Below are 72089 nucleotides of genomic sequence, written 5' to 3'. Positions count from 1 at the left end.
ACATAGTGAGCCAAAAACAGGTCATCTGCCAGTCTAATAAAAATTTTATGTTTATGCTTTGGATGCACAAGAGAGTAGAAAAAGAAAAATTAGCAAAATGCAACGCCCAAGTCAGCGAACAATACTACTGAGTATGTCAAAAACCTGCAAAAATGCTCCATTCAAAGAGGTTCTGGAGACTGAAGTATCTGAGGTCCACTATTAAATATCAACCCCATAGATTATAGATGAGTAGGAAGTCAGTATTGCCGCCTTCACTTCATGCCGTTTATTTTCAGCTGAAAATTAAAGCAGCTGACAGTTTTCAATTCTCCGCCTTTTTTTTTTAGTCATTTACAGTTCAAGTATCTTGTTTTGGGCAAAAAATGTTAGAACCTTAATCCCCCATTATTTATACCATAGAACACTATCTAATGCGCTCTGTCAAGGCAACACTCTACTACTAAAAGCAACTCATTAGTAATTACAGTTTAAACTTAAGAGCAGAGAGCAATGCAAATTTCACGATGTATAATACCATAATACAAACTCTTACGTCACAAAATCATGCTCAAGTGGAAACAAAATGACAATAATTTAGTTAAATAGTAGAAATATGAAGTAGCAAGCTCTATGATACATAAAAAAGTAGTCATTGAATTTCTTTCAAATGCAGGCTTGCTAAAAAAACAGATTTATTCTTCCTAGTTTTTTAACAGTTGAATTACTATACATGCATGGTTAGGTTAGCTATGTAATTAGAGATAATTGTAACACATAGGCTACATCGCCTAGTTAATGAAACTAAAAGATTAGTGCTATTGCTAGTTAATGAAACTAAAAGAGTAGTGCTATTGCGAGCGTGCGCTCGCAATAGCACTCATGCGCACCCCAATTTCAGCCATAGGATAAGTTTTTCTAGAGATTCGGGGACAACTAAGGAAAATAGAAGCCTCATTTTCTCTCTCTACTCATCACGTTTTGTCTCTTTAACCCAACTCTCTCTCTCTCCTGTTAACTCTCATATCACTTTTCTCTCTCTTCTCTCTAAAATGGCTCCCAAGGCCGAGACAAAGACAGCTACGGAGAAGAAGCTGCTAAAGGAGGCGACGTCCTAATAGAAGAAGAAGAGAAGGTCAGAGAAGAGTGGAGGACCAGAGACCATGGGGATTTCTCGATGAGTTTCAGAACGGTCCAGTGAAGTGAAGGACCAAAGAGTTGGTCGGCGAGTTGGCAAGGCAGCAAAGGAAGGAACCAGTAAGAGGTGGGTCTGTTGTTACCGGTGGCGGAGAGCAACAGATGATGGAGAGGACGGCTTTGAACTGGGTGTGAAAAAATTGAAGAACGCTATCATTGATTCCTTCCAGATTTTCAATGTTTGAAGTTGTAACCACATTTACCTGTTTCTGTTCTAGTTTTATGAAGTTCAATATTTGTTTCAAACACTTTTAATATTACAGGCTATTCATTTATAAGAGCATTTTTGCCTGAGAAATTTAATCTTCTTCATGTTTTGTCTTTCAAACCTTTGATTAAAATTGAAACCAGTCTTTACATGTGATATTCATCCGAATTATTTAAATAAATTTATTTATTTATTTATCCATAGGTACAATCTTTAAATCAACCTTGGTTTCTCCATATATATATATAAGCGTGGAGGAGCTGATACTTCTTCTTCATAGTCCATCCCCCATTTTATTTATGTATAGACTTTTATTTTCTTTCAAATTTCTGTTTTCAAATTTTCTAAATGTTAAACACACTCAGTTGCAATTGCAAAATTTTAAAATAACAAAGTAACCATTAAAGCATGGTCGTGATCTCCTCTTCCATCCCTTTCCTCTCTCCATTCCTTCTCTCTGAGCAAACCATCAAAAGATTAGAGGGAGAGTATGAAAAAAATGAAATCTTTTAATTCATTTGTTAACTGATGTTCCAATCAGCTTCTCTCTGGGAAAGGATTTTCAGAGAGACCCGGTTTTGAGAGAGACAATGTGAGAGAGAGAGAGAGAGAAAAGTGATATGAGAGTTAACCAGGAGAGAGAGAGTTGGGTTAAAGAGACCAAACGTGATGAGAAGAGAGAGAAAATGAGGCTTCTATTTTCCTTAGTTGTCCCGAATCTCTAGAAAAAACTTATCCTGTGGCTGAAATTGGGGTGCGTGTGAGTGCTATTGCGAGCGCGCGCTCGCAATAGCACTACTCAAACTAAAATCACAACATAGCCCAGACTATCTCATGGTCAATAACTCACACTCATTTACTTCAGTTTGTCAATGAAATCACAAGATAGCTTGTAACAGTAATTCCGAAATCTGATTCACTATTGATTTCATCTCAAAAGCCATGAATTACTAGGTTTTTTTTTTCCCCCCTGATAAGATATTACCAGCTGGAATAACTACATTAACTGAGGCATTTTATCGAACAATTGTCATTCACCAAAGAGTTCAATGATAGAGGTGAGCAGGGCATACTAATACCATTACCATATGCAAATCTACACTTTGAACATGGCTGGCTCTGAGCATACATATACTACAATCACAAAATAAAGAACCTTCACTTCTAACATCTGGAACAGAAACCATCTTTGACACAGGTCAGACACAAACATCAAATACTTGGTACCCAAAACTGGGTTTCCATATTTGGGTCTTTTAAGGCAAAACAAAAAAGTCGAGAAAGATTAAATACCCAAAATTAAAGCAAGTTTAGTAAAGCAATTTACAGTTTAGATAGTCGACGCCACAAATGTAACCGTAGTCATTGCTGTCGCCGACTGCCTGTTCATGCCCCAATCGATGTTACGCCTTTCAAAGTATGATTTTAGTAATGATATTCACACTCAATTGTCCTCAGCTTACACAATTATACTTCACTTTTAGTTTTCAACCTGTGCTAGCAATCCACACACATGAGCAATCACAACTGTCGAATATGATACTGTTACCCCATCAAATCCACTCACACAAAAAGCACTATATGAGTGGATATATGGAAATCAAACCCCTTCCATGCCTAATTTACAGGATTTGAACATTTTTTATTAATTACTTTATTGCTTCTTTACACTTTCATGACTTTCACAACTATAAGATACACCTTCCTTAGAAATCCATTATAAGAGTTGAAAGACACTGATTTTTGTTAAATTTTAGGGCAAATTACTCTCACCTCTTGAGGTTAGGCCATATTTCAACTAGATGAAGATTTTGGTTTTAAATTTCACTTATATTTGAATTAATGGTTTAACATTTCACTTACACCCCAAATGTCAATTTTTGGTGGGGTCAAAGTACTTTTGAGGTGTTAAATGACTATGCTACCCTTTGACCACGTGTTGACTATTTTTGTGACCAAACTACCCTCAACATACACCAATGCCCCGGAGAGAGAAAGGAATATCCACGTCGGCAAAATACTTCACACATTAGCCATCTCTCTCCTCCAATCTCTCTCTCTCTGCACAGACCCATCCCGATGATACCAATCACCCTTTGTCACCATCAACGTCATGATCGGCACCATTTTCTTCACCTCTAGCCTAGCAATCCAGAGACAACAACCACAAACCCAAGAAGACCCACATCAACAACAACCACCCAGACTCGCTACCTCACCATCTGTTCTTCAACGTCTCAAGTCCATCGACTTCTTCATCTACAGATCCAAAGAACCCAACCCATCAACCAAACTCCAGCGGCAAGCTCTCATCTTTACCGGCGTCTCCTACGACCGTTCCAGCATCCAAACCCGGCTCTAATCTGGCCACAACACCTGTCCCGCCACCATGCAGATCCTCGACACCACCGACTTCGTCCCCAACCTCACCCTCCGCCATCTCATCCACCTATGATCCGATCAACCGCCAGAATCTGACCATTCCTCCAAATTACCTCCTCCAATCTCAAAGTAAGAAGTAGTTCAATCGATCAGAAAAATCAACAACCATGCTGATGATTGCTTGATTTCTCTTCGCAAAATTGTTGATTTCGCTTCGCAAAATTGTTGATTTCGCTAAGTCCTCCAACGGCTCAAGAGGGCGGCTCACCGGGCAGTAGCCCGTCAGCTCTTTGTCCACAGCCTGTAAGTTCATTATTGCCGGAAAATTCGCCCAAACTCACCGGCGTCTTCTAAGTTCATCATCATCGTCGGTGGTTTCTTCAGAGCTCTATGCCGCCGCCGCTTCCCTACCGCTGTTCAGATAGTGAGGGAGGGCTTTGATGCCGAACTGTGCGAAGGTGGTTTGAGACTTTGCGACTCAGTCCGAGTTGGACTCGGAAGTGACGGCGTTGAAGAGAGTGGTGAGAGTTATGAGGAGGAAGATGAGATGGATCAAGACGATTGTAGAGATGTGAGAGTGTAGAGAGAGAAAGTTTGGAGGAGAGAGAAAGTGGTGAGGAAATGGGTTTGCTGCTTTAGGGGTATGTGTGAGAGAATGATGATGAAATGGTTTTGCCGGTTAGGAGTGTGTATTTGTGAAAGACAAAGAGAGAGAGATGGGGATATGGGTGAAATCGTTGATGGTGGCGATGTGGGTGAAATCGTTGATTGAATTTTACCAAAATCTCAATCGGCGATGTGGGTGAAATCATTTCTTAGTCCCGACACATCAGCACCTTCTCCCCCCCCCCCCCCCCCCCCCCCAAAAAAAAAAAAATTATTATTATTAAAAAGAAAAATCTTTGATGATTAGTTTAGTCACGCAAAAGACCGGCCTGGGAAATCAGTGTTTGTGGCGACCCTACATATTTCTGACTGAAAAGCTTCATAATGTTGAGACTAAAATTAGAGAATGGAGGAAAACAACAGTACGTGTTCATACATACCAATGTGCAGCTCGAAATATGTTAGAAGAGGTTCAATTGAAAATGTTATCAGAACCTAATAATGAATGCTATTTATTAGGTTGTGAATGCTATTTAATACTTGTTCTATATTCTTCCATAATGCCCAGGGATATACTAACTCATCATTCAAAGTTCAACAAAATAAAGTCATTCCCTATCAGGTTAGATGTAAGAGCCTCAGCCAATGCGGCAAGGTACTCAATTCCTGGTCGACAAAACAAACAGAGATTTTCTAGCTGGACCATGTAATTTAGCTACTGTGGTAAAATATAGATCACTTCATATTTGATTCTTCAAGGACTTAAATCCATGATAATTTAGAAGTGGAATACTAATTTGTATAAATATAATACAAACCACACAGTGCACAATTTATTGTATAACTCCATAACAGCAAGAACAAAGTAGACACTTGAACCAAACAATCTTACAAGGAACTTTGAAGTCATACCTTTAAAATAAGCAAATATTCAACTCTGCAATGTACATATATCACAGAATTTGGATATATAGAAAGGAACCTGGAAAAGAAGAATTTGTGGATAGGTGACGAAGTGGATCTGCTAAGTAGAAGCTGGAGATGTTTGAAGATTTGATTTAATGGTGGAACTGAGAGGCAACATTGACTTTCTATTGCATTTTGAAGCCAATTTCAAAGCCCTAAATCAAAATAAAAATAAAAATCTTTCAAATCAGTCGAAGCCAATTTCACAGCCCTAAATCAAACTCAAAAAAATCTTTCAAATCAGTCGCAAGTGCAACCTACTATATATACATTGAGAATCAATAATCTATTATACAACCACAACATGAAATTCTTTCAATGACGTTCTTTGACTCACTGATTGTTCTCCGGAATTGATCGGCGAGTAATTTGAGAGAGGCAATGGAAGTGGATGAGGTGATTCAGACCGGCGATGCCGAGGAGAGAGAAGAGATTCAGTCGGGCGATGCCGAGGAGAGAGAAGAGATTCAGTCCGTTGAGAGAGCATGAATGAGAGCGATACCTGATATCCGTCTTTGATGCTGTGAACCGAGTGAGTGAGTTGGCTCGCAATAGTGTGAGTCACAAGGTTTGTACTGAGTGGGTGAGTGAGTGACCTGATAAGATACCCTCAATCTGAGATTAATGCACCGAGTAAAAGTGACTCCGGTAGTATTTGACTGGATGAGAGTCGTGAGGATATTTATTCCCTCACCACTAAAAAAAAATTTGAGACTGTAAAAAATTAAAGTTAATTAAAAAATTAAATCATCTGTGGCATAAATTGAAGCACCTGTCACAAATAATTTTTTTTTTCTGTCAATTTTTTTGTAATAGTTTCTTTATTCTGTCATAAGTATTCTTTTCTTGTGACAATTTTATTTTCTTCCGTGACAAATACCTTCTTTTCGTGACAATTTTTTTCTTCCGTCACAAATATTATATTTTTCGTGACAATTTTTTTCTTTTGTCAGAAATATCGTTTTTTTGTGATTGGGTCAAAAAAATCTGTCTCATATTTGTTGTAGTGACAATTTGAAAGGAATTTAGATTCATTTATGGTAATTGATTTTTTGATTTGATGGGTCAGTTCTCAAATTTCAAGAAACAAACTTTGCACAAGGAACTAGCTATATGTGAAGTCTTCATCTATTTAGACGTCGGAGCATGGCTTGGTGACCCTTTGCGCTGCGGTTGTATCCACGCCTTCTGGGGTTTTGGCTACGATTTGTTGTTCTATTCTTGTGGGTATTCAGAATGGCTTTCTTGGGTCGCCGGCAATGAATTTTTCTACCTGGAGTTTATTGTTATGGAGCACTTTGCAATGAGCAGTTGATCTGTGGGGTTTGTCTCTGATGAATATGCGTTTCTTATCAGCGTTTGCCATCACTGATGATTACTCTGTGGTGCTTGGAGGTTCTTTGGTAGGTCGGTCTCAGAGGTCGATTTTTGGTTTTTCGGTTAGGAAACTATGACATCGTGGCTAACGTCTAGGCAAAGTAGTCTAACAGTTTCTTTTAGCTTTTAGTGGGCCAGGCTTTTGAGTACGTTGGACTTGGACTTTTGTGTCTGGCGATGCATCTTTCTTTTGTGGTGATGGTCTTCCCAATATAATTGACATCTTTTCCTAGAATGTCAAGACTCTAATCTTGACTATGAGAGGTGTTAGTTAGGTTTGGTTGGTTATCTGACTGTTCATGTTATCTGTGTAATTGGTTCTTTGTCTTTGGTCGATGTTCTTGAATGTATATGCCGTATGGCGTTTGCCTTATTTTCTTGCCAGGTTTAAAAAAAAAAAAAAAAAAAAAAAAAAAAAAAAAAAAAAAAAAAAAAATTTCTCATGTTCTACTGAGGAGGCCCGAGATGACATGGGCCGGATATGACTTGCAAACGCGACATTCGGTCCGTACAGATGGGTCAGGCCCATAGAAAGACACTGCCATATGGGCCGAACGCGAATAAGCCCATCAAAGATGACCAGGACTCATGGAGGAACGGGCCTAGATCCAGCAGTCCATCAACATTTGTAAATATCTATAAATAGGAGAAGTAATGGAAAGAAAGAGGAGATATTTTTTTGGTTGAAATACAAGAATTCTAGAGAGAGAAAGAGGGAAGGAATTTCTTGTATCTTCAATTGGCGCCGTCTGTGGGAACGCATGGAAGATTGGTTGATCAATGATTAATATCGCGTGGATTCAGACCAATTCGGGTGATCGAGACTCGATCTTTGGGAGTTGGATCCAGATCTGAGCGATTGTGACCTACTCTGGAGGAATTTTAGTTCCTGTAGCTTTGGCAGAAGTGGCTTCAGATCTACGCAACAACGAGTTGTTCGATTGTGGCAGGATCTGACGGATTTAGAATTCGAACAATTCAGATCTCGTCAACCGTGAGCATAATTCGGAGAATTCGAAACCAGATCTGAAAAATTCCCACTCACGAAGCTCGGATCTACTCGCGAACTTGAGATTAATGTCTTTACTCCGTTCAGTAATAATGATAGGTGAAAGCTCCAATCCGATGGAAGCTGTCCAGCAAACAAAGCTTGAGAAGTTGATGAACTTGATCGAGGCTCTCAAAAAAGAGAATGCAGAATTGAAAGCTGGAATGCAACATCAGCAAATGCCCGCGGTTTCGCGTCCACCTCCGGGCGGAGAAGGAGGTGTTCAATCTAATATCGCGCATCAAGGTGAGCAGGACGAGAACAGTCAGTCAGCTCTCCACCGTGATGGAAGAAGGATGGATGATTTGCCGCCAAATGCTCGTCGAGTTGAGGATCACGAAGAATCGACTCACGTTGATCCGCGACATGAGCAGATCAGACAGAACGAAGCCATGACCTTAGATCCGTATCGGGAAAGGTTCAACCGAGAGGAGGTGATAGAGGTTGATCGCCGCCAAGTTGCGTCGCCTTGGCAAAGAGAGCTCATAGAGGAACGGTCGTTCGATCCGTCCTACCGGCCCTCCATGGCTACAATCACTCATCGCGGTTCGGAGAGCAGAACCGTAGCCCACAGAGCTACCACTGGGCGCCAAAGAGAGAATGAAGCGCTCCGATCCGCAGCTCGAACGGTTGATTCACCATTCACCGACGAGATCCTGAATGCCCCTCATCCAAGGAAGTTTGCTATACCAGTATTTATTCTGTTTGACGGAACAACCAATCCGATCGATCATGTGTACCATATCCAGTTGAAGATGGCCCTGAATACGGAAAACGACGCATTAATGTGCAAATGTTTCCCTACAAGCCTAGCTGGACCGGCGCTCAGCTGGTTCAAGAACTTGCCTAAGAGCTCCATTGGTAGCTTCCGAGATCTGTGCGATCGGTTCATAAGTCAGTACTATGGGAACAAGCGTCCGCCAAAGGACATCTCAAGCCTATTCACAATGAGACAGCACAAAGATGAACGTCTCCAGGCTTTTCTCACCAGGTTTAATCTCACTAAGAGTATGGTGATCGAATGCCACCCTTCTACAGCGGTTCAAGCCTTCAAATTAGCCATGACACGTGGCACTCCGTTCCATACCAGTCTGGTAGTGAACACGCCGACGACTATGGATGAACTCAATGAAAGAGCCGACGGCTTTGTGCGCCTAGAAGAAGAGGAGGCAGCCAATGCTCGGACAGCGTTGCTCGTGTCGACCGAGGAAAAGTCCAAGGCAAAGATCAGGCAGAAGCAGGCTCAGCTGCAGCGTCAGACCTCCTGGAAGACAGAAAAGAGGTCCAGGGAGGAAGAGCTGATCACTCCGCTGAAGGTCACTCTGGCGAGGCTATATCAGGAGAACAAAGATAAGTTTCATCCACCACTGCCAATTAGGCAACCCCTCGAACAGAGGGATCAGACTAAACATTGTGCTTTCCATTCCGATTTCGGTCATCAGACTAATGAATGCAGGAATTTGAGAAGGCAAGTGGAGATGTTGATAGCTAGAGGGGAGTTCGTGAGTTATTTTCAAGGCTCGGCGACAGAGCAGAATCGACCGATGGAACAAGTAAAAAGGAGCCATAAACAAAGCTCCCACAATTTACAACCAGTTCGTATAATCAATGCTATCCACGGTCGACCCGAGCCCAGCGAAGATTCAGATGAGCTGCTCCGAGCGCGCCTACGGCAGGCGCAGATGAAGAAAAGGGTCAGCAGTGTAAATACTCTACACCAGCAGATCACATCGATACAGATAAAGTTCGACAGGACAGACCTGCAGCGTGTTCAAATCCCCCATGAAGACCCGTTGGTAGTCAGTTTGACAGTGGCGGACTGCTTGGTGCGCAGAGTTCTGATCGATCCCGGGAGCAGTGCGAATGTCATGCCGAGGGACACATTTGATCGGCTCGAGATTAAACCAGAGAGGCTCAAACCCACTGGAAATCCCTTGTTAGGATTCGATGGCAAGAGGGTGGAGCCCGTCGGAATGGTAGAAGTAGAAGTTTAAGCTGCAGAATGAGCTCTTATTAAAACTTTTGTGGTTGTAGAGATTCACCCCTCGTACAATCTCCTGATGGGAAGAGGATGGATTCACAGAGTCCAAGGAGTACCCTAAACTTTGCATCAGGTCATGAGGTGCCTCGGACCCGATGGAAATAAGGTAATAGACATTCGTGGGAATCAGGTTGCAGCCAAAGAGTGCTATTCCGTCACACTAAAGTATGCTGGGAAAGGGAAGGCGCCCGTCCGACCGGCAAGCCCCAGATAGCAGTTACAGGAACCTCCGCCCAAGCAGAACAGGGTGGAGGGGTCAGTTGACTTGACCGAAGAGCCCCTTCTGGATGTGCAAATCGATCAGTCCAGGCCAGAACGAACTACCAGAGTAGGAATAAGACTGACCAGGGAAGAGCGGCAAGAGCTAGCTGACTTCTTGTCTCACAATGCCGATGTATTTGCATGGAGTCACCTAGACATGCCTGGAATTAATCCCTCCGTATCCTGCCATTCTTTGAATGTCAATCCCAATTTCAAACCAGTAAAACAGAAGCAACGAAGATTTGCTCCAAAACGCAACCAAATCATAGCCGAGGAAGTTGATAGGCTGCTTGATGCGGGATTTATCAGAGAAGTACACTACCCTGATTGGTTGTCCAACGTCGTTGTCGTGCAGAAGAAGAATGGGAAATGGCGAGTATGCATTGATTTCACCAATTTGAACAAAGCCTGTCCGAAGGATAGCTTCCCGCTGCCAAAGATTGATCAAATGGTGGATGCTACCACCGGGTATGAATGCTTAACCTTTCTAGACGCTTATTCAGGTTATAATCAGATCCCTATGGACCCGGCAGATGAAGAAAAAACTTCTTTTGTAACCAAGCGAGGGACATACTGCTACAAAGTTATGCCTTTCGGACTAAAGAACGCGGGAGCAACTTATCAAAGACTTGTTAGCAAAATTTTCAAGGATCAAATAGGAAAGATTGTGGAAGCCTATATTGATGATATGGTGGTAAAGGGTAGGAAGAAGAATGATCATCTGAAACACCTGCAAGATATATTTGATGTGCTGAGGCGATATGGGATGAGGCTCAATCCAACCAAGTGCTCGTTCGATGTGAGTTCCGGTCAATTTTTGGGATACGTGGTCAACCGCAGAGGCATCGAAGTTAGCCCTGCTCAAGCAGAGGCTTTGATTAAGAATGCCGAACCAAAGACGATCAGAGAGGTGCAAGCCCTCACAGGACGAATAGCTACATTAAGTCGATTCATTTCAAAATTGTCAGACCGTTGCAAGCCGTTCTTTGACACGATTCGGAGTCATGGAAGACAGGTCTGGGGAGATGAGTAACGACAAGCATTGACCCATTTGAAGGAATATATGCAGAATCCACCAGTCCTGTCAGCCCCGGATCCCAAAGAAAAGTTATTTTTGTATCTTGGAGTATCTAGTGTTGCGACAAGTGCCGTTCTGATTCGTTGCAAGGAAGGCGTGCAACACCCAGTATTTTATGTCAATAAAACAATGACCGAGGCAGAACGAAAATACTCGAAGGCCAAACGGGTGATACTTGCACTGGTAAACGCAAAAAGAAAGTTGAGGTATTATTTCGAATCCCACCCTATAGCTGTTCTAACAACTTTTCCAATCAGAGTGCTTATGCACAAGCCAGAACTCTCGGGCAGAATGACAAAGTGGGCCATAGAGTTAAGTTCATTTGACATAACATATGAGCCGAGAACAGCTGTCAAAGGACAAGCGGTAGCCGATTTCCTGCTAGAATGTGACTCTGAAGATACGGAAGAAGACCTCAGGTGCGGCTCTTGGAAACTTTATGTGGATGGCTCCTCTAACCAGATAGGGGCTGGAATTGGGGTTAAACTGCAAACCCCAGAGGGTACTTCTTTGAGTCAAGCACTCAGACTTGAGTTCCGAGCCACCAATAATGAAGCGGAATACGAGGCGTTGCTAAATGGGTTAAAGTTGGCCAGAGAGCTACAGGTCAGAAGTTTGACTGTTTATAGTGACTCACAGTTGATTGTTCGGCAGGTAAATGGTGAGTACGCGACCAAGGATGACATGATGGAGGCATATCGTTCTGCCGTTCTGCATAAAGCCATGGACTTTGCAAAGATTGAATTCATACAGTTACCGAGGGAACAGAACGCAAATGCGGACCGGTTAGCATGTAGTGCTTCGAGTTCCGGTGAAACATTGGCGAGGGTGATTCCAATAGGAATATTGACCCAGCCATCTATTTTCGAAGAACCTTTGGACTCTGACCCTTGGCAAGTCAACGTCATACCGTATGAACCGAGTTGGATTGACCCCATCATTACTTGTATTCGAGATGGCGTTTTGCCTATGCAAAGGGATGAAGCTAGGAAACTCAAAAAGAATGCCGCAAAATACGCCATCGTGCATAACCAGCTGTACAGAAGATCCTACTCTGGCCCATACTTGAAGTGTGTCACCCCCGCAGAGTCGCAGCAGGTATTGCAAGTTATTCATGAAGGTGTGTGTGGCAATCATTCTGGGGGAAGATCGTTAGCGCATAAAGCAATGACACAAGGGTATTTCTGGCCGAACATGTCAAGAGATGCGGAGGAGTTCTCTCGAAGGTGCGATAAATGCCAACGATATGGACCATTGATCCACCAACCACCTGAGGAATTGCACGTAATGGCCTCGCCATGGCCTTTCGCGCAATGGGGGATGGATGTGGTCGGTCATCTGCCAACGGCAAGAGCTCAGAACAAGTATGTGTTACTGGCCACGGATTACTTCACTAAGTGGGTGGAAGCAGAACCATATCCTAGCGTGACTCAGACTCATGTGAGACGATTTATTTGGAACAATATTATCTGCCGTTTCGGCGTTCCAAGATCAATAGTCATGGATAATGGCACGAACCTCTACAGCAAGCAAGTAAGAGAGCTGCTGGAGGAGTATGGAATTAACCAGAAGTTGGCTGCAGTAAGTCATCCTCAGGCCAATGGACAAGCAGAAATTACAAACAGAACCATTTTCGCCTGCATTAAGAAGAAGCTGGAGGACCATAAAGGGAAGTGGTTGGATGAGCTCCCGAACGTCCTATGGGCTTACAGTACCACCCCAAGGCGGCCGACTGGGGAGAGCCCGTTTGCAATGGCATATGGTACCGAGGCAGTTATACCGGTTGAGCACTTGGTCCCAATTATCAGAAGCTTAGCATGGAGTCGAGATCAGAACGATAAGATGTTAAGATTGAACCTCGATATGATAGACGAAAGGAGGGACGCTGCAGCAATAAGGTTAGCATCATACCAGCAAGTATTGGCGAATAGTCACAACAAAAGAGTGAAACACAGAGATTTTGCCCCTGGCGATCTGGTTCTGAAAAGAAAGGTGGGGATAGTCAAAAAAATGATGCCACCCTGGGAAGGCCCATACAGAATTGCAGAAGTCATAGGCAAGGGAACATATACGTTAGAAACCATGGCGGGAAGGTTGGTCAGCAAGCCCTGGAATGCCACGTCTCTGAAGAGGTACTACCAATAAAAGCTAAGTTTCGGCTTTATTGGGTGTTGTTTGTTGTCAATCAAGTACGTATGAATGTGCAAATTCCTGAAATTTATAAAAATAACTTTCCTCTTCAATGGGTTGCTAAAAAAAAAAAAAAAAATGAAAAGCCAAGTGGCAAGTGACATTCTAGCCGAGCGCCAGGCACTTAAGCAAGATAAGTGGCAGCTGACACCATAAGCCGAACGCCAGACACTTGCTAAAAAATGAAAAGCCAAGTGGCAAGTGGCATTCTAGCCGAGCGCCAGGCACTCAAGCAAGATAAGTGGCAGCTGGCACCATAAGCCGAACGCCAGACACTTGCTAAAAAATGAAAAGCCAAGTGGCAAGTGGCATTCTAGCCGAGCGCCAGGCACTTAAGCAAGATAAGTGGCAGCTGGCACCATAAGCCGAACGCCAGACACTTGCTAAAAAATGAAAAGCCAAGTGGCAAGTGGCATTCTAGCCGAGCGCCAGGCACTTAAGCAAGATAAGTGGCAGCTGGCACCATAAGCCGAACGCCAGACACTTGCTAAAAAATGAAAAGCCAAGTGGCAAGTGGCATTCTAGCCGAGCGCCAGGCACTTGAGCAAGATAAGTGGTAGCTGACACCATAAGCCGAACGCCAGGCACTTGCTAAAAAAATGGAAAGCCAAGTGGCAAGTGGCATTCTAGCCGAGCGCCAGGCACTTAAGCAAGATAAATGGCAGCTAGCACCACAAGCCGAACGCCAACCACTTGCCATAAACAAGCACGTGACAAAGTTAATACAAAAAAAAGAAGAAGAGAAAAGGTATATATATATTGAAAATGGGTTTGAACAGAGCGTAACACAAAGGAAAAAGAGAAAAAGAGTTCTGTCATCTCATTCATGATAAGCATTGGATTTACAAAAAAAAAATGAAGTATTCAAGTCACATTGTTACAAAAAAGTATAGAATCGGAGAGTCCGGAGGAGTCCTAGCTAGCTGCCCCAGTACCGACAGCCTCCTGGTTGTGCCGGTCCGCCTCCTCAGTCCCATCAGCCATCTCACCCTCACGAGGTGGGGAATCAAGATGAATAACAGAGTCATTCTGCTGGGGGCCAACGTCAGCAGTGGCTATGGGAGATACCACAGTTGACGATTGAGGAGCGGTTAGAGGCAGAGCGGTAGGAGGAGCTGTAGTGATCCTAGAGGAAGCAATGTTCTGGCATTCATCAAATATGTGCTCCGCTTCGGTGGGTTCTGGGTCAACATAGACCCCCAGAGGGTCAATCCCTAAATCCTTATCGACCTCATCTGGAGTTGAGCTGGTCTGTCCCTCATCCGGAACTCGGTCGGATAAACTTTCTCGGAATCCTTGAGCATATCTAAGAGCGCCGACCCTTGAGAACCGAGCATGAAGAGCCAGCATCCCACCGTTCACTCTGCTGATGGTATCAATCAGAGCAGTACGCTCGTCCAGAGCTCTCTTCTCAAAAGCCATCCGAGCAGACTGTTCATCAGCCAGAAGGCGCTGGAGCTCTGCCTTTTCGTCTCTGATTGAATCACGCTCAGTCTGCCAGACACTCTTTTCAAGCTGGAGGGCATCCTTCTCATCCTAAAGAGAGTCGTTTTCCTTCTTCAAGACATCTCTTTCTTGTTCGGTTTTTTCAAGCCGAGCCAATACCTCGGTATTCTTGCTGGCGAGAAGGTCGTTTTCCTTATTGGCCACCTCCAGGCTATCAGAAAACTTACGAGCCCTGATGTTCCCCATTTCAACCTGCTTCTACATAGTCATCATTCCGAACAAAGTCTGCATAGATATATATTAATAATGGTTAAACCGATAGTCTGGTCGGACGAAGGCAAGATCAAATAATATGAGAGGATTCATGAGTTGGAAAATAAAAGTCACCTCCATGGCAGATTGGGGAAAGCGGCTGAACACATCCTTCTGGGATAGACTTTTCGCCGCCTCAAGGTCTTTCGGAGTCCACATGCTCCTATAATACGTCATGGCGGTCTGGCCATCCTTTAGCATGGTCTCGTTCGGCTTCACGAACGTCCCATCCGTTCGGGTGTACCGAGGAGCCCATGGTGGTAAAGTGGGAAGAGAAGGGGAGCCTGAAGCAGAAGCAGAGGCACCAGCTGCAACAGGCCCGGAGGGGGCAGGAGCTCTGACTGGACGGTGCAAGAGAACACCCGGCCCAGAGACCCGGGTCCTTCTTATAAGAGGTTCCTCCTCAGGGTCGACTCCACTGTCAGGATGAGGCCTTTTGCCTCGTTCTTTGTCCCGAGCGCCCCCAGCGGCAGCAAGGGCTGTAGTGATTTATGGAGACGCGCTCGGGTTGGTAGCAGGGGTGCTGACAACAGAATCAATAGCCACCGTGCTCGGGATGGTGTCAGAGATGGTGGCTGAGGAAGAGGCTGATGCAGGAGAGGAGGTTGCCCCAGCAGCAGAAGTGGCTGGGGGAGTATTTTTCTTCCTGCCAAAGGATGGAATCTGAAGCCTGCTCATGGTATAGCCGAGGGATGAGAGCGCTAGAAGGTTGTCTGAAGTGAGGAGGTCTGAGCAGGAAGGAATATCGTTCAGAACGTATTTCTTCAAGTAATTACTCCTATCCCTGCAAACACTGTAGCTCAAGTCATCACAAGGTATTCCTAAGGAGTGGCATAAGAAAGTACAAAAGCGAGGAACACATGTTTCGCAGGGACAATCGTTTTTGTGAGATTTGAATTTCTTATATGAGGAAACAGAACAGACGCAAAAGGCGCTCGGGATTGGGTAATCCTCTGCAGCCGGCGAAGACCAAGCCCCACTAATGCCCACGATGTTATCCCTCCAACCCTTTTCAGATTTGATTGTGTCCGTACATATGGACATCTTGTCGATCGGGTAGAGGTGGTAGAAGGGCTCGTTAGTTCAGATCTTACTGACCTTATAACACAGAAGAAGATCTATGAGGTCAAGGTCCAGACTTCTGTCACGAATCAACAGTAGCATAACGGATATGATTCTAAAGAAATTGGGGTTTACCTGCAGGGGGGATATCCCCAGTCTATTGAAGAAGGGGTGCAGAGGGAACCTGACGACATACAGTTGAAGGTTTGAAAATAAAACTTCGCCGGGAAGGAGGCCGGCACCGGTCATAATATTAACGGCAAACCCTAACTTGGATGTTGTCAGGAAGTCTAAGTCTCATACGAAGAACATCTAGATCTACAACCATGGTGGAAGTGTTTGAAGGATCTAAAAGGGTAAAAAGAAGCCTGCCGAAAGTAAAAAGGAACAAAACTAACCTCTGAAGTAGAAAGTAACAAAAAGCACTGCAAGACCGCTGGAAGAATGACTCTTGAAGGATTTCACCGGAAAAAGCTTAGCACTGTTCTAAAAAGAGAGAGATTTGACTGATGATGGAGACGGTAAAAAGGCATGAAGTGGTATTCTAGAGCCTTATAAAGGCGAGGGGGACCCGAGGGCCGAAGCGTCAGGAAGGCGAGAAATTCATCGAGCCCCGGAACATTGATTATGGATCTGACTGTCCGTTCCCCCATGTGGGTTTCTCGAGCCGTCAACGTCATGATGAGACGCCTTCAATAATTACCCCCTTATTAAACAAGGGGTAATTATGGGGGCAGTTGAGGAGACCCGAGATGACATGGGCCGGATATGACTTGCAAACGCGACATTTGGTCCGTACAGATGGGTCAGGCCCATAGAAAGACACTGCCATATGGGCCGAATGCGAATAAGCCCATCAAAGATGACCAGGACTCATGGAGGAACGGGCCTAGATCCAGCAGTCCATCAATATTTGTAAATATCTATAAATAGGAGAAGTAATGGAAAGAAAGAGGAAATATTTTTTTGGTTGAAATATAAGAATTCTAGAGAGAGAAAGAGGGAAGGAATTTCTTGTATCTTCATCTACAAGACTCAATGTTATTATTTTATACTCTATCTATTCCAAATTAAACGTCGTATTTGAGAACTGTGACTCACATTAAACGTCGTCTTTAGAATTATAATTTACATTGTTGTGAGTCACAATTCTCAAAGGCAACGTTTGATTTAGAACAGAGAAAATATATATATATATATATATATATATAGGGAGTGTTAGAACCAAACTCTTATTCTTGAATTAGAAGATTAATTAAAAGAGGGGTAGCATTGAATGAAACAATTAAAGACATACATATACTACAATCACAAAATAAAGAACCTTCACTTCTAACGTGTGGAATAGAAACCATCTTTGACACATTTCAGACACAAACATCAAATACTTCGTACCCAAAATTGACCAATGGTCTAGCAGTATCAGTCTCCTACTTTCTAAAGAAAGGTCAAAATTTCAAGTCTCAAAAGAGACGTGTATGAGTACCAACTAAAAAAAAAAAAAAACCGGATTTCCATATTTGGGTCTTTTTAAGACAACAAAAAAAGTCAAGAAAGATTAAATACCCAAAATTAAAGCAATTTTAGTTGAGCAATTTATAGTTTAGAGCCGTCACCGACTATCAGTTCATGCCACAATCGATGTTACGCCTTTCAAAGTATGATTTCAGTAATGATATTCACATTGAATTAATCTCAGCTTACACATTTATACTTCACTTTCTGTTTTTAACCTATGCTAGCGATTCACACATGTGAGCGATCACAACGGTCAAATATGATACCGTTACCCCATAAAATCCACTCACACAAAAAACACACTATATGAGTGAATATACGGAAATCAAACCCCTACCGTGCCTAACTTACATATCTTTACATCTTAAATTGATTAAACTAGACAGGTTTTGAACATTTTTTATTAATTACTTTATTGTTTCTTTACACTTTCTCGACTTTCACAAATCACAACTATAAGCTACACCCACCTTAGAAATCCATAGCATAAGAGTTGAAAGACACTTATTTGTTTTATATATTATAAACATATATATATATATATATATATGAGTATTAATTTCTTATTTTCTGTGGAGTAAAAAAATTTGTCCGCACTTTCTATAGCGATCATTAGATTAAATCTAATGGTCATCATTTGTTTGTTTGCAGCGAGAATTTCACATTCCAAACTCACATATATGCCTTCCTTATAACACAAAATCAATGTTACTACTTATAATTTTTAAATTTAATAGTTACTAATATCACTAATTAAAATAATAAAAAGGTAAGTACCAAAAAAATAAAAATAAAAATAAAAATCTCTTCACTTGAAAATCGATCACATCTCACCACTAATAGGATTTTTGTTTTCTTCGAAAAAAAAAAATATAAGTGTTAGAAAATTACATCAATGACTTGATACTAAAGTTGACATTGCCTATTTGTTTGAATGTGAAAAAGAACTTAAAATTTTCACTATTGACATACAAAACATTGACTCAAAAAATAATAAAAATTTAAAAATAAAATCTCTATTGTTTTATCTGATCAACTAATATGCATAGCATTTCACCCATAAAAAAAATTAATATATATATTACAACTTAAATTATTGTATACCTCCTTAAATGCATGCTATTTAAGTTTAGAAAAAGAAAATTCACATAACATTGAAGTACTGCCATGCACATAAAAGATGGGGGACTTTAGAACCAAAATCTTAAGCTTGAATCACAAGATTTTAGAGAGTATGTGACATTACTGTCAGTACAATGAATGAAACAATTGAAGAGATAAACTAGCTGATTATATATGAACTACGGTTGCGCAAAGTGATCGACACATAGGGCAGGAATTCTTTTTTAGCAACCACTCAAAGATGCAATCACAGTGAAATACATGGGAACATGGCATCGTTAATGCAAAATGTGTCCCCGTCAAGAACCACTGCAGGCATATGGGACACCTATCTGTTGTTGGTGATGTATCATCATCAATCAATGTATTGATCTTCACACCTTTCTCAACTTCTTTCAAAACTTGTTCTCCAGATTCATGGGTAGCAATTGGTTCAATACCTACCGTGCTCAGAATGTCCGAAATCGAGTACTCATCCTCGGGCAAAGAAGATTTTATAATGTCAACAAATCTCTCCACAAAAACATCAGCAACAATAACAATTATTGGCTTTGTGGGGTTTGGAGTGCAAGTAAATTGAAAATTACAAACGAAGTATTTAAAGATGGCTTCTGATACAACACGAGCATTGTTTTCATCCAACAAAACTAGTGTGGATAGGAAGAGCCGATCGAACAATGATTGTAAGGAGTTTGCAGACAGTAAATGATGGAGGTTGAATGGGATAACTTGGACGTTGTTAATGGAGAATTTAGTGTCTTCCTCGACACCAGTATTACTATACTCGCGGAGTATGAACACTCCTTCGGATTCTGAAACCTCACTGCTGGAAAAGTACTCCTTCATCTCGAACACACTAACTCTTTCGCTGTAATTGATCTGTTCAACCACCGCCATATCTGTCTCTAAACCAAAAAACAACTCTTGCACAGATATATATATATATATATATATATATATAGATCAAATTGTATTCACCGACTCTTTTGCTTTTGTTGCAAAACTTGTTCTAGCTCCTTGGTGGTTTGTGTATATTTTAAAGATGTTGAAGTAGGAGACGCAAAATGGAAACTTCTATGATGCCACCGGATTAGGTTACCTTAATAGTAATCGCTGGGTTTGCTTCTTTTGGACCACTTTTTAGTTCTAAGTCTGGGTTGGGCTTTTTTGGGCCGTCTCCAAATAGCTAAGTCGTACCCTTTAAATGTTGTTGGTTTTTTTTTGTATGTCCAATTTATTGGATTGTCTCTTTCGGCCTGTTGAAGTTTGTCTTCAGGCTCATATTCTTGTTTTTTATTTTAGTTGAATCTTATATTCTTGTTAATAATCCTTATTGCTTGAATTTTTGGAGGAAATATATATATAAAAACTTTTAGGAAATAAATTTTTTTAAAGCAAATATAACCCTACTCTTACTATTGCACATATGCCATCACATAATTGGATCACGTGTTTTTAAGATATAAAAAATACAAAAAAATCAATTTATTTTTATAAGGTCAAATAAATTAATTTTAGATAGGATAACCCATTTTAACATGACCAATCCAATTTGACATCCAAGTGTAAACGGCAATGGATAATTCAGGACAGTTAGCTGCCTTCGGCCACTTCTGGGCCCCAAGAAGACCCTGCATGCCGGCCTAACTATGTTTTGATTAAATTAACCATGATTAATTTGTTGTAATGTCATGTGACGAGGGCACCACCTCATTTATATAATAGCAATTCGAATTGACCAAATTCAGACAAAATATTACTTTGTATTATCTTTTTGAGAAATAATAAAAGCTCAAAAAACCGATCCGAAAATCTAGCATACTAGGGTTTAATTACGGTTCGGATCGGTTCGGTTTAGGGGTCAAAGGTAATCCAATCTGGTCTCAACGGATTGATAAATTGTGAAACTAAATCGATCAATGTGAATACTCAAACCGAACCAAACCATTCCGTATGAATACTCAAACCAAATCAAACAATTTGTGAAATAACGAATTCGATCGGTTCGGTTTTACGAATTGCACGTTTTTAATAGATCGAGGGTCGACAATGCTGTCGTGAGTATAGAAGGAAGAAGATTTGTCGAAGAAGAAAGAAGATTTGCCATGTTGTGAAGTTGATTTACCAGAGAAGAAAGTAGATTTGCCGGAGAAGACTAGAGAAGAAAGAAGATTTGCCAGAGAAGAAAGGAGATATGTTATGCTCTAGCTTTGGTTGATGAGAGGCGACTCTCCTATGTGAGAGTGTGTACTATGAAATGAAAGAAATTGATATGAAGTTGTGAAAATTTCAATGCAATCTTCGCTACCCGATACCAAGCTTAATAGGAGGGGAGCATAATAGGAGGGGAGCATATGTTAAAGGCACGCCTGCTTGACTAGTGAGTGGGGTATTTTGTTTTTATTACTCCCTCTATCCCAAAAAGAATGTCTTTTTTAAAGACTAGAAATTTTTAAGGGGACATGTGGCCTATGTATTTTTCCCTAAAAAGTTACTAACTTGCCTTTTTAAATTTTGAATATTCAAATTTAAAATTTAAACTCCAATGATATATGAAAAGATGTAAAATACATTGTTTAAAAAATAAAAATGAACAATTATTTTAGAACAATCCAAAAAGGAAAAATAGGCATTCTTTTTAAATAGATGAAGTACTTTTTATGTATGCTTTTAAACTTTTGCACATAGCTCATAGCTTTGTAAAATAAAAAAAAATGTGTAAAATAGGCTTTTTGCATATGGCCTGTCATATGGCTTTGAATTTTCCTAGACTCTCTTTTGTATTCAATGCTTCCTGTGTGTGTGTGTGTGAATTGAATTGATCGGTCACGAATTAGTTTTACATATCGGTTCGGTTTTTTGAGCATTCAATCAGTTAACCGATTCGGCTATTATGAATTATTAATTTTTCAAACCATCACCGAACCACAAAACTAGAAAACTAAACCGAAGTGTACGGATTGACGAATTATTTGAACACCCCTATAACATATTCTATTTTTTCTACTTAATGTTGAAAGTTTGTGGCGTTCAATGGAATCAAATCGTTGGATTTAACAAGTGTGTTGGATTTAACAAGTGTTTTGGGTGAGTAAGCATACCCCTCCCCCCAATAGCCTTTCCCCTTACCTAAAGTTTTAGGTCCACCCCTGATCATTGAGATTATGTCAATATTGAAAATAATATTTTTTCTAATTACATTGTTACAGGTTGTGTTACACAAATTGAAAGGAATTTCGATTCATTTATGCTACTTGATTTGTTTGGTTTGATGGGTCAGTTCTCAAATTTCAAGAAACAAACTTTGCACAAGGGGCTAAGGGAGCTAGCTAGCTATATGTAAAACCTTCATCTGTTTATTCTCATGTACCACGGGGACTCAATGCTACTATTATATATACATATAAATACCACACACAATATATAGGGACCCTCCGAACCAAACTCTCACACTTGAATCAGAAGATTAATTAGAAGAGCGAGGGGTATTACATTGAATGAGAACTATCAAAGACATAAAAACAGAAATTAATTATATATGAATTACAGTACCGCAAACTGATTCACAAACGGGGCAGGAATTGGTTTGTGGCAACCACTCGAAGATGCAATTACTATGAAATACATGCGAACATGGCGTTGTTGCAACATCTGTCCCCATCAAGAACCCCTGCAGACATATCCGACACTTATCTGCCGGTGATCTTTGACCATCAATCACTCTGTTGACCTTCACTGCACCCTCAATTTCTTTCAAAACATCTGCAGGTTCATGGGTCGGAGTTGGTTCAATATGTAAATAAGACCTTAACGTGCTTAGAATATCCAAATAATCGTCATTCCTTGGTAACTCCAAATAAAAGCCCTCCTCAATTATGGTGTTGTCCACAAATCTCTCCAGAAAAACATCTACAACGATGACGACGATCTTGGACTTTCTCAAGAGAAACGAGTTTAGCTTGCTGGTAAACTGATAATTACAAGCAAGGTAGGTAAAGATAGTGTCTGATAAAGCACGGGCATTACCGTCTTCTAAGAAAACTGGTGTGGATAGAATGGGGCAATCGAAGAATGACTGTAAGGAGTGTGGAGATAGTAAGTGATGGAGGTTGAATCTGAAAACATGGACGTCCTTAACTGGGAATTCAGTGACTTCCTCAACACCACCAGTACCAGTATATGCACGGAGTATGAACACTGCTTCGGATTCGGAAACCTTATTGCCGGAAAAGTAGTCCTCCTTCCACTCCAATACACGAACTTTTGCACCATAAATTCTTTCAACCATCGCCGTCATCTCTCTCCAGATTCGGTTCTCTGTAAACCAAAAAAATCTCTTACACAAGTAATTAACCTGATTTTGAGATCAAGAAATTAACCAAATATGACCGCACTCTCCCACGAAAGTCATTGCATCATTGGATTGAGATGTTTTTAGGGTATTAAAAGTACAAAACAATGAACTTATTTTTTTTATGGTCAATTTATCGATTTCAAATAGGTAACCTATTTAAATTCTCAGTTACTTACCCAAAAAAAAAAAAAAATTTAATATGACCAGACCAATCCAATTTGATACATTGAAGTGAATGTTCTTATGCATGTACTTGTAACTTTTAAAATAATATTGAAGACCCAGGGATGGTGGTTATGTAATACCCCTCCAATTAAAATCTCATGCATCCATCCTTGTGTAGGAAACAGTGAATTAGTATTGGCTTGAGAATTTTTTTTTTTTTTCTTTTACTCGTAAATATTTCATCTATTCTTCTGGAGATATAAACTTTTTAAAAAATTATATGGTCATAATCTACTCAATATTTAACAACCACGCCATATTTTTATTACATATTTAATTAGTAAAGTTTGTTTGGTTTGAAATTATTTTTTTTTTCCAAGTACACTGGGCATCTTGAAATCAAATCCTGGCCGCATTTTGAATGAAAACAAAATATATATACACACTCAAAGTTAGGAAAAAGGGGTAGAGAAATCTTTAACACCATACATATTGTCACAATTGAATCAATTACAAACTACAAAATTTACCAAGGCTATGAAATTATTGCCAGTACAACAGTGATCATATATGAACTACGGTAGCACAAAGTGATCTACACAACGGGCATGAATGGTTTTCCGACAACCACTTGCACATGCAATCATCATGGAATACGTGCGAACATTGTAGCGTTGCAACAAATGTCCCCGTCAAGAATCCCTGCAAACATATCGGACACTCGAAGTCTTCTTCTGGTCTATTATCATCGTCAATCAATCTGGTAATCTTAACTCCCGTCTCAATTAGTTTCAAAACTACTTCCGGTTCATGAGTAGTCGAAATTGGTTTACTAATTAGATAAGAAATTTCCAACTCTTTTATGATATCCGAATGGTCATACCTTAGCATCTCCAAATGGGAACCCTCTTCTTCTTCACCGATAAAAACATCGACAACGACGACAATCTTAGAATCTCTCGAAGTGTTTGGCATGCGGCGGGTAAAGTGATAATATCTGACAAGGTAGGAAGACATACTTTGTGATACATCAAGAGCATTAGTGTCTTCCAAGAAAGCGTGGGAGGATAGGAGGCGGCAAGAGAACATTGATTCTAGGGTTGTTGAGACAGTAAGTGCTCGAGATTGAATGGGAAAACATTGACCTTGCTTTCGAATTTGGTAGTGAATTCGTCAACCGCGGTAGTAGCAGTGAATACGCGAAGCATGAACACTCCTCCTTCATCCTCATTACTGCTGGAAACTGTTTCGTTCCACTCAAACAGACGCATTGATGCGCAAGAAACCCTTTCAACCTCAGCAGCCATCATCTCTCTCTCTCTAATCTCCACTCTAATTGTCTCTCAACAAAAACAAACAAACAAGTAATTAATGAACGATTTTAAGGGTATATATATAGAAACCGCCATTGTTATTAAGCCGACTTGGACTATGATTTGGATTAATTTGAGATCAAGTTATCGTCCGCCGACTCCCTTGCTTAAAGTTTACGCTTGCACTCCTTCTTAGGACTTTAATTGATCAGCGTTGTGCGTGAAGAAGATATGTATTATTCTTGAAATAGAAACCCTCTTTAAGGAAACGAAAACTATTCTTGAAATAAAAACCATTTTAAGGAAACAAAAACTCATCTAAACAATTTTCCCTTTGTTATTATTTTTGGAAAGAAACAGACCCTTTTGCGGTGTGAAAGTACCATAATGCCCTTATCATCTAAATAAATTTAAGATGAAAATAAAAATTATTTCCTTCACAGGTAAATGTAAATGACAACCGGTGATTGTGGAGAGTTGTTGTAGCCATAAAACAGTTTTGATGCCAACAAGACACTGCATGGGTTGGGTTAATTACCCTTAAATTAAGCCATCCGGATAAATTTATAATTTTAAAGAAGTTAGCACGTCTATGGTGACTTATCTAGCCAAATTGTCCTGACATGGGTATAAACTGGAATTTCGTGAGAATGCAGCACCTACACAACATCATCGATATATCTCATTATAATGGAAAAATTATACATCCTCCAAATTTTAATAATATCATCGATTGAGTTTTGTGTAAATGGGAACATGAATCCCACCCACCACATGACATCATGTGGTAAGATCCACACCACACCATCTCCAACTCGGAACACCCTCCGAATTCGAAAAATGTATCATTGCTCCACTATGATATCCCACCCAACATAAGATATTGATGCATTCCCCCCACGCTCATCACTGTAATGGATTATTATTATCTCCAAAGTTAATATAATACATCTTCCAGTAACACTTAAAAGTCATTGCCACTTGAAGATGTTAAAAAAGTTAAAGCATGCTAATAAATCAAAAAGCCTGTATGAGGTAAAAAAAGATTACTTCACCCTCCTTTCTTAAAACCTACCAGGCAGTCTATCCAGGTCCACTGCCAGGACCATATAATTACCAGGTTTATACACAAGTCATGGTATCAGTATCATTCCATTCTTTTTTCTTTTCGTTTTTTTCTTTAATTACTACTGTTACTCAATTGTTCCCCAAATAAAATGGAACATCCAACAAAATCCACTTCTGGCTTTATGCCTGAAGGAGAAGAAATGACAAAACTTATCATGATACAGTATACATTAGAGTACCAAAGCAGATTTATCCATTCACATCAACCTTGACCTCTTCTCTGCTTCTGTATGCACCTTGCCTGCATCAGGTCTTGCGGAACCTCAGCAACAGAGCAAAGCACGAATCACTACCCACTCTAGACAACGCCGTCTTTGGAGGTGGAGAACAAGTTGCGAGGGAAGGACGGGGTGAAGAATGAGAGGGGCGATGACGGAGGATGAGTGGTGTGAGGTTGCCGGAGGTTGAGAAATCTTAAGTCTTTATGGTGCCATCGGCGCCACCGGATATAGCGACAGAGCCGAAGGCGTTAACCGATTTATGGAGAAAAGGTGGGAGGGGAAGGAGAAGAGTAGGGGTGGGATTGTTTGAGTTTCCGTGTCGTCCGGCGTATCGCTACCATGTCTTTCCCGTGTCCGGACGCGTATCTTCATGTAAAATTGATTAAACTAGACAGGATTTGAACATATTTTATTAATTACTTTATTGCTTCTTTACACTTTCATGACTCTCACAACTATAAGCTACACCTTCCTTAGAAATCCATTATAAGAGTTGAAAGACATTGATTTTGTTATGTTTTAGGGCAGATTACACTCACACCCCTTGAGGTTAGGCCATATTTCTGTTAGATGAAGATTTTGGTTTTAAATTTCACTCACATTTGAATTAGTAGTTTAGCATTTCACTTACACCCTAAATGTCAATTTTTGGTCGGGTCAAAGTACTTTTGAGATGTTAAATGACTATGCTACCATTTGACTACGTGTTGACTATTTTTGTGACCAAACTACCTCCAACATACACCAATGCCCAGGAGAGAGAAAGGAATATCCACGTCGGCAAAATACATCACACATAAGCCATCTTCTCTCTCCTCCAATCTCTCTCTCTCTGCACAGACCCATCCTGGTGATACCAATCACCCTTTGTCACCATCAATGTCATGATCGGCACCATTTTCTTCACCTCTAGCCTAGCAAACCAGCGACAACAACCACAAACCCAAGAAGACCCACATCAACAACCACCCAGACTCGCTAGCTCACCTTCTATTCTTCAACATCTCAAGTCCATCGACTTCTTCATCTACAGATACAAAGAACCCAACCCATCAACCAAACTCCGGCGGCAAGCTCTCATCTTTACCGACGTCATCTACAACCGTTCCAGCATCCAGACTTGGCTCGAATCCGGCCACAAAACCTGTCCCGCCACCATGCAGATCCTCGACACCACTGACTTCGTCCTCAACCTCACCCTCCGCCATCTCATCCACCTCTGATCCGATCAGCCACCGGAATCTGACCACTCCTCCAATTTCAAAGCAAGAAGTAGTTCAATCGATCAGAAACTCAACAACCATGCCGATGATTGCTTGATTTCTCTCTGCAAAATCGTTGACTTCGCTAAGTCCTCCAACGGCTCAAGAGGGCGGCTCACCGGGCAGTAGTCCGTTAGCTCTTTGTCCACAGTCGGTAAGTTCATTATTGCCGGAAAATTCACCCAAACTCACCGGCGTCTTCCAAGTTCATCATCATCGTCGGTGGTTTCTTCAGAGCTCTATGCCGCCGCCATTCAGATAGTGAGGAAGGACTTTGATGCTGAACTGCGCAAAGGTGGTTTGGGACTTTATGACTCGGTCCGAGTTGGACTCGGAAGTGACGGTGCTGAAGAGAGTGGTGAGAGTTATGAGCAGGAAGATGAGATGGGTCAAGACGATTGTAGAGATGTGAGAGTGCAGAGAGAGACAGTTTGGAAGAGAGAGAAAGTGGTGAGGACATAGGGGTATGTGTGAGAGAATGATGATGAAATGATTTTGCTAGTTAGGAGTGTGTAGCTGTGAAAGATAAAGAGAGAGAGATGGGGATGTGGGCGAAATCGTTGATTGAATTTTACCAAAATCTCAATCAGCGATGTGGGTGAAAAATAAATAAATAAATAAATAAAATAATAATAATAATAATAATTAAACAGAAAAATCTTTGATGATTAGTTTAGTCATGCAAAAGACCGGCCTGGGAAATCAGTGTTTGTGGTGACACTACATATTTCTGACTGAAAAGCTTCATAATGTTAAGATTAAAATTAGAGAATGGAGGAAAATAACAGTACGTGTTCATACATACCAATGTGCAGCTCGAAATATGTTAGAAGAGGTTCAATTGAAAATGTTATCACAACCTAATGATGAATGCTATTTATTAGGTTGTGAATGCTATTTAATACTTGTTCTATATTCTTCCATAATGCCCAAGGAAATACTAACTCATCATTCAAAGTTCAAGAAAATAAAGTCATTCCCTATCAGGTTAGATGTAAGAGCCTCAGCCAATGCAGCAAGGTACTCAATTCCTGGTCGACAAAACAAACAGAGATTTTCTAGCTGGAACATGTAATTTAGCTATTGTGGTAAAATATAGATCACTTCATAGTTGATTCTTCAAGGATTTAAATCCATGATAATTTAGAAGTGGAGTACTAATTTGTATAAATATAATACAAACCACACAGTGCACAATTTATTGTATAATTCTATAACAGCAAGAACAAAGTAGACACTTGAACCAAACAACCTTGCAAGGAGCTTTGAAGTCATACCTTTAAAATAAGCAAATATTCAACTCTGCAATGTACATATATCACAGAATTTGGATATATAAAGAGAGGAACCTGGAAAAGAAGAATTTGTGGATAGGTGACGAAGTGGATCTGCTAAGTAGAGGAAGCTGGAGAAGTTTGAAGATTTGATTTAATGGTGGAACTGAGAGGCAACATAGACTTTCTATTGCATTTTGAAGCCAATTTCAAAGCCCTAAATCAAAATAAAAAAAAATCTTTCAAATCAGTCGAAGCCAATTTCACAGCCCTAAATCAAACTCAAAAAAAATCTTTCAAATCAGTCGCAAGTGCAAGCTACTATGTATACATTGAGAATCAATAATATATTATACAACCACAACATGAAATTCTATCAATGACGTTCTTTGACTCACTGATTGTTCTCCGGAATTGATCGGCGAGAACTTTGAGAGAGGCAATGGAAGTGGATGAGGAGATTCAGTCCGGCGATGCCTAGGAGAGAGAAGATATTCAGTCCGTTGATACCGAGGAGAGAGCATGAATGAGAGCGATACGTGATATCCGTCTTTGATGTTGTGAACCGAGCGAGTGAGTTTGTACTGAGTGAGTGACCTGATAAAAATACCGTGTCTTAGATTAATGGATGAGTCTATTCTCTGACCACTAAAAAAAAGATTGTGCCTGGAAATTTATTTTCACAATTTTATATTTGGTAAATTATATATGGAAATTTATTTTCATAACTTTATATTTGATAAATTATATAGGCACACTGTAATGTTTGGGTCGCTATTACTTAACTAATGCACTTGTTTACATTAACACTCTAAAATGTCATATGTCTGTTGTAATACTCCCCATCATTACCGAAACCAAAAAAAAACTTATTCTCACCGACACCATATCCAGTTATCCCTATCATACACCTCACTGACACCGACACCGCCACCGCCCCGCCGACACCAACACTAAGTACCCTTCAACTCCACCAACTCACCGACACCAACACCACCCTTCAACACCACCTCACCGACATCAGCCCTTCAACACTATACCTCACCGACACCATAACCTTCAACACCACCACCTCACCTACATCAGCTGTTCAACACCACCACCTCGCCTACATCAGCCGATTCGCTCTATGGGAGCTAGCAATATGTAAAGCCTTCATCTGTTTATTCTCATGTACTGCGGGGACTCGATGCTACTATTATATATATATATATGTATGCCACACACAATATATAGGGACCTTCAGAACCAAACTCTCACACTTCAGAAGATTAATTAGAAGAGGGGTATTACATTGAATGAGAACTATCAAAGACATAAAAACAGAAATTAATTATATATGAACTACAGTAGCGCAAACGGATCCACAAATAGGGCAGGAATTGGTTTGCGGCAACCATTCGAAGATGCAATCACTATGAAATACGTGCGAACATGGCATTGTTGCAATATCTGTCCCCATCAAGAACCCCTGCAGACATATCCGACACTTATCTGCCGGTGATCTATGACCATCAATCAATCTGTTGACCTTCACTGCACCCTCAATTTCTTTCAAAACGTCAGCAGGTTCATGGGTCGGAGTTGGTTCAATATGTAAATAAGACCTTAACGTGCTAAGAATATCCAAATAATCGTCATTCCTTAGTAACTCCAAATAAAAGCCCTCCTTAATTATGGTGTTGTCCACAAATCTCTCCAGAAAAACATCTACAACGATGACCACAATCTTGGACTTTCTCAAGAGAAACGAGTTTAGCTTGCTGGTAAACTGATAATTACAAGCAAGGTAGGTAAAGATAGTGTCTGATAAAGCACGGGCGTTACCGTCTTCTAAGAAAACTGGTGTGGATAGAATGGGGCAATCGAAGAATGATTGTAAGGAGTGTGGAGATAGTAAGTGATGGAGGTTGAATGTGAAAACATGGACGTCCTTAACTGGGAATTCAGTGACTTCCTCAACACCACCAGTACCAGTATATGCACGGAGTATGAACACTGCTTCGGATTCGGAAACGTTATTGCCGGAAAAGTAGTCCTCCTTCTACTCCAATACACGAACTTTTGCACCATAAATTCTTTCAACCATAGCCGTCATCTCTCTCCGGATTCGGTTCTCTGTAAACCAAAAAAATCTATTATTCAAGTTATATTCACCCCAGTCCTCCTTTATTTCAGTGTTTTCGTGGATGTAAAGATACTGAAGTAAACACAAATAGAAATTAACTTTTTTGGAAATTGATATTAACCAAATATGACCGTACTCTCCACGCAAATCCATTGCGTCATTGGATTGAGATGTTTTTAGGATATTAAAAATACAAAACAATTAACTTTTTTTTTTTTTTTTTTTTCACTTTATCGATTTCAAATAGGTAACCTATTTTAATTCACGATTACTTACCCAAAAAAATATTGAAGACGGAGGATAGCGGTTACGTATTACTCTTCCAATAAAAATCTCATTCATCCATTCTTTTTTGTCTAGGAAATAGTCAATTAGTATTAGCATGAGTACGTTTTTTTTTCCCTCTTAATACTTACTCGTAAATATTTCATCAATTTTTCGTGAGATATTAACTGTTTAGAAGAGATCACCAATTATCTTGTGGTCTAATAGTATCTTCTCTACTTCTCAAAATAGAATAGATGGTAAGAGATTTCGAGTCAGGAATAAAACTGGTGTGTGAGTGGCTGGTGTGTGTGAGTTTCTTGCCAAATATATATTTATATATTTGAGATCAAGTGGGAATATTGACGGACCATGCATGACTTGGGGGAGTCAGAAATAAATTGTTGAGTATTATATGGTCATAATCTAATCAATATTTAACAACCAAACCATATTTTTATTACATGTTTAATTAGTAAGTTTGTTCAGTTGAAATTTTTTTTTTCCAAATAACACTTGGCATCTTGAAATCAAATCCTGGCGGAGTTTTGAATGAAAACATATATATATATACACACTCAAAGTTAGGAAAAAGGGATAGAGAAATCTTTAGCACCATACATATAATTGTCACATTAATTGAATCAATTACAAATTAAAAAATTTAGAAAGGCTACGGAATTATTGCCAGTGCAATATTAGATGATACAAATAGTCATTACGTACAACATATTGACTGTATTCATATATGAACTACAGTAGCACAAAGTGATCGGCACAATGGACATGAAATACTTTCCGACAACCACTTGAGCATGCAAGCATCATGGAATACGTGCGAACATCGTAGCGTTGCAGCCCATGTCCCCGTCAAGAATCCCTGTAAACATATGGGGCACTCGTATTCTTCTTCTGGTCTATCATCATCGTCAATCAATCTGGTGATCTTCATTCCAATGTCAATGTGTTTCAAAACTACTTTGGGTTCATGACTAGTCGTAATTGGTTTACTATTTAGACGTAACTTTTCCAACTCTTTTAAGATATCCGAACGGCCATCCCCTAGCAGCTCCAAATGGGAATCATCTTCTTCTTCACCGATAAAAACATCTACAACGATGACAATCTTGGACTTTCTCGGAGTGTTTGGCAAGTGGCGGGTAAAGTGATAATCTCTGACAAGGTAGGAAGACACACATTGTGATACAGCAAGAGCATTACTGTCTTCCGAGAAAAGGCTGGAGGATAGAATGAGACGATAGAACAGTGATTCTAGGGTTTGTTGAGACAGTAAGTGCTCGAGATTGAATGGGAGAACATTGACCTTGCTTTCGAATTTGGTAGTGAATTCGTCAACCGCGGTAGTAGCAGTGAATACGCGAAGCATGAACACTCCTCCTTCATCCTCATTACTATTGGAAACTGTTTCGCTCCACTCAAACACACCCATTGTTGCGGCAGAAATCCTTTCAACCTCAGCAGCCATCATCGATCTCTTTCTCTCTCTCTCTCTCTCTCTAAACTCCACTCTAATTGTCTCTCAACAAAAACAAACAAACCCTCTTGCACAAGTAATTAATGAACGGATCTAAGGGTATATATATATAGAAACCGCCTTTGTTACTAAGCCGACTTGGACTAGGATTTGGATAACTTTGAGATCAAGTTATAGTCGCCGCCTCTCTTGCTTAAAGTGTACGCTTGCACTCCTACATAGGACTTTAATTGATAAGCGTTGTGCGTGTGCGTCAAGAAGATATGTATTATTCTTGAAATAGAAACCCTTTTTAAGGAAACAAAAACTCATCTAAACAATTTTTCCTTTTTTATTATTAATTGAAGATGAAAATAAAAATCATTTCCTTCACACGTAAATGTAAATGACAATGGGTGATTGTGGAGGGTTGTAGCTAAGACACTGTCATGCGAGTCTTCAAAGGAATAAAGTGGGTATGTGAGTAATGTGTGTGAGTTTCTTGTTTATGACAAATATATATTTATATATTTGAGATCAAGTGAAAACATTGACGAACTATGCATGACTCGGAGAGTCGGGAATAAATTGTTGAGTATTATAGTGTCATAATCTAATCAAAATTTAACAACCACACCACATTTTTATTACATGCATGTTTAATTAGTAAGTTTGTTTGTTTGGATGATTTTTTTTTTTTTTTTTCCAAAGAACACTGGGCATCATAAAATCAAATCCTGGCCGCGTTTTAAATGACAACATAAATATACGCACCCAAAGTAAAGAAAAAGGGATAGAGAAATCTTTAGCACCATACATATAATTTTTTTTTCGGAAATTGCACCATACATATTGTCACAATTGAATCAATTACAAATTACAAAATTTAGAAAGGCTACGGAATTATTGCCAGTACAATATTAGATGATACAAATAGTCATTGCAACATATTGAAAGTATTCATATATAAACTACGGTAGCACAAAGTGATCGGCACAATGGACATGAATTACTTTCCGACAACCACTTGTTCATGCAATCAGCATGGAATACGTGCGAACATCGTAGCGTTGCAGCCACTGTCCCCGTCAAGAATCCCTTCAGACATATGGGACACTCGTATTCTTCTTCTGGTCTATCATCATCGTCAGTCAATTTGCTGATCTTCACTCCAATGTTAATGTGTTTCAAAACTACTTTCGGTTCATGAGTAGTCGTAATTGGTTTACTATTTAGACAAAACTTTTCCAACTCTTTTAAGATATCCGAATGGTCATCCCCTAACATCTCCATATAGAAATCCTCGTCTTCTTCACCGATAAAAACATCTACAACGATGACAATCTTGGATTTTCTCCGAGTGTTTGGCATGTGGCGGGTAAAGTGATAATCTCTGACAAGGGCGGAAGACATACTTTGTGACATAGCATGAGCACTACTGTCTTTCAAGAAAACGCGGGAGGATAGAAGGAGGCAAGAGAACATTGATTCTAGGGTTTGTTGAGACATTAAGTGCTCGAGATTGAATGGGAAAACAGTGACCTTGTTTTCGAATTTGGTAGTGAAATCGTCAACCGCGGTAGTGACAGTGAATACACGAAGCATGAGCACTCCTTCATCCTCATTACTGCTGGTAACTGTTTCGTTCCACTCAAACAAACGAAATGATGCCCAAACCCATCCAACCTCAGCAGCCATCATCTCTCTCTCTCTCTCTCTAATCTCCACTCTTGTCTCTCAACAAAAACAAACCAACCCTCTTGCACAAGTAAATAATGAACGATTTTAAGGGTATATATATATAAACCGCCTTTTATTAAGCGGACTTGGACTAAGATTTGAGATCAAGTTATAGTCGCCGCCTATTCACCCCAGTCCTTCTTTAGTTGGAAACTTGTTGTCCTTGTTGAACTCTAATTGCTCAATATTTCAGTGTTTTCGTGGGTGTAAAGATACTGAAGTAAACACAAATAGAAATTAACCTTTTCGGAAATTGAAATTAACCAAATATGACCGAACTCTCCACGCAAGTCCACTGCATCCATGGGCGGATCCAGGGTTACTGATTGGGGTGGGCTAATTCTATATTGGGTTATTTTGGGTGGGCTTTTTTTTTTTTTTTTGGACTGGGCTAAAAGTAGTATAGTAAAAAAAAAAAAAAAAATTCTTTTTTGGAGTGGGCTGAAGCCCACCTACGCCCACCCCTTCCCCCGCCCTTGACTGCATCACTGGGTTAAGATGTTTTTAGGATATTAAAAATACAAAACAATTAACTTATTTTTTTATGGTCAATTTATCGATTTCAAATAGGTAACCTATTTTAATTCTGGCTCTGGCTTACTTTAAGAAAAAAAATTGATACAATTTACTATGACCAATCCAATTTGATACATTGAAGTGAATGTTCGTGTACTTGTCACTGTTGAAAAAATATTGAAGACGCAGGATAGCGGTTATGCATGCCCCTTTAATAAAAATCTCATCTGGCCATCAATTCTTTCTTGTGTAGGAAATAGTGAATTAGTATTGGCATGAGTACTTTTATTTCTTCTTAATACTTACTCGTAAATATTTCAGCTATTTTTCTTGAGATATCAACTTTTTAGAAAATAGAGACTCATAGAGATATATTTGAGATCACCGATTATCTTGTGGTTTAATGATATTTTCTCTACTTCGCAAAATGGATGGTAAGATTTCGAATTTTCAAATAAATAAAGTGAATGTGTGAGTTCTTTGATGATCATAATCTAATCAATATTTAACAACCACACCATATTTTTATTACATGTTTAATTAGTAAGTTTGTTTGGATGAATTTTTCTTTTCTTTTCCAAGTAACACTTGGCATCTTGAAATCAAATCCTGGCCTCGTTTTGAATGAAAACAGGTACTTTGTATCTTATCCGTGATTTTATAATTTAATATAGAACTAAAAGCTTCTTGAATTTTAAAATGCTCATACCAGGGTTGTATATCAATCTTGCTTAATATTGAGGATTTCCTAAGCCATGTTTTTCTGGATTTTCATTCAGGTGGTCTGTTGTTCCTGCGTAGCCTTGAAAATTGAGTTGTTTGCTGTTTCTTCATTATTGCCTTGAGAAAATTGAGTTGTCAAGTTGGAATGAGGATTCTTCCCGTATTGTAACACCGTTACACCCGAATGTAACATCCACCCAGCCAACACATTTACTTTGAGGATGCAATACTCGTGAAACACAAACATTTACATTGAAATCCAGCATTGCAACAACCTTTTTCTGGAAAATGCAACACATTTAAATCAAAGTTACACTCTCAATAAAATAGTTATTTATCTTGGCCGTAGTTACATATGCACAACACTTTTGAATCGAAGCTTCATTCTAGACACATTTCAAGTGTAAGATTTTGTATTGTTGTGGGAATCGAGTTTTCAAATAAGTTCTGAAGTAAAATTGTGCCATACCTGTTCTGGTTTCAGGAAGAGTCCTGCTCACTCTCATAATTCATTTGGAGGCAAATTGTAAAAACAGGTTCTGGTTTGAAAGTCTATTTAGGAGGCAAGCTCATGTGGTTGCACATGAGGATTTGTAGCAACCTTCTTTTACAACCAGCAGATGATAGAAGATTCGGTTATAACCAAACCAGGTTTAACATCTTGTTTAGCAGGAACTACATTCATTATGAAAAACAGGAGATGATAAAGATCAGCGTCCTTGCTTGTTAACAACTAAGACGCAGCACAAGGAAAAAAATTAAGTTCTGCTTTCATTGAGAGTCGAACTACATTCATTATGAAAAACAGGAGATGATAAAGATCAGCGTCCTTGCTTGTTAACAACTAAGACGCAGCACAAGGAAAAAAATTAAGTTCTGCTTTCATTGAGAGTCGAACTACATTCATTATGAAAAACAGGAGATGATAAAGATCAGCGTCCTTGCTTGTTAACAACTAAGACGCAGCACAAGGAAAAAAATTAAGTTCTGCTTTCATTGAGAGTCGAACTCAAGACCTCCCGCTTACTAAACGGGTGCTCTAACCAACTGAGCTATGAAAGCTGTTGCTGACTGTGGGAATCTCTTTGATTTTTTAAGTTTTGTATCTCTAGAAAATGAGTCAGAATTAAAATATTAACATGTGCAGTGATATCCCAATGGTCCCACCACCCCTAAATAGTACTAATAGTAACAATGGTTTTCCATTATAACGATACTTCAGTAACACACTTATCGAATTAGATGCCAGATTAGCAAAAACATTATCTTGTGCTATGTAAAAAAAAAAATTTAATTTTCTTTTTCTGGTATCTGAGCGGAGGTAACAAATTGGAAAAGTCAATTACGCGAACCATAAGGAGAATATTATGGTGGAGGTATTGTTCTCAGAAACGACGAAGGAGAAATTATTAGCGTGCTGTGTTTGAAGAGTGCACACACATCCTGCTGCTATGTCTGAAAGAAGCACTATATATATATATTTTTTAATTTTTTTTTTTTTTTTCAATTAACAAAAACCAAAATTCACACAACGCACTCATGAACACATTTTGCCCACACCCAGACTCGACACACTTATAAATTCTTTTTGATATGGAGCTAGAAGGATGTAGTAGGCACTAGCTGGCCACTTCCTTTGCTGATATTAGCACCTTGGCAAGGCGCTATGAGGGTGCGACTATTACACATAAAAGTCCCAAATTTCATTTTTCACATGTTTACTTTGTTTTCTGGACATCCTGTCATAGCATGTTTATTAGTATTATTTACACACCGAGCATCTACCCATCAAAAGATGAAAATCCTAAATGTCTGACCATATAAGATTCTCAAACATTGAGTAAAGAACCTGATTTGTCCTCTTACAACAAAAGATCCCGAAATCAATTTATCCCTGAATACCCAATCCACCCGAGTTCATATAAGCACCAAGATGAAGTAATGACATAGAACTTTACATCAACTGCCCTGGCAAATGAACATTTGTTTTACACAAATTGAAATTGTATTTCAAGATTAGTATAGTTATTTCATCATGCAGAAAAGAATTTCGGTAGGAATCCGAACAGCAATGACCATGTTTGCGTGTGATGAGCATCCGGATTGGTTCCACAAACCACCAAGAGATCTCACCACCCTTCCACAATATTTGTTGGAGCACACTGCTAAAAACTACATGAGCCAATCTCACATAAAGATCAACCTAACCTTGCTTCTCTTCGTAATACCTGAAACAGAAAAAAGGACGACAAAATTGAAACTGAGAAGTCTTTTTAGTGTGTTACAACAATCTAGAGAAATTATGACCAAAATGCACCTTTACTCTTATTTTCTCACATCAGACATCAGCAGCAAAATAGAGATTGTTCCCAAATCTTCCACACATTTAGATTAAACCCATACAGATAAAATTTAATGATCAATCTTTTAAACTAGGTAATGTGCTATGCTGGGGAAATTGTTAGGCACGAAAGTAGAATATCATCTGGAAGTAGGCTCTAAGGTTTCATTCTAGTCTTCAGAAACCTTTACAAAATAATGTGCTGTTGTGCACTAATGAAGGACTTTATGATGAAGTTCATCGTCTAAGAAACCTTTCAACTAACACGGAAACCTGCTCCCTAGATCACATTCTTCAAAGACGCAGATTTTTCACAAATCAAAACTATTGCTTTCACAAATTCGTCCTCGTACTAATTTTGTAACAGTTTTGCCCTTTTCTTCCTCCTTTAACAAGCCTACCAATCAGGCAATGCTAAGGGTTGAAAATGTGGACAGTCTACATGGCCGTGTACAAAACCAAAGCACTACCAAATTTGGGAACAGGAGCTAGTAATTAGAGAAAGGTCGGGCATGATTGGTTTGTAACTTCGAAAACAATTCTCAAGAATTCAAAAAATAGAAAACATTACTCAAAGACCACTCTTTTATAGTTCTCTAAAAAGAGACATTTTTATAACTGAATTTTCAGTTAATAGTTTCAGAAAACTGAACCAAGCAGAGTTTTTTGTATAATTTTCAGTTTTCGAAGAACAGAAAACTGTTTCCATAGTTACAAACCAAGCAAGTCCACTCTCCGGGAGATTCTGAGGAAAACATTCCTTCAGTGGGTTTTCTTCATCTTCTTTCCATCTTGTACACTTTGGGTGTTATGGTTATAATTTAAAATCTATAATCAGTTTAGCTAGGAAGATAGATTTTTAATTTTTAATTTTTTTTTTTCCCGGTAAATTAGGAAGACAGATTTGCATAACTTGTGTAGTGGATGAGAAGAAACAGAATATTAACGAAAGTGAATCTAGATTCTAGATCCCATTCTCAACGAGAAGTAACAGCAATAATTATCACTTATGAATGATCTAACATTCACAAGAACTTGGGATGAATTCGATGACAAAGACCAAAACTTATGGGCAAATCCTAAAAGAAATTAAAATAATAAATTTGTTTAACAAAATTCCAATAAAAATTAAAGGAAAATTTGACAAACTGCCAATTAAGAAGATTTATCAGACAAAAATTTCACTTAAAATATCCAAGTTACACGTCTTTGTTCAACTTTGGAGAGGAGAGAGAACAATCATCGTGACTCCTTCCCAGAGTCATATATTTAACCAGGTTTATGGATATAATATGTTTTAGTTTGGTAACACATTTCAAAGATCAAATTTATTTTCCATAACAATTCTTCTCCTACCAAGCCCCAGTTCAAAGTATTTAACAAACATCACCTGCCAGCAGAAGCTTTTCAAGAAGTACCTCCTAATAAACACATCTTGTTTTAGGAAGCCAAGCTGAATATGAGACGGATTAAAATAGGGCCCTAGATGGCGCTAAATTGTGAAAATGGATTTGTTTGGCAAGTAGACCTAATAGTCAACAATAAAACTCTATATAGAGCAGAATATTGGAAGTGGAACAAAAATCATGTTGTCCACTAAGGAAAAAAAAATGTAACGAGGCATTCAAAACAAGAAATAAGAATGGTGCCCCAAATGCTAAAAAGCCAGCTAGGACAAGCAACCATAAAGTTAAACAAGTTGGTTGCTAATTAGCCTAAAAGTTGTTAACACCCATCTATTCTAAAAGCTTATGCTGTTAGAAGGGGTGTAACTTTAATATTTAAATCCTTCATTATGCCCCCTCACATGTGGCCTTCTTTTGGTCCAACACGCATTTCAATTTTAATTATCAGGGTGACTGAGTTTTGAACGCAGCACCTTGGCTGTTTTGATACCATGTTAACACTCATCTACTCTAAAAGCTTTACCTGTTAGAGGGGGTGTAACTTTAATATTTAAATCCTTCAACAGAAGTTTCCATTGCTCAAAGTGAGCAAGTTCCCAAAGCTTTAATTTAATTAGCTGTATCAGACCTAAAGGCAACCCGGTTTAATAAGATTCAGGTTGACAGTTCTAGCCATTGCAGTATGCTATGTTTAACTTCAACCTAATCCTCCCATTTTCAACACATTGCTAGATACCAACTCTACATACACGAGGAGAGAAATAGTCAATAGTAAAAGACAGGGTTTGCTGTAAACTTTAGTCTGCATGGTAAAACAGAAAGGCAAAGAAGGTTGCTCGAAAAAAACGACTGCAGGAAGCAATAAAAAATCAGCAAAAGGTGAAACAACTGCACACCACTGAGCTAGACAGGAGAAGGTTAAACAAAATAGATCTTATCAAAAAAAAAAAAAAGGTTAAACAAAATAGCAAAATAGTTGCTCAGAACTTCATTCAGGCCTTAAAAATGAAATAAGCCGATCGAGAATAGATTGGGCTCAGCATGAACAGCTTGAGCTGGGCTGCTCAGGTTTATTCGCCAATTGCCAAGTTCTAGAGGGACAGTCAGCATAGGTGACACACAGCTGTACTAACATTGTCCCTTACAGAACTTGCAGAAATAGATACTTCAGTGGTAAATTTTGAAAACTAATATAAACTCAGGAAGTTATGACCAAGAATTGATGAATTTAGTATGTTGTGACATTCTAATCTTTGATCTACATTAGTCAATTTAGGTTCGTGAACGACCTTGAGTTCACAATTTCCTTCTTGCTTGCTTATATATATTTATATATAGGTTAGGATAATCCCAATCCAAAAAACCCTGTTATATGATGCACTTCTACAGAAAAAAGCAAAAGTAGACAGTTTAACAACTTAATATTTGGAACCTAAAAGAAGTGCAAACACAATGCGGAGGATTTAATGACTTGACTAAGTTTCTTCCTTTGATAGGTAAGGTTCTATTTTGTAGATGCTACTAGTGAGATCAACCTAATACTTGCTTTTGTGTTTCTGAAGTGGTCTTTTATAAGTGAGTATGTTCCTTTTCCTTTTTTTATTTCAGTTAGAAGTTGGTGGTGTTTTGCAGTCAAAGGGTTGACATCAAACTTAACACGTATACAAAAAAAATTTCAGAAGGTAACGTGTATAAGAATTCAATTATGCAAAACTATCAATTCTTTTTCCCTGTAGAAACCACCAATATTGATTGCAAAACAAGGAGAGTACAAAATAAATCCAATCAACCAACAAAAAATCATTGACCACCGCAAATGAAAATTTTACCTCTTCAGCAAATTTTATCAGAATGGTGGTCCGAGGTCGTTGCTGACCCTCAACAGGTACAAAATGGGCCGTAACTACAGCAGGAAACCCTGCACTATCCAGGACACCCTTCAAAGAGAAAAAGAAAATCCATCAGCTTTCAACCACTAGATGATCACTTACTGGAAACAGCGCCAATACAGTACACACCCTTACTATTCCTGCAACAAACGCCCCACAATTAAATGTCCCCATGTCTTTCGGTATTGAAATAAATCTACAATGCAAACATAATCATCAGCAATTCATATTAAAAATAAAAATAAAAAATCGTACCCCAACTAGTTGCAAGTCACAATATAAATTATAGACACAAAAAAGTTAATACCGATTGACAAGGAGCTCCTTCTCACTAATCATGTATTCATCTTCATGTTCAGTGCCCTTCTCAAGTGAGTCAGCTACCTGATATGATGTCGTAAAAGAGTTCATAAGACAGTCATTGTGCTCAAGTAGTTCAAAGAACTTTTGTCTGCATAATTTGAACAAGACAGATGCAAAGAAACTAAAAATATTTGCTGCCCGGACTTGTCACAACTCTTAACAAATGAAGAAGCAGGGCATTCATAGATAACAGTTAACTTATTGTATGCTTTAAACAGTACCTTTTCTTTTCCTAATTATCAGATTAAATAATACGGGGTGGGGTATAAGTGTACTAACCCCATGATTTAGCATCTTTAAGGATTTGAAGCATGAACATTGACAAGAGGTATAAATTATATTTGGGGGGAAAAAGGCAGATTACCTGATGCAAGAGGGCCAAGATTTCCTAGGTTAAAAGGGTTGAATACAAGGAAGAGAGTAGTGTCTTAATTAGATAAAATAAGGGAGATAAGGTTATGGGTTTTTTTTTTGGGGGGGGGGGGGGGGGGGGGGGAGGAGGGGTTATAAATAAACAGAGTAACAATTTTTCTGAATATAAACCTTGTTCCAAGAGTCTGTAATAGAAGAGACTTTGTTAACAAGAAAAAAGTATTTAAGTAGAAAATAAGAAGATAAGTTAGACATAAAAGCAAGAGAGGGGACATGCGTGTGCGAGAGAGAGAGAGACAGAGCTACTACACAAGTGGGTTTTATAACCACAAACAAATGAAGAAGTTCCCTACACATCCATTCACAAAAAAACACCTTGACTAAACTCTTATTTTATTTATATCAAGGAACCTTTTATACAAATGATAGAACACCCTAGTGACACAATAGACCTTCAAAAATTGCTCAGCTCAATATTATGATCAAATGAGAGTAAAATCCTCTAAATACTATAATATATATATATATATATATATATATATTGTACTGGAGAAACAAGAATATTCCTAACCCAGCATAAATCACAACTATTGAATATAAATCATAAACAAAGTTAAAATTCTAAGAAAACAGAAACTTCCATTAAGAATGAGGCCTTCCAAACTCTCAGAGTAACTCAACAAGCCCAAATAAGAATTGTACAACTCCTCTTATAATCGAACTCATACTAACCTAGGAACCACAGTGTCTAGTGTGATAATAACAATAATACCTCTACACCAAAAACAATGAACCAACAAATATGGACACCTTTTTCACTGACCAAGAGCACCCCGACCACAAAAAATGGCCATCAGAGATTCACAACCCACTAGATCAAATGCGAGCAGTTTGGAACTGCACCATCAATTACATCATATTTACAAATACATATATGTGTGTGTGAGGCCTGAGCAAGTTTGAAGAATGCTGGAGAGCTTTATTTAAGCAACAAATTCAGGTGATAAGGCTTTTAACCCATAAAACCTTCTATGCTACTATGTTACTAAACTCAACCAACAACCTCCAATGCTGTGTTGTGGAAATGAATCTCCAGTTCACTACATCTAAATCATTCTTAATGAAAAAAGTAAACAAGCCTTTTCTTTTCTTTTTTGATAAGTAAACAAGTAAATTCATCAGAAACATTTAAAATTTAGACCCCCCCCCCCCCCCAAAAAAAAAAAAATATTTTGAGATTTTACTATTTACAATCTCTAACCATACCAATACCTAAATCGGGTTTGCTGATTGGTAATTAGACCTTGTTACCACTCTCAATTTAGACTTCCTTTTGCGATTTAGGCTATTGTTAAACAATTCATGTTTCTTTGTTGTTGCAACCATATGAACATAACTATGGGTCTTTTTATATCATTGTAAAAAAACAAGAGGGAGAAGAAGATTCTTAGACCCTAGAACAAATGCATTTACAAATTGACTTAATTTTATCAAAGTAGTGATTAGTTTTGAATCAAAAAAGGCTGTGGCATTTCTCTTAGAACCTCCCCTGGATTTAAGAAACAATAGATTATGTCAATCCGATGGAAGAAATGCAGATACTGCACAAAAAAAAAAAAACAAAGCATCCAAATTTGTTGGTTACAAAATTCGGCTCGTGACAAAGAAAAGGCAATTAAAGAGCGCATAAAAAAAACACCATCTCCCCCTCCCCCACAACAATAAATAAATAAGAAAAAGAGAAGAAATGGAGAGAAAATTTGCTACCTTTCCGAACAACACCTTCCATACTGTGCTGTGTACAAAAGACAAAATACCTAACAATCGGGTCTCCCTTCTGTTTCCCTGCAGCATCAGAAGATATCACTACACTAATCGTAATAACAACAATAAATTAGATGCACACGCGGTGCGTATTCCTGCCCAACTCAAACATTAATAATATTTTTCGAATGGCCCAAACCCAATTAAGCAACATAAATGAATATCATTTCGTGAAACTAAACCCTTTGGCTCAAAGACGAAACATTAATCCCATATTTAATAAACTAAACCCTTTGTACCTTGTCTCGATGGCAAAGAAGTTCCAAAACCCGTGCGCCAACAGCATAGCCTGCATCCTCCAACCTGCCCCATATTTAAGCTCCATGTAAATCAATTAGACAGTGACTTGATTGACCAAAAAACAGAGAACTGAACATTGATATGAAAATTCTGTCACGTGGTTTAACCTATAATTCCGAGCATAAAAACAGCCAATCCGCTAGAAACAATTGCAAATAGTTCGTTCTTTTTGGGCAATGTTGGATCTCTGACTTGTACTGAGGCATAGAACATTATTGTCCATCATACAACTACCACATTACTCTCAGGGACGGAGGGAGTAAAGGGCCATGGGGGCACGTGACCCCCTGAATTTTCTCCTTCCCCATATATTCTATATAAATTTCTTGTAATCTATTTATGATTTTCTTTGAAAATATGTAAAGAGCCATCTTGAATTTTCTCCCTCTCTTTATGTGTTTCCTTTTCTTTCTTTTCCTAAATTGTTTCCTTATATTCTACATATATAATTTATTACTTTACTTTATTCCAAATATATATTTCCCTGTATTTATAACAATCTATATCTCTCTATATATTTATATATATACCCCTTAATATTAATTTATATATATACAATGTGCCCCCTGATTACTCTCAGCTGAAATTTCAATTTCTAGTTTCCATTGTGCCCATTCTAATAAATTTGTCTTTTTTGTCTTCTAATTTCAAAACCCCAAGACGATGTTCTTTGATGATTCATTTGGATCGAAGGATTTGAAATAAATAGATTTATGCTCATTAGTTAAATCATTATAGCATAAATTATAGTAATTCAGATTTAAGCTTTAACAATGATTTGAGTGCTAGATCTCAAATAACAAGGTGGAAATAGATATATGAAATACATGTCTGTCGGTAAGGATTCTAACTGCACACAGTGATTACAATGAAGCGTGTCTTTCTTACCTCTAATCTAATATCCCCTTGAGTTTCACGACCCAAATTCAATAAACATTTTTTGTTTAAACTCAAGTCCATTCATTTAAAACACATCCAAATGGCACCTAGATTTTAATTCTTTTATTAACTGGATAGAAGAGATAAGAAAGGGGTTTTATAATAACCTGACTTTAAGCAATCATATATAATTATCATACTGATACGGGTTGGTTACCTTCTTTCTAACTCCGCAATGTTGTCAACTTGAGTTTGATTGTACTGAACAAGCTCCGAAAACAGGAAAGCAAACGCACTCAAACTGACCTGTAACAAACATAAGATCAAAATCAAGGCTCCATTTGTTAAATGTAGAAATATGATGAAAATACTGAATATTAATTTGACATTCCAAATCTCAAAATTTCAATATTTGTCACTGAAGAAGCTTTAACCTCAAGTCAACTGAAACCGATGTGACTAAATATTTCAGTTCCGTTACCTTCTGTTCACACAATAGGGAACAAAAAAAAAAAAAAAAAAACACAATAACAAGATTTCATTTAATTTTCAGTTTCCCCTCATTTTCTCAGCAAGCAAACGCATCATTAGGGGATCAAAACAGCTTAATATGATAAGATCTCTGTAAATTGAAGAACGACATTGAGTGCATCACGGAATTAGATGGAAATCTAGGGTGCTTGCGACTTTATAAACGACTGAAGTGGAAGAGAGAGAGAGAGAGAGAGGAGAGAGAGTATTTGTACCTCTTGTTTGCCCTTGCTGAGTGGTTTGTCGAGGACGTTCGTGTACTGTTTGATCTTCCCCACTCCGATCATCCTCCTCCTCGCCTTTGCTGCTCTCTCTCTCTCTCTCTCTAGAATCGATACCACTGTATTTTACACTCCGGGCCTTCTTGTCTGTGCTCGTCGATTGGGTTAGGCGAGAGACGAGAGTTAAAAAAGGGTCTTCGGGTTGGATGGGTCAAACTGCATTTGAACCAAAAGCAATTGTGCAAATTGGGCCGCGCTTGCAATGCAACTTGACCCGTTGAAGTTTTTCTCTCTTTTTTACCCTTTTTGTAAGGAAGAAAAATGTAAATTGCTTACTTGCTTGACTTTCTCCCCGAAACATATAAACACACAGTGGGAAGAATTCATGTGTGTTTGGAAAGTGTGTTTGGAAAAATTATTACGTTGTCCAGTCAATTATTAGTCAAAATTTAAGCAAATATGTCGATTTTGTGATAATTTTATTTAATTTTTTACTTACTTATTAGCTAGTAATTAATCGAGTCAAATAGTTTCGAAATAATGTAATAATTTATTGTATGAATCTTCTACCCTCTTTTTTTCAGTTTTACAATATATATTTTTTTCTATAAATTGATTTGTTAGAAAGAATATTAAGATTAGATTCCCTAAATTTGAATAAAACACATTGCTCAATACATAATCTTTCAATGAAATCCCTCAGCACAGTGGTGGCAAAAGAAAGAGTATTACACATTTGTTACTATTTTCGCAAAGAATAAGCTTGACAAAGCACAAGAGGTATTATGGTCTAGTGGTATTTTTATTTTTTTACCTTTTTTGATGATTCAAGTCTTTAATGAATAAAAAGTGAGTGTGTGGATGTATTTTTTGTTAATAAAAATAATAATAATAATAAGCTCTTAAAACTGCTTAGTGTTAGAGCTCTGAAAAAGTTACTTGTTAAATTTATATTTTTGGATAAATTATAAGAAAAGCAATACTTGTCAATTTGACAGATTATTTAATTGATGGTATAATGTACTATATTATATCTGTTCTTTAGAGATTCATGGGGGATCTTGTGTTGGTTTAGATTGCTAGTGCAATGTATTATATGGTAGTGGGAAGGTGAATGAAAAGTTTATTCTTGTTACATAACTAACGTAATATAAACAATGAGAAGTTATTATATAAACTGAGTAATTACATAAACTATTTAAATAGAAGTATTTGAATTTCTTGAATTTCTGTATGGGAAATAATTATTTTTCCCTTATGAAGACTAGTTTTTACTATTAATTATTATAAGGTCACTCATAATAATGTGAACAATGCTTAGCTATTTATCGGTGTGTAGTTTCACCATATTCACCTCTTATGTGTTTTAATAAAAATAATAATAATAAAATTAACAAAATAATAAAAAATGAGAAGAAAGTCGGAATCGATGAAAGAGAGAAAAAAAAAGGAAAGGGTTTTTGTCCAATTAAAACGAGTCGATCCAACTTTTTTCTTTTTTTTTTTTTATTATTTTGTTGATTTTATTATTAAAATTGATGTGTTATTTTTTTTATTGAAACACATAAGGGTGAAATTATTTACCGATAAGTAGACAAGCATTGTCCTAATAATATTATAACGTGTTGTAAAATTCCTAATTTTAGATTTAAAATTTTATATACATAGTATTTTAACAAATAATCTAGACAAATCAAAGTTGGTCATGTTCTTAAAATTGTTCTACATTCTATATTGATTTAAATATATATATATATTTTAATATTTTCTTTGGTTGCCAAGAATTACTTAACCTTACATAATTTAATTGTACATTTAAGATTTGAAAACTTAACGCCAGGATTTATATTCATTTATCTATTATTATATCAATATTTACTTAATTCTCAATTAGGTTATTTGTTGATACCTGATACCCAACAAAGTTTAGGAATGATGTAATGGTATAATGCGCCAGGTTTTCCCAACCTCGGCTTTACAAACCTCAAACCCTCCCCCACCCAATCTCTCTCTAGAGCCTCTCTGTTTCTCTCTCTAAAATTATATCATGGAAGAAGATGACGAGTTCGGGGATCTGTACACAGACGTCCTCCAATCTTTCACATCGTCCTCTGTTCCTCAGCCACACCAGGTACACTCCACACCCCCTTCTCTAACCCGTCTGATCGATCCCAACGGCCAGAGCGATGACGAAGAGATTCTCTTCGGAGCTTCCAATTCCAAACCTAGTTTCAGTTTCGCCTCATCAAGCCAAAAACAAGCCCTAGTTTTCAAGCTCGAAAAGACGGCTCCGGATTCGATTGTCGCCGGAAATTCCGATTCTCATCGGATTTTGAAAGTCGATGACGAGTTTGAAAATCAAGTGGACAAAGAAAAGGATTTAGCTGGGGATGGGAATAATTGGGGATCAGAATCGACGGAGCGGACTAAGATGATGATTTTGGGGAGTAGTAGTGATGTTAAAATGCAGAAAAGGGCTTTCGAAGATCCAAATTTTATGGATGATTCTGCCATCGATGTTGTGGTTGACGAGAGAGATGATAAAGATGATCTGTTGGTGGAAAAAGATGAGACTACGATGGGTAAAAGGGAGAATTTTGAGAATCTTGGTACCGAAGAAGAGGTTAATACTGGGATTAAAGATTTGGGTTTGGAGCCGATAATTCCAGGGTTGTCGATTACTGGGGTATCAGTTACGGCTTATCAAGAAGGTGCAAATACTGTGACACAGGCTGAAGCCAGTGGTGAGGGGGATAACTGGGATAGTGATAGTGAGGATGATCTGCAAATTGTACTCAATGATAATAATCATGGGCCAATGGCAATGGACAGGACTGGAGCGGCTGGACCTGACGACGACGATGACGACGAGGATGAAGACGGCGATCCTTTGGTTATTGTTGCCGATATCGACCCAAATAACCAGCCTATGGATGAGCAAGAATGGGGCGAAGATGCTGCTCATGGCACGGATGGCGAGAAAAAGGAACTGGGTGACGCGGCCAAAGTGAATGGAGGAGTGGCTGTTGTGCCAAAGATTGGGTACAGCAATCATGTATATCATCCATTTCATTCTCAGTTTAAGGTCAGTCACGTTGGACATGTGGGGTTTTGTGTTTTCCCCTTGTTTGATGAGATATTGAAATGTAATTTGGATTGTAATTGTTGTACTAAAATATGGCCGCACTTAATTGTTGATCAACGTCCCTGTACTAGAAACATGATATGAAATATGAATTAAGGCATTGATCACGAACTGTGGGATTTACTATTGTACTGATGACTTTTTATTTGATTAATGAAATTACATTCTCATTGGCAATGCAAACTCAAGTATACTTACTTTATGTCTAGTGATGCTTTGAGTTCATTTAATTCCACTGTAAAGTTGGGTGTCTCCAATTGCAGACCTTTAAGTCCTTGGAAATAACAATCAGCTTTGCTTATAATTACCCCCTTTCTAGTTCACCCTACCGGGCAATACGACTTCAAAAGCACATTTAATATTATCACAAGGAAAAGATATCATGGATTTATTTGACAAATTTGCAAACTTTGGTAGTTGGTCGCTGGCATCGCTGCAGTGAGAAAGATCTTCCGTTTCCTGTTTCATCTCCTAGACTAGTAGGAGTCATTTTGATTGTTCATGTAATTCTATCTACTAAAATCACCAATCTTGCTTCTCTTGGGCTCATAAACCACAAAGAATGCAATAGAATGATGGAATATCATATTGAGTTCACTTTAAAAGAAAGATTATATTCATGCCCCGACTATGCCTAGACTATTTTGCTCGAACAAGGGCAAGGTTCAGTTAAACTAATTTTTGTTTTTCTAATTAGTTGCATTAAAATAGTTTTGATGAATCTAAGCTTTATAAATTTCCTTCATAAATCTTTATATTATATGTATGTATTTCTCTAATAATACATAAAAAAAATCTGGTAGTTTTCTCGGGATGCTAGTTCCTCACCCATGTTGATATTTCATTTGTTTTCTTATCATTTCACCTAGGCGAGGATGCCTCCTGTACCTGTAGAATTCAGCTATTGCTTTTGCTCAAACCTTCTGATTTACTAGTGAATGAAACATGAGCAAAGTTAATCATTGTTACTTGTGAGTTTTCATGCTATATCACCAGCATGCCATTTGCTTTACTTTCTAACAGATTGCACTAGGGTAAACTTACCATATGAAAAAAAATATTTGTGCACTATTTATTTCTCCTTTTTCCCTGTTCTTTGTTTCGAGTTGCTGTTCTCTTTACGACATACTTCTGTTAATAGTTTACCATTATCAGAAAGTTATGATACTTCTGTAAATAAATATGTCTTCAAGTGTGCTTTCTGTTAAATAGCTGTTGAATCCTTAGATCTAAGTTTGTAACCAGAAGTGATAAATGATAAGGCGTATAATTTTTAAAAAAGTTGATCAAATAATGTTTATAGAGACTGTATTTTTGGAATATATATATATTGCATTTCCTTTGTGCTTTTGTGTCAAGCGTTAACCTTATCATCCCTTTTTTCTTTTTTGTTTTTTCAAATCATGTAGTATGTGAGACCTGGTGCAGCGCCGATGCCTGGAGTAGCTCCTGCTCCCCCTGGGGGAGCCTCAGGTCAAGTTCGTCCACCAGTTAACATGGGCCCTATTGCTGGTCGTGGTAGAGGTGATTGGCGACCAATGGGAATAAAAGGTGGTGCTTCTGCACAGAAAAGTTTTCATCCAGGCTTTGGTATGCCTGTTTGGGGCAACAATACACCGGGGCGTGCTTTTGGCAGTGGCCTGGAATTCACACTTCCATCTCACAAGTAACCTTCATATATCTGTATATCTTAGTTTTATGTTTATTTACTTAATTACACGTAGTTATCATGCTAGTGTTACATGTTTTCAGTTGATCATTTTGTTATATTTATTCTGGTTAGATAAATGGTGGCAGTTTCTGGAGTTATCGTCAAATTTATGTTGTTATGCCTGTATAATATTCAAACACTGATGATGAGTCCGCGAGATTTATTTCTTGTCTCACATATTTAAATTTTAATCTCAAAGCAATTCCTGTTGAGCTTATGACGTATTTATGGGAAAATTTGGTTCTTATAAGTAGGATTTTCCTATTATACATGATTGAGTGTCTCTGCAAATTTGATATCTTTTTTCGGACATATGCCAGAGAAATCTCTCCCATAAGTATATAAACAACTTCAATGTTGTATCATCAATGTGCCAATATTTATGAGTTAGTCCTTGTCTTGTTTTATACTTCGAATTGACAAATAATATTCCCTTGCAAGTGATATATTTTGATTATGCCCCATCCAGGGAAATTCATATTTTGCATTATGGGACCGTAACTAATTTGAGAATAGTTCAGGTAGAGGTGTATTTCTAATGACAACGGGCTTACCTCAGGGATATTCATTGAGTCCTTATCTTTTTTCACTAGTTATTAATAATTTTACTATACCTATTAAAGTTGATGGCTTGTGGCCACGTTGTTTATTAATAGCATAACTTATAATTTATGAAACTGGAGATGGGTCAACTGTAAGTTAGATTATGGAAAAATACTCTTGAAACTAATGGTTTTTGGTTAAGTAGGCCCAATTGCTAAATATATAGCCTGCAATTTTTAACAAAACTTGGATTTGGCATGCAGGTTTTGGTGAAACTCGATAACAGTAAAAATCTTAGATGTTGCATAGAAATACAGTATGATGGATATAATGGGAAGTATGATTGATTAGAGGTAACTTCATTTGATGATTAAATGAGGAAAAGTAAATTTGTTATGTTTAGCCCGTGTGCAGCGTAATGGGGGAGTGAGTTGATCCAATATAACTAGAGGAAAGCAAAAGCAACATTGGTTGAGGTTGTGAGAGAAACCTGATTGTGATATGGCTTTTCAAAGAATAGACCATAGATGAAGGATCCATGTATCGGAAGTCTGAGGCCCTGTAGTTGGATTAAGGTTTGTTCAGCAGTGCAATTAAAATCACAAACTCTAATAGTGTAACTTCACATAAAAAAAACTATTTCAAATTTGGTTAATAAAGTGTAATTCCACAGAGGTAAATAACATCTTGAACTTGCTTGATAAAGGGAAAGTTTAGCCAATAATTATGAATTGTTGTTCTATATTAGCTGATTCAACTCATCTTCTATTTTGCAATATGTTTTTGATTGCAATAGAGAGAGAAGAAAGAGAAGGGGGAGTAAACCTGCCTATGGATCAAATGTTGATCCGAATCCGATTTCATAACTTGGATATGGATTGAGAATTTAATCCGATAACCCATTCACGATCCGTATCCAATAATCCATTAACTAAACAAATCGGATATGGATTATAGTCAATCCAATCCAATCCAATAATAACCCTATCCAACATAGTATTTTATATACTCCCTCTGTCCCAATTTAGATGTCAGAGAGGGGCTTGGGGTCACTATTTGGTGTGCATTGCATATGACATTTTAAAGATATAAAATTCTGAAAATACCATTTTCTTTTCCAATAATGCCCTTATATATAAGAAGAAGAGAAAAAAAAGAAGAGGGACACTTTAGTTATTTCACATTTAATTATTATTTAATCCTTTTTAAAATTCAGTTATAGAGGAGCACTTTGGTCTTTTCAGCATTCAGACCCTTGTTTGCTCAAAAATTGAATGCTAGGATTTTTCAGAACGTGTAGGGGGTTATACACTCTATATGCATACCATAGGGGTGTTTTTTGCTCGCGACCCTATATGGTATTTTCATATTATCAAAATGTTTTATAATTATTTTCTCTCTCCGTATTTTCTCTTACTTTTAATTGTTTTTTCTTTAACAAAGAGTAAAGATCTAATTTTCTTCTCTTTTTTTCTTCTTCCATATTTTATTTGTCTTCTGTTTTCTCTCTTTTATATTCTAATCATTGTTTGCCCTTCTCTTTTAACATCAATTTCTTTAAATAAAAGAAAAACTACACCCATAATGGATTGGATGTGCAATTAATAACAAATCGGATATGGATTCATTCATGAATTATCCATCGGGTTATCGAATCGGATCAGATCACTGAATAGCCTTGGCCTGATCCGGTCTGAATCTGATCTATTTACAGGTCTAGGGGGGAGTGTTCATTCCTCTTGATGTATATTCGGGATTGAGTTATCTAGGTTGTCAAATATGTGGTCTTGCCATATGAATTCTTACTAATATGTATCAGCATTCCGATTGACTAATGTGATACTGATAATGATAACTTGGAATGATGCGAGGATGAAAGTGCTGGGTCTGCTTATGAGTTATGCATTTTCTTCTTCCAGTGATCCGTGTATATATTTCCTTCAGGAAGTAACATCACAAAGTTATCCTATTCCTCATTCCGAACATCCTCTTAACGCCATTCTTTATGCAAGCAGGAGGGGAGGGGTGAGATGAAGATAGATGTGTGGGATTTGGTGTTGTAAGTGAAGCTGGGGTTGGCACACACGGGATTTTTTATTTTTTATTTTTGACAAGTAAAATATTTTTGGAGTTGTGTTTCAAATCAATCTGATAGTTTGTCCTAAATGTTGCACATCTTGAGTTGATGAAAAACTAGATCAACCTGTACCAACTAATTGTTATTTCATAATGATGATAGTTCCTAATGATTTTGTTCACATGTTTGGAAAATGTTTTGACAGGAAAGTACCCGGTGTTGACCATTCCGTTAACTTTATTGACATCCTGAACAAAATTTCTTGTTTGTATTTGCATCATTGACAAATATAGTTAAACCATTATAATACGTAGCTCCTTTTGCTCTCTCCTTGCTTTTTATTTTTATTTTTAATATTTTTTTCACTTCGCTTCACTTAGGTTCACTCATCTAAGTTCAATGAACTGAATTTGGTCCTTGGTTTATTGCTTAATAAATATAGATCATAATTGCTGATCTATCATCACTCTAATTTGTTGGAGATACTGGACATTGTCATCTATGCTTTTTGTTAGGGAAGATTTGTTTATACATTTGATGTCACACTTTCTCAAATATTTGGCTGTTCAAAATAACAATTGGAGGTGATAATCATGACACAGAACAAGCAACAACTAGCGGATGTTGGGGTCAAATTTTCTGCTTACTTGGACTTATATCAGATGATGATAGGGGTAGGTTCAAGAGGAGTTGGTTTGTCACATGGGAAATGAGGGTTGATGCAACCTGCCATATTACATGGACTTTTAAAAAATAGGTGAAGTACCTGTGTCAGGCACACGATACTTGGACGTGGGTATGGGGCATGTGTTCGACACTTTTGGTTGGACATGCATGTAAACACACAATAATTTAATTTTATTATATAATTGCTTCAAAACAAGTGAGATGCCTTTGTCACATATCTGCACTCAACACAAGTACCCGAGTTCCCAGTTAGGCAGTACACCAAGTGAAAATTTGAGTGTTTTGCTAGATGCTTCTCGACTTATGTTAAGAGTGATATTTCTATAGCATTTAATGATCAAGTTACTCTCTCCTAACATCTAATAAGTTGTATATTCTTTTGGGATAGTAATAGGATAAAAAAGCTATCACCTGATGCTGGTCTTTCGGGTATAGGGCTTTTGGATGGGTGGATTGGAAACAAACATAATGTTTGATATTATATGGAAAAAGTGGCTGCTTTTATACTTGAACCCCATTGTCATGCTTATGAACCGAGCGTTTACTATTGAAGCAAACAATTACACGTTGACATAGTATGAAGATTTGATGTTCGGAAAAAAATAAAAAAAAAAAAAAAAATTGATGCTGTGCTTTTACTATTGAAGCAAGCAATGACACATTGACATAGTATAATGATTTTATGTTAAAAAAAAAATGAAAAAAGAAAAAAAAATGACGCTTATTGATTGGGTAATTTAATCTTTTCCTTAAATAGTTGATCTTTGAAAAAGATTGCTTGATATCTTTCCTTCTTGTGTTCTTGTTCCCTTTAGCTTACTGGTTAGACATGGCTTCTCCTCTAACTCCAAAGGTAATTTATGACTAGATTGTCTTGACTAGTCTATGGTGATGAATTTTAATTTCAATGAATTAATTTAAAATTACATTTGTATTGTTTGTAATTTTGTATCATGTTCATGATTCTGGGCATTGTAGAATACAGAAGCTGCAGAAACAGGCAGTGTTTTAGTTGGAGGAATTCTTGTTTATTTGGGAAACAGTTATTTATTGTTCTTGCTATTTAATATTTTAGTTTCATGTGTGAAGTGATCATATTTTTATTTGGTCTTTTCCTCGCAACACAGTTCTTGACTTCCCTACTATTTTCAGGACTATATTTGATGTTGAGGTTGAAAGTTTTGAGGAAAAACCCTGGAGGCTCCCTGGTATCGATATATCAGATTTTTTTAATTTTGGTCTGAATGAGGAGAGCTGGAAAAGTTATTGCAAACAGCTGGTAACTTTACTTTTATAATATTATTATCTATATAATTGGAACTTAGAAGTGAAGAAGAGGTTGAATTTGAATTCTGCAGGAGCAACTTCGCCTGGAGTCAACTATGCAAACCAAAATTCGTGTTTATGAGAGTGGAAGAACAGAACAGGTAACCAGGTGCTTTTGCATCTGATGTGTGTCTCTCAAGTATTTCACTCGTGAACCATTATTTTATTTTCTATTCCTTTATTTAATTTTTTGGGGGTGGGGCTGGTTGAGAAGATTGAAGAATTTTTTTTTTTTTATAATGCTTTATTTATATCATTTCAGGAGTATGATCCAGATCTACCCCCGGAATTAGCTGCGGCAGCAGGCATTCATGATGGTTCATCTGCAAATGCAAATCTTGAAAAGACAGATACTGCACAAAATGACTTGTCAAAGGGTTCTGCAGGTGTGCGGCCGCCATTGGTATGTAATAGCTGCTGTTTATATATTTGTTTATAACTTTATTTTCCCTAAGATTAACATAATTCTGATTTTGTTTGCCATCATAGTTTTTTATTCTCTATTTTGACATCAATATTTTCTCTCTTAAATTCTTCCTTCACTTTTCTTTCTTTAATCTTGATCACTTGTAGCTTTAATGAAACTATTCATACACGCTACTCTTTGATATATGGTGTTTGTTTGCTATATCAGTTTTTTCACTCACTAGTTGATTGATTTCCTTCTAGCCAACTGGGAGAGCAATACAGGTGGAGAGTGGTTTTGGTGAACGTCTCCCATCCATTGATACTCGGCCACCACGAATCCGTGATTCAGATGCAATCATTGAGGTAAGCGGTCAATCCTGTCCTTTAGAACATTAATTCTACTTTACTAGTATGATGCATGTCTTTAACCTGCATATGCATTACTGACGTACTGATGTTCTTTGGCAAACAGATAGTTTTGCAGGATTCCACAGAGGATGATTCTTCACAACAAATTGATGTTGCAGAGCAACCAGAAAATGATCATGCAAGCGAGGATCTCAGAGGAGATCATGAAATTGAAGAAGACATTGCACAGGAAGATACTGAACATTTTGTTGGCTCTTCACATGCTTATAATGGTAGGAAAGGGGAGCTGGTTGGACGAAAAGCATCAGTCATGAATTCTTTTCCGGACAATGAAAGTGAAGGAGATGGGACACTGCCTTTGCCTCCGGAAGTACCCAGTCAGTACCATTCTGATTCTAAGGGGCGGACTGCTGTATATCCTGGCAGGAATTTTGGCATCCCTCATGAGGAGAGGTATGAAATACCGTTAGATGAAACTTCATGTACTTTATTGAGCAGAAACTTATTAAATCAGTTAAACTACTGTTGTGACTGGCCTGATAGTTCTTTTTTATACTTCACTCGGGAAAATTAGGTGGTTTAAATAGCAGTCTGCTATTTTTGTGTGTTCATGTTTTGGTTTACAATATCTTGGTTCTTTATTATTATTATTATTTTGATTCATTATGAACTTTTATAGGGTTTGATATGTTGAAAAATTTACCGAGTTATTTGGATTAACTTTGATTCAGTGACATTGCATCTGAAGTTAATTAATTAATATATTGAATTTTGTCTTATTTACACAGGCGGACCAAGGGAAGAGCACGTGACAGATCCCCCAGTTTGAACCCCGGGGAAGGTACACGTGATAAAATATTTCTTGATAATCAGAGGGAAGAATCAGTTGAAAGCATTGATGGTAAACCTAGTCCTCTTTTATCATCACCTATCAATGCTGAGATTGCTGGGGAGCCGGGTGTTGAACATGGTGAAAGTAGGCATGATGAACTTGTGCCAGCTGATGGAAGCTCTGGAATGGAAAGAGAGGAAATTATGTTGACTAAAACAGATGATTCCCTTAAAGATGAATATTTAATGCATTCCATGAAAAAGAAAAAATTAAATTCTCGTGTTGAGCAGCCTTATATTCAAGAACTTGATAATGGTGAGGACTTAAAGACTGCGAGAAGTAGCGAAAATAGCAAAGCAAGATCAGGAAGCAGCAGAGATTATCAGAAGTTGCGTGATGGCGTTGAGGAGGAAGTTATTCAAGATGGCCATTCTTCGCGCATTGGGAATATTAAAAGACCTCTTGGTGAATATGAGCAGAGTGGCCGAAGAAAAGGTCGTGACGAGAGACATGAAATTGAAAGACACCGCTTGGTGGTAAAAGGAAGGGAGGATATCTATACACGTAGAGATCGTGATCCTAACTCAGTTCACTCCTCGCATTTGAAGACTGAGGACATTGACAGGCGAAAGGAGAGGGATAACTCTGATGGAGCCTGGCAACAGAGAGATGATGATCCGCATGTCAGGAGGACAAGACCTGAAGACACAAGGAAACGGGTGCGTGGTGATGAAATGGGGTCCAGGCACCGGAGCAAGGTTCGAGAAAGTGAGAGGAGTGACAAAGATGAACATCTTCAGTTAAGAAAACAGTTGGACAACGGTAGTTGGAAGGGTCATCATGATAAAGATATGGGATCACGATACAGGGAAAGGGATGATAATTTGAAGAGTCGATATGAGAACATTGATGATCTCCATAGCAAAAGAAGGAAAGAAGAGGAACACATAAGGAGGGACCATGTTGAAAAAGAAGAAATCTTGCACGGCCATAGAGAAAATACCACTCATAGAAAGCGAGAGAGAGATGATATTATGGATCAGCGGAAGAGAGATGACCAAGCAAGAATAAGAGAGGATGATCATCACTCTGTCAGGCACAAAGAAGAGGGCTGGTTTCAGAGGGAGAGGAGTGAAAGGCAGAAGGAGCGGGATGAGTGGCATAGGCCCAAACAATCACATGACGAAAGCCTATCAAAGCGAGAAAGAGAAGAAGGACGGGGAGGAATGAGGAGTGGACGAGCTGCAGAAGATAAAGCATGGATCACCCATGCTAGAGTGAAGGATGAGTATAAAGGTTCTGACAGAGACTACCAATTCAAAGACACGGGGAGGCAGAGTGAGCAAATTAAGAGAAGGGACCGAGTTGAAGATGGAAGTTCACAGCATAGGGGACGTGAAAATGTGTATCCACGTGGAATCCCGCTCAGTAATGACGAGAGAAGATCAAGGCAGGAAAGGGCAATCACTCGTAATGACCGTTCTATCAACGCTTCTGATGATAATAGGGCACATGATAAAAAACACAAAGAGAATGCAAGGAAGAACAAAGAATCTGAGGTTGGTGCTCACAATTCATTGGGCCCCTCCAAGAGAAACCAAGAGGACATTGGTGGTCAGATAAATGAGAAGGTATGTCACATCTCTGCACAATAGCATAATCTTTGGTGGAGGGAAAAGGTCCCTCATCAATTGAGTTACCATATAATGAGAGGGAAAAGGTCCCTCGTCAGTTGAGTTACCATATAATGAACCGATACTTCTGTTAAAAGATTTCATAAAATGTAGTACAACATATTTGGCTTGGCCCTGGTTGTGGGAAGCCAACAAACCTGGGTCTCAATCCCAGGCCTTACAGGCTCGGTTAAAATTTCCACACGGAGATTTTGTTATAGTTCATTGATTCTGAAACTATGGTGGCCTAGTGGCTGACTGAAGTTACTTCAAGGACACGTCTTCTTGGCATAGTTTTAGGTATACGTTCTGTATTGGTGGTTCCCATTCTGATGCAATCCACGACAATGAAATTACTCATACAATAGATCAATACAGTTCAAAACAAGAAAATAAGTGATCGAAATAAAAATGAGTCTTCAATTTTATTCCATATATTTTGGCCATACTGTAATTTCATTTTTCTTATATTTATAAAACTTCTGAATTTTTGAATCTTAAATGAATCTATTATTTTTCTAATAGGGTTCACTTTGGGTTCATGTGGTTATGCTGCATGTGGTTTTCTGTGTTTTTTAACACTGAAACAATAAATATTAATTTCTGAAGAAGTATACTAATTATGATATTTATATAGGTTTACAGTAAACTGAACATCTACCTTAAAAACTTAAGGAGTGGAGCATATCTACTAAAATTCAAATGTATCTACACAATTTAAGTGGAAAAACTGCTTATTCTTTTCCTAGAGGAAAAATGTGCTAAAACTCCAATATAAGTGCTAGTTATGGAAACTTATTGTGATAAACTGATGCTCAATTTACAGGGTGAGTCAATAGGTTTGTGTTAAAATTTGAAGAGAGAAATTGAACATGAAGAACACAAGGATAGACACACAAAGCCCAAAGGGCTACATCACCTCTATTATATTCTCTCTTAATATTGTTTACAATGAGCACCTCTATTTATAGGTGAAAGAATACAAGTGATAAATATGGAAAATACATTGATGGAGGATTCCTAAAATCAATCCATAAATCACTCCAATTAATATTCTATTATAGGCTAAAATCACTCCTATAATATTCTCCAACAGTTTTCAAGAGTTATCTCGGGGTTTTATATCAATCTGGAAGTTGGAAATTGTTGCAACTTGCAACTATTACAAAATTGTGAATTTGTGCAATTATTTATATTATTATATCTGTTTATTTATGAGAACTTTCAATAGTGGCAAATTTTTTGGTTTGCCTTCTAGTAAGCAAGTATTGTGCTATAGGATGGAATAAGTTCCCATATCACCTCTGCGAATATAACAACTATTCTTTGTTGGTTTTGTTTATTTTCCATTCAACATGATTCTCACTACTTTAATAAGTAGTAGTTTTGTTGAACGTTTTGGCCCTGGCACACGTTTGTGGTGTCTAGGCGTAGAAGCCTGTATCTCAAGGCAAAGCAGAAATGCCTGGTTGAATTAGGTTAGGTGCTTTAGGACTACCGAAACAGACTACTACAACAGTGAACTGCATTTTGGAGTGCACATTTCAAGACATAGTACACTGTCATTCCACCACCAATTTTAATGATCTAAAAATTTTCTTTCCTGATTTTTGTCTTTATTATGGTTCAAGAAGAAGAAATATCAAACAGAAGTATCTGGTGCTTTTTGGAACGCATGCTTCACTGTTTCCTTTCCTAGTTTGGTTTACTGAGTGAAGATTTAGGCTTGGCAATCTGATATGCTATGCTTCATTAATAATCTATTAGTTATAAGAAAACTACTCTCCTTTAGGAATACATCAGCAATTTATCCAACTGTAAGATCCATATAAGCTTAGTGTTAGTGATATAAGTTTGAGTACATGATCATACCCTGTTCCCATTCCCATATTCAATAATGGGTGGATGGGTTCCACGTAATTTTGAGCAGATTTATTGGGTGTGATAATCATAGCTATTAGCTATCATGGTTCGATACAGTACTGTATTGACAATTATGGTTTATTACAGCGCCGTTAATGACTGTAAATTATGACGTGTGAATCTGTTTATTTCTTTGAAGAACATTTTGTGCCTCTCACTTTTATCACCTCTTCTATATAATTTATGTGTGCGCATATATATACATATATAAGCAAACAAGAAAAAATATCAAAGTCTGATATTGAAAAAAATTTAGGAGTCAGAATGGCATTTCTTTTTCGGAGGTGTGGCACTCTACAAAATTCGACCGTATCTATCATTAATAGATTTTATTTCCTACTTTAATGAACTTGAAGACCAATGTAAAATTCAATATCCACTATACATCATGTTTGGTGGGTGTTATGGAATTCACCTGAATATATTCCAGTATTAGGTTGTTGCAATCTAAAGTTACTGCATATTAGTGGGGTTATGGGTAAAGGACATGCACTCACACTCTGGTGAAGCTGGACACGCTTGGTTTTTTAATTTCTAGGGGTGAATAATTTGGACGAAGTGAGGGGGTTAAGTTGTCAAAATAATGTAATTAGTGATAGGGTTTGTAGTATAATAGATTTCAAGATTTAGGTTCTGATTTTGGTGAAATGAATTGTTGCGAATGACTAAATGGTTTACACATAAAAAATAATTTGAGAGTTCTACACTCGTTCCAACCAAGAACCAATCATAAACTCTTGAAATATGGTAGCTCAAAAAAAAATAGCAACACAAAATGGAGTTTTTGAAACAAATTTTTTTCAACATATAGAATATTTTAAAATCTTGAGAGTGATACAAGTAATTAAACCACAATAATAAGAAAACCTTTGGAGAAGTTGTATAGTGGGGGCCCAAGTTCGGGATGTTTGAAGGGTTACGCCTTTGTGTGTCTGATGGTGTATTTGGCTCGAGAGAAACAAGAGATCTTTCGAAGGAAAGGAGAATCCTATTTCTATGCTTGAGTTCTCTATTATTTCCACTATTTTTTGTTGATTTGTAGGGAGAAATTATAGATATTTAGAGGAGATTGTCGATTTTTTAGACTCTTCGAAAATTTAGAGGCCCTATTTGGCCTTGTGTAGTTCTCTTTGGATGCGCTCCCCTTTGGAGTGCTTTTATACAATTTTACTTATAAAAAAAAGAAGAAAAGAAATAACAAAACTTTGAACAAACAAAACATACCCAGTATGAAAATAACTAGATATCCTCTTTCTCAAAGCTAGTTATGCTTGTGAGGGTGTCTTAAATCCTTACCGAAACAAGATACTGGGTGAGATCTTGTTAGTTGATGGATCTCGCACCTCTGCTCAAAATGGAAAATCATCATATGGTTAAAATATGGTTGAGATCTTGACAAGAGTGTAGTGATGTCATGGCGTGGGAAAAAAAAGGAAGTTGAGAGAGATCAAATGCTTTGCCTTTTTGGATGGGTAAGTTGTACATATATATAATACTATCAAAATGTTGAGAGAGAGCGGGGATGACCCAAGTACATGCGAATTATACAAGTGAGGACCTCACTAATAGAAACTAAAAGCCTACTTAACTATCTAAATCAGAACTAATATAATGATTTAACTCGTCATAATCTATTGTTATCGTCATCTTTTCTCCCTTGTAGTCATCGTCATCGTCTTCTTCTCCTCTTTTGGTTCATTATTAATGCTTTGTTCGGTAGGAAGAAAAAATTTGGATGGAAGGGAGAGAAGAAGGGATGGATGAGACATCTCTAGAGAAGAGATTATGTTCTTTCTTCTTTTTGTTCAGTTTGATAAAAGAGGAGAATAAGCTCACAATTTATTATGTTTGTTAAGAGAGAGCGTTTTAAATTGTTTTTACCATTATGGCCATCACTATCTATAATCTATAATATTGTAATTTATAGAGGATAATATTGTAATTTAAAAGTTGTATAATTTAAGATAGTATTGTAATTCAAAACTTCCATAATAGCACTACTTGTCTTCCCTCCTCTTTTCCGCCAATATTTGGAGGGATGAAAATTTGTAGAGGAGGAAGGGTGAAAATTTGTGATGGATATAATGGTAAAAATAATTTAAAATTCTTTCTTCTAGCAAACGTAATATTGTAATTTATAGAGGATAATATTGTAATTTAAAAGTTGTATAATTTAAGATAGTATTGTAATTTAAAACTTCCATAATAGCACCACTTGTCTTCCCTCATATTTTCCGCCAATATTTGGAGGGATGAAAATTTGTATAGGAGGAAGGATGATTCATCCCTCCCATCTATCATTTCTCTCCTTGTCTCCTCTCTACCGATCAAAGGAAGTTTGTTCCGTCCTCCCTATTTTCGCTTCACTCCTCTTACTTCCTTCCTACTGCACAAAACATAAATGTCTAGTTGGAACTTTAATCTTTTTCCTTCATCGCATACTCTTTAGTAGGTAAAACGAAAAAGAGATCGTAGGATTTTAATAAAAAAATTCCAATGCTTTATCTATTTATGAATTTTATTATAATCTTAAAACTAAACAACTCATGGTCTTCTAGACCATTTTAGGGGATTTATCTGGTGTAATATTAAATGTTCAGGTTGTCAAGTATGTGAACATGAGTTCAAAATTGAGGGCAGCACAGAGTTGCTACTAATGTGGCAGTGAATTGCCTATTTGGTAAGTACATTTCAAAGCATATGGTACAGTTTTGTTCCAAAATTTTGAATTTAATGATCTTAAAAGTTTCTCCCCTAGTTTTCATCTTTATACAGAAAAACATAAACAAGGAAAGTAATTGATATCTAGGAAGGTAAGAGCATTTCAGAATAAGGTTTTTAAGGGAGGGCCTTGGAGCATGGAAGTAGAATTATATTGCGAACAATAAGTTTCTATATGTTACATCATTTAATCTAATATAACATAATTTTGAAAGTGACTGGACAACTTGTGAAGCAGCTGCTTTCGGAGTAACAGAAAGAAAAGTAACTACTGGAGTGGGAGAGTCAGAGTCGAAAAGATGATTCTTCACTTTTCTCTCTCATTCAAATCATGTATGAGTCTTTCATCTCACACGGCTCCTAAGTGATAAAATAAAGAAGATGAGTACAAATCGGTCCTTCCAACGATTAACAAGTATGGACATTTTCATTTAGAGGAAATGGTATCAACCCCCCATTGCGTATTGGTACTTATCAAGTATAGGATATATCTGCTTCTCTTTGCTCCTATGAACAGAACTGCTCCATTATTCCCAACAGAATAGAACAAATATAAACCCTTGCTCCAAGACAATCCACTGAACAAGGGAGGTCCATTGCTTAGTCATAGTATAGTCTTTTCCAATGCAAGAATCCTATAATGTTATGTTTCAACTCGTTCAAAGTAAATCCGTTTTACATTTAGAAATACATCAACACCTTCCAAGTGTGATATCCGTGTAAACCTGCCCCATTGTTCTCCCTTTTAGAGTATATGATGTGTTACACGGAATTTTCTATTGTTCCCCATTTTAGAGTACGTGGATCGTATAGACACGAAACTGCACTAATATAAGTATGGGATATGTGTCCCATTACACTGGCCCAAATTTGACACTCTGATCTTCCACTTGGGATGATGGAGAAAGGAAAAGCTCAAATTTGAGGGCAAAGAAGGTTTCCTAATTCTCATGTGTTGAAAAGATGTAAGTACATCCCATTCTAATACTTAAATACTTATACATTACAATATCATTTAACATTTAATGCATTTAAATGTGCATAACGTGTTTATATATCAGCAATTAACTATTTGAGACATTTCAAGCCAAATTTCCATGTTCCTTTGATTTAGGGTTCAGGGAGGCCCAACACTTAGACACACACCCACACCTAATACAGGTACCTAAGTCCATCTCACATAGATGTAGACCACGTTCCAGCATCCATTTCCATCCACATACTAAAACAATCTGACTATGTAACGTTAAATTGCTACATGCAAATAAAACCAGATGTTTGGTTTATACTTGGTAATATTCCCCCTCCCCAACAGCATTAGCTCTTTGTGATGCTGTTTTTATGTAATCCATCATAATAGAATTCTTTCTTCAAATTTGTGTTTTTTAAATTCTTATTGCACTGACAATTTTACTAATATTAAAGTACAATAATGCTTTTCATACAGAATACATGTCGACCTTGGTTTTAATGCTTCAATCAATAGTTTCATCCTTCTGGATAATTCACTCTTTTTATCCTTTGACTTCATAAGTATATTTTCAATAATTCCTTTATAAGGTTTGATATTTTTTTTTAGAAAATATTATATTCTTATTTTTTTTTAATATGATAATGTTATATATTAAGAAATTTGGTTAATTCAACTGAACTAACAAGTATTTATGGTGTTCTTTAAAATCTACAAAGAAAAATTATAGAATATGACTGTATATTTATTATGCATTGGCTTTTAATACTGTATAATTTTTATTGAATACTCTCAGTCTTGTGTTCTTTGCAATCTCCATGACACATACTTGCATGGATACTTATAAGTTAAACCATTTTTTATTACTACATCTTGCATTAGTGTCTTTTTAAACCAGTCCCAAATTTCCTTAAAATTTTCATTTTTTATTGCTATCTCTGAAGATTCAAAATCTAAATTGACATAGATATAAATTCCAATAACTTCATCAGCATCTCTATACTTCGGACTTTGATATCTCTCAATATTGAAACTTAAGGATTGGACCAGTTTTATATTGTCTGCTTGCATTGCCATGAAAGCAAAACTGCAGTTGATATTGTAATTTAGATCATGCTTTCTACTGAGTTGGATGTTAGGTATGTAGAATAAGAACCCAAGACATAAATTGCACTTATGGTACATGGGTTTGAATACAAGTATCAGGTTTGTTTGTGTGTCGGGTGTTGGACCTCCTGGAACACCATATGCCTGGATACGGAGACTTGGCTTGGAATGTGTTCAAAAGTTAGATACGTGCATGTAAAAATGCAAATATATATTGTGTAATTAAATGGGATGTGGTGGAGAAAAGGGGTTTCATACTATTTCTCGTGTGAAAATTACGTAGTCCTTCTCTATAATTAAATTTGAGAGAGTTGGCGTGTCCGATATAGGTTCTTATTGGACACACGTGTTTTGTAGTGTTGTGCTGACACCAATACCTTGGAGAAACAGGAGAGTCCACATGGTGCAGTGAATAACTAATAAATTTTATTATTTTGCATTGTTTATGTAACAGGTAGAAATGGATAAAAAATGAATGAAATTTTAAATTCAATGAGGAGAACACCAAGTCACTAACTAATTCTTGTGTAATCTATTGTTTCTTTTGTTTGGTGGATGAGTTCTATATATTGCCGTATTAATGATTTTCCTTTGACATATTAATTGTTATTGAGATCGAATTTAAAGTTTACTTAGTGGATCTTTTTATTGTTTTTGCAATACATATATGTTAGATTTACTAGATATTATTCTCTTGCTTAAGTTTCATCAAAATATACTTGTGGACTTCTTTTTTGGTGAGAGAACTTGTATTAGTAGTTTATATGTAGAAGTTGAGAAAGCTTGTAAATCCATTATGTCTGAGTTCTGTGATTTTGGTGCCATGAAACTATCTTACTCTGTAGTATTCTACCTGACATTTGATTCATAGCATGTATATTCCATGTCCTCATCAATGCCTAGGTTTATTTATTACCTAGCAATTGTAGGGCCATTACTTAAGCTTGACAGATGTTTAGACTGCAATATTTTTTTCTGGGGGCTAATATGTTAACAACAATAGTAGCAAGTCAATATTTTCTTGAGGAGGCTTTCTAAATTGTATAAACTTATAATTTGTAGATGGCTAATTTTTAGTTATCTCATCTCCAATGAATTTTCATCTTTGAGCTTCGTCCCCTTGTCTTTACTGCTGATTTTGCTTTTGCATTACTGCGTGGGCCCTTTTTTAATTCGCGGTTCATATTCAGGGGAAAAACATAAAATCAGTCCATAAATGGGTCCTTTTAGGCCTAGCTTTCTAATGTTGGCTACATGGGAGAATATCGGTGTGAATATCTTGTGTCAGTGGTTGTGAGGATAATGGGTCATCCAACCAACTGTTACTCAATGTGCTAATGATGACGAGTGCTATTAGCAGTTTCTGCTAAAGATCATCCCCTAGCGAAAATGAAAAAGGAAAGCTGATCAGTTCTTTACAAAGTCAGTCAGTAACTATCACAGATGACCAGTTCACCCTGTGGCCAGTTGGCTTATGGCTTGAACCCTAAACCACAAGGCCAAGGTTCAAGACTTGTAGAACGTATGCCAACCATCACAGAGGTCCAAAGAATTGTTATCATTTAGTGGGGGTATTATGGTTAATCTCCTTGCTGGGGGCCAATGAGTTACATTCTCCTTTTTCTTCTTTTAGAACTTTTTGATCATGGTCTCGTGGATCTGGCTTCGAAATTTCCTACAGGTTTGTGCCTTTTTTAACAATCAATATTGCTTTCATTTAGGTAATCTTGAAAGGAATTAGTGAGCAAGGAAATGGCAGACATGACATTGCGATGGACCATCTCTCTTCTGGGAAGCATAGGCAAGATGCTTCATCAGATGACGAGCAGCAAGATTCAAGGAGAGGACGGTCCAAATTGGAACGATGGACTAGCCATAAGGAGAGGGATTTTAGTATCAACACCAAGTCGTCGTCATCCTTAAAAGTTAAAGCGATTGACACTTACAACAGTGGTGCGTCGTCCTTTGCCAGCAAACCTCCAGATGTATCTTCCAAAACGGCCGAATCAATTGATAACCAACATCCCTCGGGTGATGAAAAAGATTCCAACAATCCAGAGAATAAGCATGTTGATGTGAAACAGACGGAGGATAAACACTTGGACACAGTTGCAAAGTTGAAGAAGCGAAGCGAACGCTTCAAGCTTCCAATGCCCAGCGAGAAGGACGCGATAGCAATAAAAAAGATGGAGAGTGAACCATTACCTTCGGTCCAAGGTGAAACCCGTGCAGAATCAGAGATTAAACAAGAACGTCCAGCTCGGAAACGGAGGTGGATCAGTAACTAATTGTGAGCTTAAGGAAGCTGTTTTTGATTGGGTGTATTGCCCTCGTGGTTCTGAGGGAGTTTCTGCTTAGCTTGATTCCTCCACTTATATCTAGATAGTTGAGGGTTGGTTATGCCACCTGCTTAGCATGGAGTGTTGGGGCTGGCTGTGTACACCCGCAATAGTTATATTATATTGTTACCATGCTGCCGCCATATGCTTTTTTCAGATTGTGTATATACCGATGAATGTAACACTGTATTGGCCGTCAATGACGGTGTCACAGAATTGTCATTTTTCTTAAAGCAACATTAATTCATAGTGCATTACTTATAGAGATTGTATGTTGAGCGCTACGGAGGTTACATAATGGACCTGGGCATGCCACCTGTAGAATCTGACCTGCATAAAGACTGACACTATAGTTCGATGCTAGCTTCAATTTGTGGTTGCTGAGGTTCTGCGAGACCTGATGCAGGCAAGGCGCATGTACAAGCAGAGGAGGTCAAGGTAGATGTGAGTGGATTAATCTGCTTTGGTACTCTTACGTATACTGTATCATGATAAGTTTTTGTCATTTCTCCTTCTTCAGGCATAAAGCCAGAAGTGGATTTTGTTGAATGTTCCATTTTGTTTGGGGAACAATTGAGTAACAGTAGTAATTAAAGAAAAAGAAAAAAAAGAATAGAATGATACTGATACAATGACTTGTGTATAAACCTGGTAATTATATGGTCCTGGCAGTGGACCTGGATAGACTGCCTAGTAGGTTTTAAGAAAGGAGGTAAAGTAATCTTTTTTTTACCTCGTACAGGCTTTGATTCATAAGCATGCTTTTAACTTTTTTACCATCTTCAAGGGGCAATGACTTTTAAGTGTTACTGGAAGATGTATTATATTAACTTTGGAGACGATAATAATTCATTGCAGAGATGAGTGTGGGGGAATGCATCAATTTCTTATGTTGGTGGGATATCATAGCGGAGCAATGATACATTTTCTGAAATCGGAGGGTGTTCTGAATTGGGGATAGTGTGGTGTGGGTCTTACAACATAATGTCATGTGATGGGTGGGGAAGGGTGGGATTCATTTTCCCATTTAGACGACCCAATCGACGGCATTCTAAGAATTTGGAGGATGTTTAATTTTTCCATTATAATGTGTTATATCAATGATGTTGTGCGGGTGCTGTATTCTCACGAAACTCCAGTTTATAACCATGTCAGGACAATTGGGCTAGATAAAGTCACCATAGCCATGCTCACTTCTTTAAAATTATTAATTGATCCCGATGGCCTAATTTAAGGGTAATTAACCCAACCCATGCAGTGTCTTGTTGGCATCAAAAGCGTCTTAGCTACAATTCTCCACAATCACCCATTGTCATTTACATTTACGTGTGAAGGAAATAATTTTTATTTTCATCTTAAATTTATTTAGATGATTAGGGCTTGCAGCTTAGTGGTACTTTCACACCACTAAGCTGATCAATTAAAAGTCCTAAGTAGGAGTGCAATTGAGCAAGAGAGGCGGCGACTATAACTTGATCTCTAAGAAATCCAAATCCTAGTCCAAGTCGGCTTAATAACAAAGGCGGTTTCTATATATATCCCCTTAAAATCGTTCATTAATTACTTGTGCAAGAGGGTTTTTTTCGTTTTTGTCGAGAGACTATTAGAGTGGAGATTAGAGAGAGTGAGAGAGAGATCGATGATGGCTGCTAGGGTTGAAAGGATTTCTGGCGCAACAATGGGTGTGTTTGAGTGGAGCGAAACAGTTTCCAGCAGTAATGAGGATGAAGGAGGAGTGTTCTTGCTTCGTGTATTCACTGCTACTACCGCAGATGACGCTCTTTTCACAATCAATCTCGAGCACTTACTGTCTCAACAAACCCTAGAATCAATGTTCTCTCGCCTCCTCCTATCCTCCCGCGTTTTCTTGGAAGACAGTAATGCTCTTGTTCTATCACAAAGTATGTCTTCCATCCTTGTCAGCGATTATCACTTTACCCGCCACATGCCAAACGCTTCGAGAAAGTCCAAGATTGTCATCATTGTAAATCTTTTTATCAGTGAAGAAGAAGAGGATTCCCATTTGGAGATGCTAAGGATTGACCATTCGGATATTTTAAAAGAGTTGGAAGAGTTTTGTCTAAATAGCAAACTAATTACGACTACTCATGAACCGAAAGCAGTAGTTCTGAAACAAATTGAGATTGGAGTGAAGGTCACCAGATTGATTGGTGATGATAGACCAGAAGAAGAATACAATTGTCCGATATGTTTGCAGGGATTCTTGACGGGGACATTGGTTGCAACGCTACGATGTTCGCACGTATTCCATGATGATTGCTTGCTCAAGTGGTTGCCGAAAAATAATTCATGTCCATTGTGTCGATCACTTTGTGCTACCGTAGTGCATATATGATCACTTTAGATATATTGTAATGACATCTAATATTGTACTGGCAATAATTTCATAGCCTTTCTAAATTTTGTAGGAGTAATTTGTAATTGATTCAATTGTGACAATTATATGTATGGTGCTAAAGATTTCTCTATCCCTTTTTCCTAACTTAGTGTGTATATCTCCATTACCTCCTCCCACAACTCAAATGGCTTCATATTGTGTAACAAGATCTTCGTATCAATGGTTATGAGCTCAAAATAAAATTTACTAGTCATTTCTGTTCTTCTACTATAAAGAGTGAAAGTACACTTTTATGACCACTGCAAGAGGACTTCCTCTGGCACCCTTTTGATTAACAACAACACAGAATCAACTATTGACACAGATTGGGTAATCAGGGTTACAAATGTGAACTTGGGGAGCTAAAGCATCTTCAACAGCTAATTTCAACTTATAATGCACTCCAACGACTGGAGAGTAAGGTGAGAGTACTCTCCACAACTTGCTCTCCAACGACTTGGAGTAAACAAGGTGAGAGAACTTTCCATCAACGCCCTAAAGTAGAATGATCGTAGTTCATGTTCAAGCTATACTGTATTCATTCACATTTAAGCTGTTTTGTCTGTACTCAACCCAGATTATTAATAACCTATGCCATTCAACGGTTGAATGCGTCAAGAAATTCAAGTAACAAAGTGAATGCCAGATCTTGTCATAGTAAATTCTACCTAGAAGCAAACAGATATAGTGAATCTCCCTTACAAAGTCCATGCAACACCCTCCATCACAAAACTTTCTAAAGACCAAGTAAAAACTCCTATCTAACACCAGTACACCAGCCCATAGACCCATCTCCTAGTTCATAAAACATAAGCATGAAATACAAAGCATCTGCCTGCATCATTACATAGTAAAGCTCTAAACCAATTTTTTTGAAATTGTATCGGACTTTTCATCAATCATAAGTAATTCTGATTTATTGCTCAACAGGTTTGGCCAATCAGCAAAATAAAATGTAACCTGAGGTCGCATCATTGTCAAAAAATTGACCAGGCAGCATCTCTTATAGGAAAAGATGGAATGTCAGGCTCGTCTGAAATAGTTGAAAATAAAAATAGAAGAGAAGAGGAAAATGCTCAGCCCCATGAGCAGGGGCAAGTGGAATTGCTGTGGTTGCTATTACTTAGGAATAATGTAATTGGACAGACTGCTAGGCCTCATGAATAACCTATGTTGTCTACCATGAAGCTGATAGGTCTGGAGTAGTTAAAACAGGAGAGACGGAGGGAAATGCTCTACCCACCTCCAGAGCAGGGAGTTGATAGAATTGCAGCCATTGCAACTACTCAGAAAAGTTTTGACATAATTGGCTGCTGGTCAAGCAGAACTACCGGTTTTAACCAAACTATTAGGCTACCATGTGTATATTCACATATATTGTCTAACCATGAAGCTGATATGTGAAAGTAGGTTTTGACACATATTCTTTAATTCTCAACTATGAATTCATTTTAGCACAAAATATTTTCTGTGACAGGATAATATTTTATTCTCATTATTCTTCAAGATCCCTGTGATTTTAATGACTAACACAACTTACAGTAGGGAAAGAGCATATTTTTTAGAATTCCACATAATTCCAACCCGGTACAAGATGAGAGAAACCAAGTTGATACTCCACTGCTTGGCAACATGCATGAGGAATAATAACTAACAGTTTGATTCAGAAAGGTTTTTCATGACAATGGTAAGACCAAAATTATGGATTGGAGTTGTGTAAAAAGACATACTGGCATATGATTAAAACATTAAGTATGACCATATGCAAAGATGGATGCAGTGAATGAAATTGTACAGTTGATCCGCTAAGTTGATTTGTGTTCAAAAATTTATCATTCAATTAATAATTAACATCGCATGAATGAACAGTAGATATATTTCACCAGAAAATTACAAAGAAGAAAACCGATAATACCATATCAAATAAGCAATCCATTGATCAAGATCAATATGTTACATAAAGAGGATCATCATCCTGTAGCAATCAGTAACAAAAGAGGACCGTTTGCTATTTTTTTTTCTGAATGAGAAACAACACATCAGAACAAAACACAAAGAGATAACCTTACAATGTCATCAATCAATTTCTACCAAGCGGGAGCGATCTGCAAGAATATGTTTCTTTAAAATCAGACTTTCTTGACGAGGTAAATATGGAGGCATACACTTCCTTAGTAGCATTAGCTGGAGCCACATCACCTGCCTTGAACCGTTTTCCCGAACCATTACTCAAACCATTGCTTGCACCCTTTACACCACCATTAGCACCATTAGCAGCAACATTCACATTCCAATTCTTCAATTTTGCAGAAACCTTTTCTGCTACCTTAATATCATCAATCTCATGCTTCGTCCCACTCAACCGCGATGACTCCATAC

At 37.7% G+C, this 72089-nt stretch overlaps 6 protein-coding genes and 1 non-coding gene across 11 annotated transcripts in view; 1 reads left to right on the top strand and 6 right to left on the bottom strand.

Moving 5' to 3' along the window:
- The window catches only part of LOC132279766 (ABC transporter I family member 1), a 7276-nt gene extending 1307 nt beyond the window's left edge, over positions 1-5969 (bottom strand). The window contains exons 1-2 of one of the 3 annotated variants that reach the window (XM_059781806.1): positions 5676-5969; positions 5285-5493 (exon numbers count right to left, since the gene is read on the bottom strand). The gene's annotated coding sequence lies outside the window, so the exon portion shown is untranslated. Of the gene's footprint in view, positions 1-5284; positions 5494-5675 lie in introns of those variants that run through there. The other 2 variants (XM_059781807.1, XM_059781808.1) reach the window with 2 other exon arrangements.
- A 16175-nt stretch (positions 5970-22144) lies between these two features.
- On the bottom strand, positions 22145-30379 carry LOC132279765 (uncharacterized). Of its 3 annotated transcripts, none has more exons than XM_059781804.1 (4): positions 30338-30379; positions 28909-29107; positions 28586-28727; positions 22145-23110 (listed from the first exon to the last, which is right to left on the bottom strand). In XM_059781804.1, exon 4 carries the CDS (start codon positions 23088-23090, stop codon positions 22326-22328), a length of 765 nt encoding a protein of 254 aa, XP_059637787.1. In that variant the 5' UTR covers positions 23091-23110; positions 28586-28727; positions 28909-29107; positions 30338-30379; the 3' UTR covers positions 22145-22325. The 3 variants fall into 3 exon arrangements, 2 of the variants coding, with proteins under 2 accessions (XP_059637787.1, XP_059637788.1); XM_059781805.1 differs by lacking the exon at positions 30338-30379 and having other exon boundaries at positions 28909-28987; positions 29050-29815; XR_009471395.1 differs by lacking the exons at positions 22145-23110; positions 30338-30379 and adding an exon at positions 23779-24644 and having other exon boundaries at positions 28909-29213.
- A 2957-nt stretch (positions 30380-33336) lies between these two features.
- LOC132278062 (E3 ubiquitin-protein ligase BIG BROTHER-like) lies at positions 33337-34074 on the bottom strand. Its single transcript, XM_059779890.1, has one exon. It carries the CDS (start codon positions 34072-34074, stop codon positions 33337-33339), a length of 738 nt encoding a protein of 245 aa, XP_059635873.1.
- A 2269-nt stretch (positions 34075-36343) lies between these two features.
- TRNAT-AGU (transfer RNA threonine (anticodon AGU)) lies at positions 36344-36417 on the bottom strand. Its single transcript has one exon. It is a non-coding gene; the product is annotated as a tRNA-Thr (tRNA).
- Positions 36418-37137: 720 nt separating this feature from the next.
- On the bottom strand, positions 37138-45655 carry LOC132279763 (uncharacterized). Its single transcript, XM_059781802.1, has 8 exons — positions 45476-45655; positions 44947-45035; positions 43790-43853; positions 43494-43571; positions 41299-41375; positions 41121-41187; positions 40932-41039; positions 37138-37583 (listed from the first exon to the last, which is right to left on the bottom strand). Exons 1-8 carry the CDS (start codon positions 45545-45547, stop codon positions 37554-37556), a joined length of 585 nt encoding a protein of 194 aa, XP_059637785.1. The 5' UTR covers positions 45548-45655; the 3' UTR covers positions 37138-37553.
- Positions 45656-47402: 1747 nt separating this feature from the next.
- On the top strand, positions 47403-67575 carry LOC132279762 (FIP1[V]-like protein). Its single transcript, XM_059781801.1, has 9 exons — positions 47403-48566; positions 50036-50292; positions 54797-54923; positions 55003-55071; positions 55233-55373; positions 55640-55741; positions 55851-56200; positions 56536-58210; positions 66695-67575. Exons 1-9 carry the CDS (start codon positions 47529-47531, stop codon positions 67259-67261), a joined length of 4326 nt encoding a protein of 1441 aa, XP_059637784.1. The 5' UTR covers positions 47403-47528; the 3' UTR covers positions 67262-67575.
- A 4025-nt stretch (positions 67576-71600) lies between these two features.
- The window catches only part of LOC132279761 (uncharacterized), a 1522-nt gene continuing 1033 nt past the window's right edge, over positions 71601-72089 (bottom strand). Inside the window, exon 1 of the mRNA XM_059781800.1 lies at positions 71601-72089. This exon is cut by the window's right edge and continues 1033 nt beyond it. Within this exon, the coding sequence (XP_059637783.1) occupies positions 71791-72089 (299 nt within the window). The 3' untranslated portion in view covers positions 71601-71790.

The sequence above is a fragment of the Cornus florida genome, unplaced genomic scaffold (assembly GCF_030987335.1).
Source record: "Cornus florida cultivar Cherokee Brave unplaced genomic scaffold, ASM3098733v1 CherokeeBrave_3.0.0_Hap2_Chr10, whole genome shotgun sequence".
Lineage (NCBI taxonomy): Eukaryota > Viridiplantae > Streptophyta > Magnoliopsida > Cornales > Cornaceae > Cornus > Cornus florida.
The sequence above is the reverse complement of the archived record's forward strand: the minus strand, read 5'-3'. Positions and strand labels throughout refer to the sequence as shown.

Excerpts from the sequence above, each read along its gene's own strand:
- LOC132279765 (XM_059781804.1), bottom strand. The coding sequence starts at position 23,090 with ATGACGGCGATGGTTGAAAGAATTTATGGTGCAAAAGTTCGTGTATTG.
- LOC132278062 (XM_059779890.1), bottom strand. The coding sequence starts at position 34,074 with ATGGCTGCTGAGGTTGGATGGGTTTGGGCATCATTTCGTTTGTTTGAG.
- LOC132279763 (XM_059781802.1), bottom strand. The coding sequence starts at position 45,547 with ATGATCGGAGTGGGGAAGATCAAACAGTACACGAACGTCCTCGACAAA. Across the intron at positions 45,036-45,475 it reads TCAGCAAGGGCAAACAAGAG|GTCAGTTTGAGTGCGTTTGC; the intron begins GTACAAATACTC and ends TGTTTGTTACAG. Across the intron at positions 43,572-43,789 it reads TTCTTTGCCATCGAGACAAG|GGAAACAGAAGGGAGACCCG; the intron begins GTACAAAGGGTT and ends CTGATGCTGCAG.
- LOC132279762 (XM_059781801.1), top strand. The coding sequence starts at position 47,529 with ATGGAAGAAGATGACGAGTTCGGGGATCTGTACACAGACGTCCTCCAA. Across the intron at positions 55,374-55,639 it reads CAGGTGTGCGGCCGCCATTG|CCAACTGGGAGAGCAATACA; the intron begins GTATGTAATAGC and ends ATTTCCTTCTAG. Across the intron at positions 58,211-66,694 it reads GTGGTCAGATAAATGAGAAG|GTAATCTTGAAAGGAATTAG; the intron begins GTATGTCACATC and ends GCTTTCATTTAG.